The following is a 60128-nucleotide window of genomic DNA, read 5'->3' as shown; positions in this document are numbered from 1 at the left end:
ACAATAGTGCAGATCTAGCAACCACTATCAGGTGCCCATAAAAGTCTAGGCCCAGGTTTTCCTAACTCGGTCTGCCCCGGGTGCACGTTTTGGTTTTGGTTTTTTCCCTAGCAGTACACAGCTGATTCAAATAACCAACTCATTATAAAGCTTTGATTATTTGAATCAGCTGTGTAGTCAGTGGTGTAAAGTACTTAAGTAGTACTTTAAAGTATTTTACCTAAGTAGTTTTTTGGGGTATCAGTACTTTACTTTACTATTTATACTTTTGCTTTTACTTCACTACATTCCTGAAGAAAATAATGTACTTTTTACTCCATACATTTTCCCTGACACCCAAAAGTATATTTTGAATGGCTAACAGGACAGGAAAATTGTCAAATTCATGCACTTCTCAAGAGAACATCCCCGGTCATCCCTATTGCCTCTGATCTGTTGGACTCACTAAACACAAATGCTTTGTTTGTAAATTATGTCTGAGTATTGAAGTGTGCCTCTTGCTATCTGTAAAAAAAAAGATAAAAAAAATGGAAAAAAAAGAAAATGGTGCATCTGGTTTGTTTAATATAAGCCCTTTGAAATGATTTATACTTTTACTTTTAATACTCAAGTATATTTCAGCAATTACATTTACTTTTGACACTTAAGTACATTTAAAACCAAATACTTTTAGACTTTTACTCAAGTAGAATTTTACTGGATGACTTTCACTTTTACTTTAGTAATTTTCTATTAAGGAATCTTTACTTTTACTCAAGTATGACATTTGGGTACTTTTTCCACCACTGTGTGTAGTGCTAGGGCAAATTCCAAAACGTGCACCCGGGGGGGTGCCCAGGACTGAATTTTGGAAACACTGGTATATGGGTATATGGGTCAACTCTTACCCTATGAGGTCCGGAGCCTGCTGGTTTTCTATTCTACCTGATAATTAATTGAACCCACCTGGTGTTCCAGGTCTAAATCAGCCAGTGATTAGAGGGGAACAATTTTTAAAAAGCAGTGGAACTGGCTTTGAGGTCCAGAGTTTAGTTTGGAAGGTTTAGGCCAGGGATGGGTAACTCCAGTCCTCGGGGCCTGGAGTGGTGTCACACTTTATCCCCATCCCTCGCAAACACAGCCGATTAAACTAATTTCATTCTAAACTGAAGAACATAATTCATTAATTGATTAGTTAATTATTGGAGTCACATGTGCTAGCTGAGGCTGGCCCAAAATTGTGACACCAATCAGGCCCCTGAGGACTGGAGTTTCCCATTCTTGGTTTAGGCCAACACTGATAAATCTATCGCTTGTGGGAAAGCCCACAGCCAGGTTGGTATGTCTAACCCTTATGGGTGGAGTGCCATATCCCCTAACCTGGCTGGCAACTCTTTGGACCACGTGGGGTGGCGTACCAGGCTACATATTAGAGGTCGACCGATTGCCTTTATTTAACTAGGCAAGTCAATTAAGAACACATTCTTATTTTCAATGACGGCCTAGGAACAGTGGGTTAACTGCCTTGTTCAGGGGCAGAAGGACAGATTTTCACCTTGTCAGCTCAGGGTGATCCAATCTTGCAACCAACTAGTCCAGCGCTATAACGACCTGCCTCTCTCTCGTTACATTCCACAAGGTGACTGCCGGTTACGCGAATGCAGTAAACCAAGGTAAGTTGCTAGCTAGCATTAAACTTATCTTATAAAAAAAACAATCAATCATAATCACTAGTCAACACATGGTTGATGATATTACTAGATATTATCTAGCGTGTCCTGCGTTGCATATAATCTGACTGAGCATACAAGTATCTAAGTATCTGACTGAGCGGTGGTAGGCAGAAGCAGGCACGTAAACATTCATTCAAACAGCACTTTCGTGCGTTTTGCCAGCAGCTCTTCGTTGTGCGTCAAGCATTGCGCTGTTTATGACTTCAAGCCTATCAACTCCCGAGATGAGGCTGTTGTAACTGAAGTGAAATGGCTGGCTAGTTAGCGCGCGGTAATAGCGTTTTAAACTTCACTCGCTCTGAGCCTTCTAGTAGTTGTTCCCCTTGCTCTGCATGAGTAACGCTGCTTCGATGGTGGCTGTTGTTGTTGTGTTCCTGGTTCGAGCCCAGGGAGGAGCGAGGAGAGGGACGGAAGCTATACTGTTACACTGGCAATACTTAAGTGCCTATAAGAACATCCAATAGTCAAAGGTTAATGAAATACAAATGGTATAGAGGGAAATAGCCCTATAATTCCTATAATAACTACAACCTAAAACTTCTTACCTGGGAATATTGAAGACCCATGTTAAAAGGAACCACCAGCTTTCATATGTTATCATGTTCTGAGCAAGGTACTTAAATGTTAGCTTTCTTACATAGCACATATTGCACTTTTACTTTCTTCTCCAACACTTTGTTTTTGCATTATTTAAACCAAATTGAACATGTTTCATTATTTACTTGAGGCTAAATTGCTTTTATTGATGTATTATATTAAGTTAAAATAAGTGTTCATTCAGTATTGTTGTAATTGTCATTATTACGAATTTTAAAAGAATTGGCCGATTAATCGGTATCGGCTTTTTTGGTCCTTTGATAATTGGTATCGGTATTGAAAAATCATAATCGGTCGACCACTACTACATATCCCTTGGCAATCCCATAATTTAAACAATGCAATAAACATATGTAAACATTATACAATTACTAACTCTAGTATGGACTACAATGCACTCCAAAACCACTGTTGGGCCCTTGGAAATAGGGGAAAATAATCAATTAAGTAATGACTTCATGAAAAAATGACAAATGTCAGCAAAGTGTTATTTCCTTCTTTCCACAGATGAGTGTTAGTACTTTTCTTAAAATAAGCACTCTTGATAGATAGTGTTAGATTTTCTTCTTCACACAACTCCTTCAGATAACCCTTCTCTCTCAGAGCTGTCCTTGGTTTTATTTATGACATTTTGCATAGAACATTACACTACTGCCTAACTTAATTTTCAACGTTATGTAAATAAGTTATCTCCTTTCATTGTTGGACAATATTTGAACTGTGGTACCATTCTGTCCAGGAATCTGTTTCCTATTGACCTGTGACCCATGGTCTGTGAGTGGTTTCCTCGGGAAGATAGCAGGGGTTTAGGGGTGAGGTTGGTGACTCAGTTCAGGGTAGGTGAGCTGCTAGGTGGTAGAATAGGTGTTTCATCCCTGAACGCATCTGACTGGAGGTCTGTAAGACAGACATAATAATACATTATCAGAGAGTTAGAAAGAATGACTGATGATCCTATTGGTCTTTCATCTACGCAAGCAAAAAAGCATGGATTCAAGTAAGAGAGTCTGAAAAGAGAAAGAGAACACGCATTTATAGAGAGAGATACAGAGGTACACACAACATACCAATGAGTGATGTGTTCTGCTGGTGGTTGATGACAACAGACTTCTCTTCCTCCTCCTCTCCCCAGTCTGCAATGTTGGCTGGGGGGATACACTGCTCCAGGAACAGATCATCCTCCTCAGAACAGAATTCCATGTCTTCCGGGGGCCACCGTAACTCGCCACTCTCCACTTCGTTCATGTCCGTGGGCTCCACCATGATGGAGGGAAGCCGCTCCTTCTCTGAGGGACTGAACTGCTGCAGATGATTGGGAGAGCCTTCTGGACTCAGAGACACCTCCACTGGTTCTGGGAAGATCTGGAGGCAGAGGGAGGATCCACAGGTGGGTGATTGAATGTAGGCTGACATGGATGGTGACATTAATTCACTAGTATAGACACCTGTATTATTATTATTATTACCTTATTAGAAGACCCATCATAATCTATTGATTAGCATGCCATTTATTAATGGTATTTGTAACGAGAAACATATATGTGATATTGAACATAGATGCAGAGGTTGGGTGGATATGTACCTGGAAAGGTAACCTGTTCTCATTATTCCTCTGCGGTGACATCTCGCCCATCGATGACTCTTGGGCACCAAGCGCCTCCATCCCTCTGTGTGTAAAAGATAGTTCTGCTAACTGATATCACACACAAAGTATATACTGTGCAAAGCCACTGGGATGAACTACTGGAACGCAGTACACTTAGACAGAAACACATTCACACTCAGCATTGATGCAACACTTTACGTGGCTTAGTAGACAGAAACAAAAAGACACATCTTACTCATACTACACTGTACACATACACAATTCTGCATGCACAAGTGTCTCAGAAGGAATATATGCTATTGAGCTACACAAAATCTTGGATCAGGTGGTATTGATGTAACCCTTGTTAGCGCTGGCAATCCTGGCACCAGAGTAGACCCTAGATTGGAATATGTTCTGGGATTCTTCCTATGGCATTGAGCAGTACACCACGTCAATCATTGGCTTCATCAATAAGTGCATCGATGACGTTGTCCCCAGAGTGACCTGGGGACAACCCCAACCAGAATCCATGGATTACAGGCAACATCCACACTGAGATAAAGGCTAGAGCTGCCGCTTTCAAAGAGCGAGACTCTAACCCGGAAGCTTATAAGAAATCCTGCTATGCCCTCCAACGAACCATCAAACAGGCAAAGTGTCAATACAGGACTAAGATCGAATCGTACTACACTGGCTGTGTAGTACTACACGGATTCGAGGCAAATAAGATTTAAACATGCATGAGAGCACCAGCTGTTCCAAATGACTGTGTGATCACGCTCTCCACAGCCGATGTAAGACCTTTAAACAGGTCAACATTCACAAGGCCGCAGGGCCAGACGGATTACCAGGACGTGTACTGCGAGCATGTGCTGACCTAGACACACTCCAATTTGCATACCACCCTAACAAATCCACAGATGATGCAATCTCTATTGCACTCCACAGCGCCCTTTCCTACCTGGGCAAAATGAACACCTATGTGAAAATGCTATTCATTGACTACAGCTTAGCATTCAACACCATAATTCCCTCAAAGCTAATAAATAAGCCAAGGACCCTGGGACTAAACACCTCCCTCTGCAACTGGATCCTGGACTTCCTGATGGGCTGCCCCCAGGTGGTAAGGGTAGGTAACAACACATCAGCCATGCTGATCCTCAACACAGGGGCCCCTCAGGGGTGCGTGATCAGTTCCCTCCTGTACTCCTTGTTCACTCATGACTGCACAGCCAGGCACGACTCCAACACCATCATTAAGTTTGCCAATGACACAGTGGTAGGACTGATCACCGAATACGATGAGACAGCCTACAGGGAGGAGGTCAGAGACCTGACCGTGTGGTGCCAGGACAACAACCTCTCCCTCTAAGTGTTCAAGACAAAGGAGATGATCGTGGACTACAGGAAATCGACGGGGCTGTAGTGGAGCAGGTTGAGAGCTTCAAGTTCCTTGGTGTCCACATCACCAACAAACTAACATGGTCCAAGCACACCAAGACAGTCGTGAAGAGGGCACGACAAAACCTATTCCCCCTGAAAAGATTTGGCATGGGTACTCAGATCCTCAAAAGGTTCTAAAGCTGCACCATCGAGAGCATGGTTGCATCACTGCCTGATATTGCCTGATAATTCTCTCTAGTCCCTCATGCCCATGAATGCAGGCCACATTGCGTGTCCCTCATCACTTTGAAACAGGCCCTTCATTGGTCAGAGGGGTCAGTGCTATAGCTGATTGGCTGGGACTGGTCTGTGAGGTAGCAGAGTGAATCCCAGTTGTGGTGAGCCTAATCACCATGTTCACATGGCCCCTCAACCCACACAGTCATGCATGTGCGCGCACACACACACAAACACACACATTTAGCACTGAGCTTCAGATTAGATTGCTTATGGATTTTATCATATAAAAATGTAACATGTCCTTGTCCATCTTTTTGTTTTTCATTATGTGATGTATTGGCAGAATGTGGTCATCATATCGCTGCGTCCAAAGCCAAGCCTCCATGCTAAAACGGAGAAACGTAGTTTCCCATTCACTGTATGAGCCGGAATTATTTCCACTGTATGAGCCGGAATTATTTCCACTGTATGAGCCGGAATTATTTCCACTGCGTGAGCCTGAGTTATTTCCACTTTAAATCTGTTTATGTTTTCCAGAAAAGCCCCACGAGGATTAAGAGGAACTGAAGTTCTGTCTCTCCATTCTCACCGCTCCTCCCAGTGAAAGTCTGGTATTATGGCCTTCTGTCACAGTGGCCATCACTCACTCCTGTTGACATGCCTTTCGTTTTAATGAGGCTGGGCTGTAAGAGTCTCAAAGCAGCAGAACAACTGTGTAAACCACTTTTACATTCATGTCCAGTTCTCTGTGAAATTTGTTTCAGCTTAAAAAATAGCATGTTTTTGACCCAATTTATTTTATCATATGTTATTGACACAGTAACTGTGCTATGTGCATGGATAAACTGTTTGTGTGTCATCTGTGATGGAAAATGTTCAGCTGGCTAAGCCTAGATGTAATCTCCTCCCTCGCTCCTGAACATTCCTCTGCCAGCCTGTCAGTAAGAAGCTAACATGGTCACTCACTTCATGGTAGCGCAGGAGGATTGTGGGCAGGAAACGGGGACAAATCACAATGTGTAAACTGATGACAGACCACAGATAACACAAATATGTTCAGCTCCACCACTGATTCACTCACCCATACACCAATTTGACTCTCTATTTCCCCAAACCCACACTTTCTTTACACTTTGCCACTGGTGCTTTCTTAGTATCATTTCTACACTCTACTATGAGGTCCTGACACAGGTCAACATCTCCATAACAGTCATTATCAATTGTAACTAGAGCATCACTGCACACCTGTGTGATCCACACACACAATCAGAGAGGAGTCTTACCCTTCTGTGGTCAGGCAGAAGTCCTCCCCATCCTGGCAGACCTCCACGCCTTCCAAGGTGGTCACTCCCATGGTGGGCATAGGGGGCCGAGGAGGGGGTGCAGACGGAGGGGTGCAGCTCCTACAGCACTCTCCCTCCGCTGGCCCCTCAGGGGAGCAGCTGGTCTCCAGGGTGACGCCTGGATGGGCTGTGACGGGGTCCACGTGGGAGGGGTTCTGAGGGTGGAGACTGTGATCTGTAAGGTCGCTCCTTCTGTGGGTCAACATGGGACTGACATAAAAAATAAACGTGGTCCACTAGTCCACAGCCTTTGGGCTTCTCTGTCTACCAGCTTCCCCCTCTCTGTCTCTCTCTCTCCCTCCCCCTCTACCTCTCTTTTTCTCTCTCCCCCCTCTCTCTACGGGTAGGGCTTTGCAGAAGTGGGATTGTGGGATTAGCGTCTCATTTGATTATGGAGGTTGGGTGGGTGACATCAGCCTGTCCCTCTGCCAAGTGGACACACAGTGCAGGAAATCTGTGGAACATGAAACATGCGCACCATCCAGCGGCGTGCACTGTTACATTGGCTCTGTAAGTGTGCAGCTGCTCACGCGCAGTCTGCCGAGGAGACGTTTCACTCCTTCAGTCAAGACTAAGCAGGCTATGCCCCCACCAGCTTTCTCTCTCTCTATTTCTCTGTCTCTCTCTCCTGGTGTGTGCTGTCACTCTCGTCAGAGTGGATTTGGACAATTCAAGGGAATTAGCCTTGGGATCAAAGTCTCAGGGGTGTGGTGGAGATATATATAGCAGCAGGCAGCAGGAAAGCTATGTCCACTCAAACGCAGCATCAGTCACTGTAATCCCCATAGTACACATCCTGTGGTTCAAGCAGAGAGACGACCGGCCACTGCCAGTCAACCTGTTTAATGGCCTCACTGATTGATTTTCCACTCATGCACCTGTGCCGAAGCCACTGATTGATGTGTTAACGCTTAACAGTATTAACCTTGTTCCATGATTGATTTATCTCTGTGATCTATAGGACCTCATCTTATTCACGTCAATGGTTCTGTTATTTTATTAGGATCCCCATTAGCTGTTGCAAAAGCAGTAGCACTCTTCCTGGGGTCCACACATAACATGAAGGATGACATAATACAGAGTAATTAGAGACAGGAACAGCTCAGCTGTAGTATGGGACAAAGACAACAAGGCCGGCCAAACCCTCCCCTAACCCGGACGACGCTGGGCCAATTGTACGCTGTCTCATGGGTCTCCCGGTCGTGGCCGACTGCGACACAGCCTGAGATCACACCAGGATCTCTTCAACCTCAGGAGGCACCTAAAACCCTCAAACTTTAACAGATGCAAAATTGAGAGCATCCTGTCGGGCTGTATCACGGCAACTGCACCACCCGCAACCACAGAGCTCTCCAGAGGGTGGTCCGGTCTGACCAATGCATCACCGGGGGCAAACAACCTGCCCTCCAGGACACCTACAGCACCCGATGTCACAGGAAGGCCAAAAAGATCAACATGGAAAACAACCACCCGAACCACTGCCTGTTCACCCCGATGTCATCCAGAAGGCGAGGTCAAACAGCTTCTATCTCAAGGCCATCAGACCGTAAAATAGCCATCACTAGCACATTAGAGGCTGCTGCACTATATACATAGACTTGAAATCATTACAAGTCACTTTAATAACATTTACATATGTTGCATTACTCATCTCATATGTACAGTTGAAGTCAGAAGTTTACATACACCTTAGCCAAATACATTTAAACTCAGTTTTTTGCAATTCCTGACATTTAATCCGAGTAAGAATTCCATGTTTTAGGTCAGTTAGGATCACCACTTTATTTTAAGAATGTGAAATGTCAGAATAATAGTAGAGAACATTATTTATTTCAGCTTTTATTTCTTTCATCACATTCACAGTGGGTCAGAAGTTTACCTACACTCAATTAGTATTTGGTAGCATTGCCTTGAAATTGTTTAAATTGGGTCAAACATTTTGCGTGGCCTTCCACAAGCTTCCCATAATAAGTTGGGTGAATTTTGGCCCATTCCTCCTGACAGAGCTGGTGTAACTGAGTCAGGTTTGTAGGCCTCCTTGCTCGCACACACTTTTTCAGTTCTGCCCACAAATTTTCTATAGGACTGAGGTCAGGGCTTTGTGATGGCCCCTCCAATACCTTGACTTTGTTGTCCTTAAGCTATTTTGCCACAACTTTGGAAGCATGCTTGGGGTCATTGTCCATTTGGAAGACCCATTTGTGAACAAGCTTTAACTTCCAGACTGATCTTGAGATGTTGCTTCAAAATATCCACATAATTTTCCTCCCTCATGATGCCATCTATTTTGTGAAGTGCACCAGTCCCTCCTTCAGCAAAGCACCCCGACAACATGATGCTGCAACCCCCGTGCTTCACAGTTGGGATGGTGTTCTTCGGCTTGCAAGCATCCCCCTTAATTCTCCAAACATAACGCTGATCGTTATGGCCAAACAGTTCTATTCTTGTTTCATCAGACCAGAAGACATTTCTCCAAAAAGTATGATCTTTGTCCACATATGCAGTTGCAAACCGTAGTCTGGCTTTTTTTATGGTGGTTTTGGAGCAGTGGCTTCTTTCTTGCTGAGCGGCCTTTCAGGTTATGTCGATATAAAACTTGTTTTACTGTGGATTTATATACTTTTGTACCTGTTTCCTCCAGCATTTCATAAGGTCCTTTGTTGTTGTTCTGCGATTGATTTGCACTTTTCGCACCAAATACGTTCATCTCTAGGAGACAGAACGAGTCTCCTTCCTGAGCGGTATGACGACTGTGTCGTCCCATGGCGTTCATACTTGCATACTATTGTTTGTACAGATGAACGCGGTACCTTCAGGCATTTCCCAAGGATGAACCAGACTTGGAGGTCTACAATTGTTTTTTCTGAGGCCTTGGCTGATTTCTTTTGATTTTCCCATTATGTCAAGCAAATAGGCACTGAGTTTGAAAATAGACCTTGAAATACATACACAGGTACACCTCCAATTGACTCAAATTGTGTCAATTAGCCTTTCAGAAGCTTTTTTTTGTTGACAAGAAATGTGTGCAGTAGTTGAAAAACAAGTTTTAATGACTCCAACCTAAGTGTATGTAAATGTCACGCCCTGACCGTAGAGATCCTTAGAGATCTATGTTTGTTTGGTCAGGGTGTGACTCGGGTGGGAAAGTCTATGCTTTTTGATTCTTTGTTTTTGGCCGGGTATGATTCTCAATCAGGGACAGCTGTCTATCATTGTCTCTGATTGGGAATCATACTTAGGCAGCCTGTGTTCCTTTTCTCGTTTGTGGGTTGTTGTCTTCGTTTAATGCATGCCTTACGTAGCTTCACGTTCGTTTTGTTGGCGATATTTAAAAATAAAGGAAAATGTACGCTCACCACACTGCCCCTTGGTCCGGTCATTTTCAAGACGACGTTCTTGACAGTAAACTTCCGACTTCAACTGTATATACTGTATTCTATCCTATTCTACTGTATCTTAGTCTATGCCGCTCTGACATTGCTCGCGCAAATATTTGTTTTCATAATTACATTCCTTTATTTTATATTTGTTTGTATTGTGTGTAATTTTCTGAAATTCTTAGATATTACTTGTTAGATATCACTGCACTGTTTAAGCTAAAAACACACGTTTTTCGCTACACCCACAATAAAACTTGCTAAACACGTATGTGACAAATAAAATTTGATTTTGATCTGTAGTAACGCAGCTAGCACTGCATTAGACCACTGCGCCACTAGGGAGACATTTTGTTTTAACCCTAAACTGCCAAACCTGATTTAATTAGTCGACTAATTGAACCATGTGTGCCAGTTAAGGGTTAAAACGAAAAAAAATAACATCTGGAGTGGCCAGGAGAGGTTTGGGAAACCCTGCCCTAAAGGAACTCCAAGGGAGATGCCAAGACTGAGATCTCCCTTGGGGAATTTCTTAACAGACTAATCAATGCTAGGATCGTCACACTACTTCCTCGGTTCAGAAAACACAACCTGTGCTTCTCTATCTCAAATCCCTCATGCCTTAACAGAACATGCTTTTGACCCTCATACACTATCCTACTGCTCATCAGAGTAGCAAATGGTAGGAGGGGGTATTACCCTGAGGTGGACTTGAAGCCAGATCGCTTGACCCTAAGGAAATCATGCTAAACACAACAACCCAAAAAAGTAAGATCCTTATCAAGGCTAGAGTCATTCAACTTGTCAGGCAGCATACCTTGTTAGGACATTTCTAGCTAGTACCAAATGCAGTTGCAATATACTGACCAATTTTAGCTGGCTCACTGGCTTTCATTTCAACGTGGGATTAAATACAAAGTAGTGCTATAAAGCTTTCAAATCCTCAGACCAATTGACTGTAACCTAAGCCTCTGTCTTGCATGCATTAACTCTTAGGTTTCATGTGTTGAAAACAAATACAACATGTTATATTAGTTCCAAAATAAGAGGAACCAAAGATCATTTTAATTAAAACCACATAGTTATGCACACGTAATTGAATGACATACCGTGGCTTGCGAAAGTATTCACCCCCCTTGGCATCTTTCCTTTTTGTTGCCTTACAACCTGGAATTAAAATGGATTTTGGGGGGGGTTGTACCATTTGATTTACACAACATTTAAGACAAAAATAAGACAAAAAAAAACAGAAATATTTAGCATGCATAAGAGCCACCTTTTGCAGCAATTACAGCTGCAAGTCACTTGGGGTATGTCTCTCTAAGCTTGGTACATCTAGCCACTGGGATTTGTGTCCATTCTTCAAGGCAAAACTGCTCCAGCTCCTTCAAGTTGGAAGGGTTCCACTGGTGTACAACAATCTTTAAGTCATACCACAGATTCTCAATTGGATTGAGGTTGTCTAGTTAAACTTGTCTAGTTAAATAAATGTTACATTTATTAAAATTACATGTAAAATCAAAAAATATATAATGATCTGCGTGCCAGTTATGATTTTCATATGTGCATTACAACTAATTGCCCACAAACAGAAGAAATCAATAACTCACTAAACAGAGGCGATTTCCATTAGCACCACCGGCTTGATCTTGTGACACGGATTCTCTTGGTGAATGACACAAAGACATTTATCCACGCAGTGGCCAATCTTATCTTCAATCAGCTATACGAATCCTTTATGTTTCCCCACCATAGCGGGGGCACCGTTAGTTGTGATAGCGAATATGTTTTTAATATCGACACCTCTCTCCTCAAAATGATCTGTGAAGGCTTTTGCTACATCTTCTCCTTCAGTAATACCATGCAAGGGTTATAGACAAAGCAGCTCCTCACGTACCTGCTCTGAGTCACAGTATCTTCCAACAACTGCCAGACGTGGAATGTCATTCACATCCTCACTCTCATCAAGAGCCACACTAAACACAGGTGCATCTTTTAACGCTAGTTTGCTGTGCCTTTACATTTTCAACCATCTCGGTAACGCACCTTTCAACAGTTATGGCAGACACGGGCATGTGTCTGGGGGGGGGGGGGGGGGGGGATTGCCCTCACGTGCCTTAGGTTTCCGGCCTGACATGCAGTATATATCTATATCTATGTCTTCTCCTGGCATGGTGGGCTTTTTCTGTTGCGATGTAGCATGCAATTACATACAGTATATCATAATTCTATCTGTCATAGTGGATCTCTTTACCCATAAAGCACAGTTATACTACTGCCTTTAAGTTGTATTGATGAAGAAATATAACTCCATTTTTATTTAATAGTTTCCAGTACCAGCACCCATCCTCTTGCAGTACACATGCTCCTGCACTTATCCCCACCAGATACAGGTACAGTATGCTAGAATGCCGAAGCATATGCCATACCATCCTTAACATTTGTTAATATAGCCAAGCTATTCTTTTCATTAATTCTGTCATGTTATTATTTGAATTTTTCTTTATCTCCACAAGACTCCCTGATGCAGGACCTACAGGAGCTGATGGGGAGTTTCACGGGGCCAGATTATCATGTAACCCCAAAGGTTGTGCGATGCAGAGATTTGCCTGCCCAGGCATCTTCTCTGTGCTGCATGTGACATAGCCACCCATAGCACCAAGGTTTTGCACGACAAGGAGTCTCTGTTTGAAGGGTCATTTCGCCCCTTGTCCTCAATCACCGTAATTCATCAGGATGATTAGGGGTCCCTTAACTTCCAGGAGCTGAAGGTGTGTGTTTATTGTTTAGGTGTTTCCAATTAAATCTATCCTGCAATACCAACTTTTTAGTCATGCTGCCAATTTTCAATGCATCAGCATTTACAGTCCAAATATATAGAACAATTTGGTATCACATTTTGGTTTCTAGTTTATCTTTTTCCCATGGCTGTGCAACAGCTGTATGGTTGTTTAAATAATGTAATTCATCGCTTCCTAATAATTACTCCTGACTCAGGGCACTACAACCTGTCCCTTCCTGCTCTGAACTACTCCGGATATCTGAGACATTGGACAGTAGGGCTGGACGAAGTTGTAAAGAGTGGCCACTGGCCAGCTACCGTGACTCACCAGACCATCTTCACAATGGATCTCTTCAAGTCCTTTGAAGACATGAAGGTGTTGACCCCAGGATGCTCCCGTCAAGCCTTTGTGTGAGTTCTTGACAGAAGAACAAAGCCCTTTGGCAGGGTAAGTGTATATACTCATCAAAATTTAATTTTTATGTATTAAGGGTTAATATTTGTTCATATTTGTACCTAATATAAAATGTGCCCCTTACTTATACCTCTGTTTGTTTTGCATGTTATTAGAGTGGAAAGATATGTGGCGACACATTCCAGAAGGCATTCCTGGATTGGACGTAGGGGCGGTTTGAAATAAACCAGCTTTTTAGAAGCGATCTACTCCATTTTCCTGCCTGCTCACAGGAGATGCATGCTGTATCAGTGGATGGGAATCGCAAGCAATACCGCTTCCACAAAGCTTCAGGGTTTGTACTACCTTCTTATGTGTTGATGTTTTGTTCAGGTTATAATTATACCTTCTTAAATTTCATGCTGGTCTTCTTTTTGCTATGAAGTATATTTTTGTGATGTTAAATTGCAGATGGTCTAAACTAGAATGTCATTTTCCATGAAAAAAAAATTGTGGGACAGTAATTTGTCTTTTTGCTGTATCCAATCCCCTCTGAGACACACACACACACACACACACACACACACACACACACACACACAGAGAGAGAGAGGTTGGAGAAACACGGTCAGATGTCTGGGATTTGAACAAGCAACCCACCTCTCTAACCTCTAGGCTACTTGCCATACCTCAATGTTTTGGTTTGATGTATAATTTTGTCATGTAATCTTGCAGTCTCACTTTCTATTTTGTGTTGAGAAGGGCTTATACTATTTTTAAAGTTTCTACTTAACCTTTATTTAACTAGGAATGTCTTATGGTGTTTTCCAGGCGAAAGACGATGATGTCATCCTTCATCAAACATGTCCATACAAAGACCAACCATGTAATTATTCTCACAGCTTCTATAACATAGCTTTAATGTCACCCAGTTTAGATGTTGTTAGTTTTCAGTTAATCTCGGCACTTCACCGTGATTTTCATGCTGTATACGCCAGGCAAAGGAGTGTGTGGCACGTCAGACTGGACAGCGGCCAAAGAGACGTCAGGAAAATCATCTGCCAAAGTATATGAGGAGGGCATTGAGATAGCAGTTTGCCGACACGGTGTGCTCCTCAAGGTCCTCAACATGTACAGAGGCAAGATATACTGTATGCCTACGCAATGTACTTGCAGAAGGAGTTGTCTTCTCCTGGCATGGTGGGCTTTTTCTGCTGCGATGTAGCATGCAAATACTGGCTCCGGGGGAGCTTCTAAAAATGCACCCTCTCCTATCTGTTATCCATCAATCAATCACATTTATTTATAAAGCCCTTCTTATGTCAGCTGATGTCACAAAGTGCTGTACAGAAACCCAGCCTAAAACCCCAAACAGCAAGCAATGCAGGTGTAGAAGCACAGTGGCTAGGAAAAACTCCCTAGAAAGGCCAGAACCTAGGAAGAAACCTAGAGATAAACCAGGCTATGAGGGGTGGCCAGGTGGGTGGAGATTATAACAGAACATGGCCAAGATGTTCAAATTTTCATAGATGACCAGCAGGGTCAAATAATATTATGCATGCGAAGGCGCATGAATGGGCTTGTGAGGTAATTGTTTTCCTTCATGACGGTTTTTGTGTTATGTAAAAAGGATACTGTAATGCTTTTTAAAATAATAGAATGAATGTATCATTAAAATATTTATATATTTGTTCATTTTGGCATTATATTATAGTCGAGCAGGTGAGCAGTTTTATAATCAGAGCTGCTGTCACGACAAAGTACATGTCCAAGGCTGATAAGTGTATTATTATAACATAACTAATGCTGAAGAAGGTTAAGGATTGCAACATAATTCCCTTAATAATGTTTAACTATTAAGTGGTTTTCATATTTTAGCTCCAGCACACTTCAATTAAGAAGATCAAACTAATTGCCCCTCTCCTTGCCACGGTGTAGAGACTTGCGTACCTCAATTACCCTGAGTGCTAAGCCGGAAGGGGGTTTATAGCCCCGGCAGGTGCAACCAAGCCGGCCAGGTCAAAGGGTAGGAGGCAGACAAAGCAGTCCATGGTCCTCCATGTCGGAGGTTGGGCTTGGGGCTAACTACCCCACCCCGGAAAAACTGAAACATTGACATATGGAAACCAAATAAACTGCCCCAAAGCAGAACATTTTCTTGGACACATGTTACTGCTGAAGGGAGAAGCTTACAGTGAAGGACATTTACTTTTTTGGGCTTAACTGATGTTGCTATGATGATATTATGTTATGCTATGTTAATGATGTTATTGTTGTTGTTTTTTAAAATCTTACACATGACTGAAATGGCAGTTTTTATGTTGATTGGTTAGGCACACAGTAGTAATTTATTAGAATAACTGACTGAAGATGTTTTTCCAACAGTGCGCACATATTTTATCACACTACTGGCAATGGGCTGGAATAAGAGGAAGTTTGCCAACATGGATTGCATGTGGGGGGGGGGGGGGGGGGGCTTTCATAAAAAATATATATTTGACCTGCTTTCTCATTATTGTTTATCTATTTATACATGTCTAATCTTCTGTCTGCAATCCTGGCTCAGCTTTTTAATATTTTTACAAGTCATCTTGATGTAGGAAAACATCAAGATGACTGTATACCTTAAAGTCAAATCTTTTAGTGTGATTCACTTGAATAATTAGAACCTTCACCTATGTTATTCCTCAATTGAATTGTATTTTTTTCAGAATGTCAAAAGAGACTAGCTTCCTTGAAGATAAGTGGGCAGAGCTGGACATAAACGAAGCTGTGCTTCAGGAGTGGGTTGCTGAGGTCCAGCAGTGGCCTGAAAGTATGTTCGGTTCTGAACAAATAGAGCATATGGCCCACCCCGAAAACCATCTGACTACAGTCCTATCCCATACTATGTTTCCAACAGGTTCTAATTTTTCAAGTGAATCATACTAAAATATTTGACTTTAAGCAGTGTCTTCTCTCTTCAACTGCTGACCTTATCTCGAGTTGAGTTCCACTTCCCTCATTGCCCTAGTTCCTCAGCAACTGGCGTGCCTTATCAGGAAGTGAAACTAGACTGCTCCCCTTTGTCTCCTTCCTTAGAAATATCAATATTCAGCAGAATATTAATATTTGAACAGAAAATGAAATTTCTTCACATCCCCTTGCCTCACTCAGTAACTTTCCATGCACAAAGTTCGTATTAACTCTCAATTGTCCCCTAACATATACATTTCTTATACATGTAAAGTCATCAATACATTCTAATATGATGACAGGAATAACTATATTTCAAGCCAGAATCCAACATGTAGAAAAGTGAATGTTTCTCTGTCTCTCAACTTCATAATTGTATTGATGTCAGTGGAGTCATGTTTGTAACTTGTCTTATGTTTGACAGCCAACCTTCAGGATAGTCAGACAGGGCATCTCCAGAAGAAGATTGAGGGGCATTACCTCATTGTGAAACAGAGGAAACACTACCTCTACTGTTTGACAGGTAAGCCCCAACAACAATATGAACTTAAACACATTAGAAATCAAGCAATAAAACTGATTTGTGAAAGAAAATGCATTAGTCATTCACAAATCAGTGCCTCTAAAGTAGCTCTGTAACCTATTGTCATGTAATATATCTAAATCTACAGTCAGTCTAATCAGCCCTTTTTATTCAGACGGCAACAAGAGAAGGCATCAGATTCTGAGAAAAATGGTTGAGGACAAGGCAGCCTTGACAACTGCCATTGTTGAACTTCCCACACAGTAGGCAGAGTTTAGTCTCCCCACAGTGGATGAGCTGCTCAATACTGACAACTTTGTGTGGCCATGGGAGAGACCTGGCACCATATGATTACAGAAGGTACAGTATCTATTGTGACTGAAATTTTACCTTCAGTGTAGGCTGCAATCATTGCTGTTGTTCTACTATATACCTCTGTGAGTTTACATCTCACAGGCCACAGCCATCTTGCCATCAAAAAGGCAATCTTCGACAGACTGATGTTGGTGAACAGACTGCAGGAGGAAGAGAGATCCTGGTGCAGAAGATGAAGAGGCACTGGGGAGCCTACAAAGAGCAGTGGGAACTCTGGAGGCACTGTCCATACAGCTGCAAGATCAGAGTGAGTTGAGGTTTATACTATTTTTGGACTTAACTTTTTGTCTTGCTTTACATATACCCTCCACAGTATTTTGTGTAGTGGAATTGTAAATAATGTACTGCTTTACATATGATTTTTAGGCAATGCAGAGGAGTTGTCAGAGGGAGGAATGGCCTTCTCTTCCTCCTGAAGAGAAGATTGAGTGAACTGACACAAGAACAAGACAACACCAGGAACACCTACCAAAAGCTGATTCTGGGAGAATGGGCTATTTTTAATGACTCTGATGCAAATGAAAACTCAGATGAAGATAGAAGTCCTATTGCTGAAAGCTCAGATGGCGACTGCTATGCTTTCTGAAATCATACACCACCCCGCCCTCTTTCTCTCGGTCTCTCTCTCTCCCGCAAGAGAGGGTTAAGGCTGCCAGCACCTCCCTCATGAGCAGCCAGGGTTCTGACATTGACCCCTGACCCCTTATCTTCTGAACGCATCCAGGGAAATGTATTTTGCTTGATGATGTGCTAGTGGAGATTTGTTGCCATGTTTCCTCTCCTCACCTCCTCCCCTTCCGGTCCTAGACTATGGCGACATCATCAGCAACTCAGAATGTTGCTTGAGGATCTCTTTACTGAGGAATGTGGTTGTGACGGTTTTTGTGTTATGTAGAAATGATACTGTAATGCTTTTTAAAATAATAGAATGAATGTATCATTAAAATATTTATATATTTGTTCATTTTGGCATTATATTATAGTCGAGCAGGTGAGTAGTTTTATAATCAGAGCTGCTGTCACGACAAAGTACATGTCCAAGGCTGATAAGTGTATGATTATAACATAACTAATGCTGAAGAAGGTTAAGGATTGCAACATAATTCCCTTAATAATGTTTAACTATTAAGTGGTCTTCATATTTTAGCTCCAGCACACTTCAATTAAGAAGATCAAACTAATTGCCCCTCTCCTTGCCACGGTGTAGAGACTTGCGTACCTCAATTACCCTGAGTGTTAAGCCAGAAGGGGGTTTATAGCCCCGGCAGGTGCAACCAAGCCGGCCAGGTCAAAGGGTAGGAGGCAGACAAAGCAGTCCATGGTCCTCCATGTCAGAGGTTGGGCTTGGGGCTAACTACCCCACCCCGGAAAAACTGAAACATTGACATATGGAAACCAAATAAACTGCCCCAAAGCAGAACGTTTTCTTGGACACATGTTACTGCTGAAGGGAGAAGCTTACAGTGAAGGACATTTACTTTTTGGGCTTAACTGATGATGCTATGATGATATTATGTTATGCTATGTTAATGATGTTATTGTTGTTGTTTTTTAAAATCTTACACATGACTGAAATGGCAGTTTTTATGTTGATTGGTTAGGCACACAGTAGTAATTTATTAGAATAACTGACTGAAGATGTTTTTCCAACAGTGCGCACATATTTTATCACACTACTGGCAATGGGCTGGAATAAGAGGAAGTTTGCCAACATGGATTGCATGTTGGTAAAGATATATATTTAGGTTTTGGGGGGGGGGGGGGGGGGGGGGGGGGGGGGGGGGGGAATCATACACCACCCCGCCCTCTTTCTCTCTGACTCTCTCTCTCCCGCAGGAGAGGGGGAAGGCTGCCACCACCTCCCTCATAAGCAGCCAGGGTTCCGACATTGACCCCTGACCCTTTATCTTCTGAACGCATCCAGGGAAATGTATTTTGCTTGATGATGTGCTAGTGGAGATTTGTTGCCATGTTTCCTCTCCTCACCTCCTCCCCTTCCGGTCCTAGACTATGGCGACATCATTAGCAACTCAGAATGTTGGTTGAGGATCTCTTTACTGAGGAATGTGGTTGTTCTTCATGATTAAAAATATCTATATATTTTCTGTGCTGCTGGGATTTATTTTTTTTGTGTAATTTTGAGTTGCAAAAGAGTCCTAGGTCTCAATGGGTCTGCTAAAATAAATAAATAAAGTAAAGGTCTTGATAAATAAATGCATTAAGCACTAACAGCTGTGTGTGTGTGTGTGTGTGTGCGCGTGTGCGTGTGCGTGTGCGTGCGTGCGTCAGTTTATGACATAGTATGATTTAATTGTTTTGACGTAATAAAAAGTGTTGGGGCCGCATGCTGTAAGCTATTGCTGCCCCTTGCAGCATTGTAAGTACAACATCACCTTTCTAAAATGTCACTTGCCAAATCTAACTATAGCCTATCACTCGTTTTTATGTTTGACTTTATATCAGTTAACGGTGTATCAATGAAAATCGGACATTGAGTGGAATGTACTGTTGCCCAATCCATATACTTCAGAAGTACATTGTACCATACACCATCATTTCAAATGGTAGGACATGTGTCCTGTTAAAGCTTACTGCCTGGTGAAGGACACTTTAGTAGCCCTAGTGATTTTGTGAGGAATGAGAAAACAATCATCAAAAGTGATGGGAATATTGCATTTTGAAAATCAAATACTTATAATTGAATATGTAGGCAAGTTCCCACATCAGTGGACCTGTGTGAGGGGTGTCATGAAGAAACAGAGCGTTTTGAAAGGGCTGATGCAGTGTTTCACTATTTAGGCCGTGCAGGGCTCCTGTTACCATTTTTAACAGGGAACAACTTATTGGGTTATAGCTTATTATATTGCCAACTGACCTTCAAATAGTCTACGCAATACAGGGCTATTATAGGCCTATGCGATAATGAGGCCATCTTCATTGAGCAGTTAATTACAGGCCTATAATAGGCTAAGTGTAACGTTGGGTGAGTGATGGGTGTGGAGTCAGACGCAGAGAGCAAAAGTAAACAGGAAAACACGCTTTAATGTCCTCTACAACGTAACAGGTCCAAACATGGGTGAAGCCCTAAACACAGGTGCAAACAAACCCAAAACCACTGTTACAAAAACCCGGACAGCGAAAACCCAAAAGACACCGATACACCACTAACGTAACAATAACAACAAGCCCGCACAAACACCAGCGGGCTAAACGAACTTAAATAACACCCATCCCAAAACCCTAACAAGGAACAGGTTAAAACAATTAGACAAAAACAAACGAAATGAAAAAGGGATCGGTGGCAGCTAGTAGACTGACGACGACGACCGCCGAGCGCCACCCGAACAGGAAGGGGAGCCACCTTCGGTGGTATTCGTGGCACTAAGTGTAGCTATAGATTAAAATAAATATAGGCCTACTTGTATATCATCGTGGCTTATATGCTGTATATATAGCCTACCATGCTACTATGTTTATTACCTTACGTGCATTCTTTCTGTAGGCTTCTTTTTGTAAGCTACCACTGCATCATATTGACATGCTGCACGATTTTTACAGGTGCATTTATCTGCTTGGGTTAACAGAGGGATGTGTTTTCTGAAGGTGAAAGCCCAATCATGGCAAAGCTGCTCTATTTGGATAGGAAGTGAGAATTCAGTGCATAATTGTCTTGCTTATCAGAAATATGCTGTGCCGAAAACCATGGCAAAATAGGTGCGGTTATGGCCATTATGCGAAGAATGGGTATCGTGGTTGAATGGCCATATAAAGGGTGTAAATGTTTAAATAATATATTTTCGAGGTTCTCAAGGCTCCAATATAAATATAAAACAGTAGTTATATACATTTACATACATACACTTGTTTTCTGCAATAATGTTCTATACACCCCTACAAAACCTTCTATTTTAACAAGCCATGTCTGGTCATGGAATCCATCAAAATAAAGAAAGTCGCACACTCCATGTGTAATCTCCCAGCAATTTAATGGGTATTTACCAACGTTTCGGCATCACTGTGCCTTCCTCAGGTCTTGGAATCCAAACAAGTATATTTTTGTTTTTTTGTAGCTCAGACTTGTGGCTTGGCACAAAATATATTTAAATCAGACATATTTGTGCAATCCCATACCTCTGGTGGCCATGGGGTGCTCAGTAGCACCCCTCAAATGTGCAATTTTTCCAAACTTTTATGATTTGTATGTCAAAAACAGATTAACATATCCGAACATTATTGTACATGAAGGTTAACTAAGGGGTCCTAATCATGAGGCTCGCACATTTCAAACTTAAATATTAAGGACTGAAACACACAGAAAGTGCACCAATTTAAATGTATGCATGTTTCAATGAAGGTATATCAATTTACAGGCATATTATAATGATATTGGCGAATATATTGATAAGAATAATTTTTGGTTTAGAAAAATAAACTACAAAAGTTCGCCATATTTGTAGTTTGCAACTTATCCGGTTTAGGGAAGAAAATGTGTCATTATTTTTGCATACATGATTTCATAAAAAACGGTTATTGTATAAGAAAACGTAAACGTGATTCAAATTAAAGACAGATGCAGCTAAAATAATTTATAAACACTATACAAAATAAATAATACAAATCTGACATGATCACATAATTATTATTATTTATTTTTTAATATAACATTTAAAATTACAATACAATACAAACAGAAGACATCACTACATGCATATTTTTGCTGATTAAACATAAAATAGCATTAAAAAAAATTACAAATACTTTCAAAAGTTAAAGTTCCTAAAATAAAATACATTTAAAAAAGATAAAAAGCCAGGGTTTACAGTTGCATAAACTTATGATAGAGTTGTAAGAACACAGTGGGTTTTTCTATTGACTAATTCTAGAGATTTTATTAGATATTGGATTTCAAGTAAAATTATATTGCATTTAGGGACAGATTTCAAATATTTGTTTTTGTGTATATGCAATTTACCAGAGAGAATTAAGAAACGAACGACTAACTCAGTGATTTTGTTTTCATTTAAATGATGACATTAGATCTTTCATTGTAAATACATGGGTCTTATTGATTAGATAAAAAATTAAAAACTTAACTTGCTCCAAACTAACTGCACAGCCAAACTCATAAAAAAATGTGTATAATAGTTTCTCCTTCTTTATCACAGAAAAGGCATATGTCCTCTAAATCCATGAATTAAGTTATTGCAAGGGTATATTTTGTGCAAGATTTGAAAGTGAATTTATTTTACTTTATTTGATATACACAATTTGTGAGGGAGCAACCAAGCATTCTTCCATTCAATTTCAGTAATATGAGCGTTCCAGAAGAATTTCCCACTAGGAGAGATCTTGTTCTTGGAGTGAAAAAGTTATCTTATGAATGTTTATTACATTTCTTATCCAGCAGGGGGAAACATTCTAACATAAGTTGTGCATCTATCGTGACATGTTCGCCAAAACACAAATGAGATTTCATGAATTTAGTAAGTCCTGAAGGTATTGCTTTGCATATAGAATTAAATTATTTATAGTGTATTGGGAAGTTATAGGTTTCTAAGAACGTTCTATAGGAGAGTATTTTTCCTTCTTTATCAAATAAATCAAGCACAAATATAATATGTATTTCGAACTACTTAGGAAAGAACAAAGACTTGTTCAGAGGATCACATGATACCTTCCTACAAAGGAGTATCAACGTCAGGCGACGTAACCGTACCGGAAAAACCCAGCAGTGACCCAAAATACGGAGAGAGAGAGAGAGATGTCTGTTCGAACTTTGAAGTGCATGTTTCCAATTCTCCCTCTTTTACAATTTATTTCCTCTAATTGTAATAATACAAGCAATTGCGAGCTTTACTAGCAAACGTCGCTGTTGCCATAAATACGGGACCTGTTCAGCAGGGCTCAACTTTACATAGGCAATCGTGTTAGAGGTACAAAGTATAACAACACTTCAATATTGACCAAGAACACACCGATTAAGTATGACATGTATCGCCTGCTAATGAATGTATGCCCTATACATATTTTAGCAGTTTATTGACCTGAAAATTGTTGTTACTGAACTAAATATTAATTTAACTCTGGAGTTTATTTTGGTCGCCAAAGAATTGGGGATATCTGATTTTATTTTTTTTGTTGGCCCCTTGTGTGGAACAATACACAGAATTCCTCGAAATTAGATATTCTGGTACCTTAAATGATTGATTAGAGACTTTGTTACAGAATGCGATTGCTTTTCTTAAATATGTTTAATGTGTATTATGTGTTTTATTATAGTGTGTTTTATTTGCAGAGCCCCACCTATTTTGAGCCCCACATTTTTATGCAAAAAAAAATCGTTTTTTGGGGGGGCTTGCCTGTTTTGTATGTTATATTGGCATTAATACGTATCACATATCAGTTTGCAAACAATGTTAAAAAATATATACATCATTGAGTTCTTAAAGCTGCATACAAACATGGTCTCTTTTTTTTTCTTTTCATGAGTAAGGCAGCTCCAAAATGCAGGTGTTTCAGCCTAGCTGAGTGCTTTCTGTGGTGTTGGGGCAAGCGAGCAGAAAATACGGAGCGTTGCGCCATGATTGGCTCAGTGTTCTGTCATTCATGGGGACACTACATCACAGCCAAGTCTAAGGGTTGAGGTAGAAAATTCTAGCCCCTTGGGTGCTGGCATAGAGTTACATTAGAAGTGCCCATCCAAGAAGGCTGAAGGTCATTGGCCACAGTAGCTTTGATTGGACTGAACATGTCAACATTATACTTTCAAAATCTTAGCTAGCCGTCATCATGAATCAAGTAGACAATCTACTGACAAATTATTTTTAATCATTGTCATATGAAGAGAAATAATGAAGAGAAATTATTGCCATTGGACATAAATATTACACAACAAGTTGGAAATCGCAAATTCAACAATGAGTGGTTTGGAAGGAATCAGTGACAGTGGCTAACTCTGCAAGCATTGCAAAACAGTTACTAGCTTGCTATTCAGTGGAGTGGCTGTGTGGCCCCAAATCTAGCATTAAGGGGCTATTTTCCAATTTAAAATGATGAACATTCAACATTGGCCATGCTGTCAATAAAGCATGATTTGTGCCTCACTCAAAACATCTGTTAACTCGGAACTGCAATAACTTGACTTCAGTGAGTTCAAGACAACTGGGATGTCAGGAATAAACAAGCTGTCACGATCGTCGTATTGAGTAGACCAAAGCGCAGCGTGGTGTGAATGCATGATTTTAATGAAAGACGAAAAAACCACGAAGTATACTAACAAGACGACCGTGACTGCTAACGTGCAACATAACATAGACAATAACCCACCAACCACAATACAAAACAGGCTACCTAAATATGGTTCCCAATCAGAGACAACGACAAACACCTGCCACTGATTGAGAACCATATCAGGCCAAAACACATAGAAATAGACAAACTAGACATACAACATAGAATGCCCACTCATATCACACCCTGATCAAACAAAACATAGAAACAAACAAAGCAAATCATGGTCAGAGTGTGACAGTACCCCCCCTAAGGTTCGGACTCCGGCCGCAAAACCTAAACCTATAGGGGATCGTCTGGGTGGGCATGTGGCGGCTCTGGCGTGGGACGTGGACCCCACTCCATGATAGTCATTGCCCTCTTCAAGGGCCTCTTTAGAGTGACGACCCTCGCCTCCGTCCTTGGGCCTAAGACCCTAATTAAAGGCCCCACTGGACTGAGGAGCGCCTCTGGACTGAGGGGCAGCTCCGGACTGACTTGGTAGTGCACATGTAGCCTATAACCTGTTTTAGAGAAAGTTAATAATCAAATATTGTATGAGCTTCATTGTCTGCTTATAGGCCCCCTTTATTTATCCTACGGTTCTGACTTGGTGTACAGGGAGAACACTAAGAACGGCACAAGTTCTGAATTCTGTTGCTGTACATTTCAAAAGTGCTTAACAAATAGTTATATTGACTGTCCGTCCTAGCTCGTTTATTAATTCCTTAATCGAAATTATGGATTGCCTCTTATCCGTTTGTTGTCACCTTATGTCATAGCTAATTAATATATTGTTTAGTGTTGTGTAATGTTTGCTGGCATGAATCCCACTTTTTTTTCCCCATCCAAGATTTACATGCTAAAATCACCACTGTTTATTTGTAATGCATACAGTGGGGCAAAAAAGTATTTAGTCAGCCACCAATTGTGCAAGTTCTCCCACTTAAAAAGATGAGAGAGGCCTGTAATTTTCATCATAGTTACACTTCAACTATGACAGACAAACTGAGAGAAAAAATCCAGAAAATCACATTGTAGGATTTTTAATGAATTTATTTGCAAAGTATGGTGGAAAATAACTATTTGGTCACCTACAACAAGCAAGATTTCTGGCTCTCACAGACCTGTAACTTCTTCTTTAAGAGGCTCCTCTGTCCTCCACTCGTTACCTGTATTAATGGCACCTGTTTGAACTTGTTATCAGTATAAAAGACACCTGTCCACAACCTCAAACAGTCACAGTCCAAACTCCACTATTGCCAAGACCAAAGAGCTGTCAAAGGACACCAGAAACAAAATTGTAGACCTGCACCAGGTTGGGAAAACTGAATCTGCAATAGGTAAGCAGCTTGGTTTGAAGAAATCAACTGTGGGAGCAATTGGGAGCAACTCCCTCAATCTGGGGCTCCACGCAAAATCTCACCCCGTGGGGTCAAAATGATCACAAGAACGGTGAGCAAAAATCCCAGAACCACACGGGGGGACCTATGAATGACCTGCAGAGAGCTGGGACCAAAGTAACAAAGCCTACCATCAGTAACATACTACGCCGCCAGGGACTCAAGTCCTACAGTGCCAGACGTGTCCCCCTGCTTAAGCCAGTACATGTCCAGGCCTGTCTGAAGTTTGCTAGAGAGCATTTGGCTGATCCAGAAGAAGATTGGGAGAATGTCATATGGTCAGATGAAACCAAAATATAACTTTTTGGTAAAAACTCAACTCGTCATGTTTGGAGGACAAAGAATGCTGAGTTGCATCCAAAAAACACCATACCTACTGTGAAGCATGGGGGTGGAAACATCATGCTTTGGAGCTGTTTTTCTGCAAAGGGACCAGGACGACTGATCTGTGTAAAGGAAATAATGAATGGGGCCATGTATATTTTGAGTGAAAACCTCCTTCCATCAGCAAGGGCATTGAAGATAAAACGTGGCTGGGTCTTTCAGCATGACAATGATCCCAAACACACCGCCCGGGCAACGAAGGAGTGGCTTCGTAAGAAGCATTTTAAGGTCCTGGAGTGGCCAAGCCAGTCTCTAGATCTCAACCCCATAGAAAATCTTTGGAGGGAGTTGAAAGTCTGTGTTGCCCAGCAACTTTAAAATATATCACTAGCCACTTTAAACAATGCTACCTAATATAATGTTTACATACCCTACATTATTCATCTCATATGTATACGTATATACTGTACTCTATATCATCTACTGCATCTTTATGTAATACATGTATCACTAGCCACTTTAACTATGCCACTTTGTTTACATACTCATCTCATATGTATATACTGCACTCAATACCATCTACTGTATCTTGCCTATGCCGCTCTGTACCATCACTCATTCATATATCTTTATGTACATATTCTTTATCCCCTTACACTTGTGTCTATAAGGTAGTAGTTTTGGAATTGTTAGCTAGATTACTTGTTGGTTATTACTGCATTGTCGGAACTAGAAGCACAAGCATTTCGCTACACTCGCATTAACATCTGCTAACCATGTGTATGTGACAATTTTTTTTTTTTGATTTGATTTGATTTGAACATTCACTGCTCTAGAGGAGATCTGCATGGAGGAATGGGCCAAAATACCAGCAACAGTGTGTGAAAACTTACAGAAAACGTTTGACCTCTGTCATTGCCAACAAAGAGTATATAACAAAGTATTGAGATAAACTTTTGTTATTGACCAAATACTTATTTTCCACCATAATTTGCAAATAAATTCATTAAAAATCCTACAATGTGATTTTCTGGATTTTTTTTCCTCATTTTGTCTGTCATAGTTGAAGTGTACCTATGATGAAAATTACAAGCCTCTCTCATATTTTTAACTGGGAGAACTTGCACAATTGGTGGCTGACTAAATACTTTTTTTGCCCCACTGTATGTAGGGCTGTTGTGTTTAATCTATGTACTGGGTTTTATATGTAAATGTATACAGGGCTCTCTTGTAAACTATTTGTATCTCAATGTGACTCCCTGTTTAAATAATGGTTAATAGAAATATTAAATTCTACTAGGCCTAACCCTGATTGCAGACTAACTTTGATATTAGGCCTACACATGTACTATTGATAAAACAATATTAATTGGGTAGATTATAATAATTGTAGTGTCATGGAGACACCCCTTGTTGTCCTGGTCTCATTACATATTGACAGGCTACATGTATGCATGCCATCTACCATTGTGTCCTCCTGGCTCTTCCAACTGCCGTATCTTCTGCTTTCCTGATTCATCATACAACTTGTAGATCTGTCATACAGCATGTAGATGTTTATGCAATTAAACAATACTCTAGGATTATTTTGGATCCTAATAATTAAATACCTTCATAAAGCACAGACCACACATTGGAAACTGAAGAGGATTTATTATATGGAGATAAGTGGGGGAGTAGATAGAGAAAGAATGAGAGAGCTCCTTCACATCTATAGGAGAGAGTAGCCTACAAGAGTAGCCTTTAGGAGATGGTAGGTAGGTGGACCCTGATGCTCTGCCATTTTCTGCCACTGCAATGAAACAAACAACAAAATGATCAAACCACATCAAGATAGGTCAAATGGAAGAATTTTTTAAAATACTTTTGTGGTTGAATTTTTTTCTTACTTAGTTGCTTCTCTGTTTTGGGACACTTGTGCATAAGGCAGAGGTGGGGGTGAATGCACAGATGGATGGGTGAGGGGAAGAGACTCATTTGGGATTCAGCAAGAATCGAATCGTGGACCTAGGTGCAGTGCTTGATTTGGACTAAAATAGGTGCTGATGCTCATTTTGGGTGCTGGTACTGTTAACATTTAGTTGCAGGAACTCCACAATACTTTTGAGCTAATATTCTATAAGAGGAACAGGAGCTCATGCAGTAGTAAATCTGAGGTGTCTGTACTCAGCTGCGGTGAGCCTCAACCCAAGTCCAGCATTGCATATGTCCCAATAGATAGTAATAGTGATAGAACTCTGACATAGCAGCCTACTTACCAGGGGCATGGCTTCCATTTGATTAACTCTGTCCTTTTATTAACAGAATAAAATAAAAAATCGTTTTTTGCAATCACTTGCTTTGTGGTTGTGTAATTTACAACACCTTTTACTAAATTCAAAAATGTACTCAATTGGATGATGGAATTGACTCTACTGACTACCACATGGTTGGTAGTGAAACACTTAGATGACACATACTCATTATTTGCTGGTCCAAATTCACTCCCTACCCCTCCTCCTTGGCCCTGACTTAAACCTTATATTTTTCTCAAGGGTCTGGATAGGTATAATCAGGAAAGTGGTGGAGCTTACACCATATTGCTTACACCTTTCACATATAGAAAAATGGAAGGCTTAGGGCCAAGGGAAAGAGTCAGGCAGTGTACTGGGACCGACTGATTCACTATGGGTAAAGCCCAAATCACACGGGAGACTTTTTTATATGTGCGCGAACAAGCATGTTCACGCAGGAAAAATAATGCATGGTAGTCAATGAGAGAAAACAGCTATGAGTGTCAAAGGCATCACAAGTATATATAAAGTCAAATTAGAAGCTATTTTTCCACACGGCGCAATGCTGGTAAAATGATCTGATATAGTCTCAGAAAATAGACTGTGCATTGTTAAAGAGTCTGGAATTGTGAAGTGCAGGTTAGCGTTCAGTTAAAGTGTTTTTTTATTCTGTAAATAAGTTTAACTGCAAGCCAATATTATGTATGGACTAGTGCTTATGAAGCACTATGATTGTACAGTTCAAAGGAAGTGGTTCAAATTAATCAAATCTGTTTTAGAGCATGAGTGGTGTAACATATATGCTGGGACTCAGGAAGCAGGTGCAGAAAGTAAGTTTAATGATAAGAAGAAGCAGAAGGGTATGCAGACAGGCATCCAAGACTCTCATTAAGTATGTACTATATGTACAAATAAGCACAATGTTTTTGCCATAAGTTTGTGCTATAAGTGCATAAAAACATTGTACTAATGTTGGAATTAAAATGGATAATTTACATAACATGCCTACCACTTTGAAGATGCAAAATATGTTTTATTGTGAAACAAACAAGACATAAGACAAAAAATCTGAAAACTTGAGCATGCATAACTATCGCCCCCCCAAAGTCAATACTTTGTAGAGACACCTTTTGCAGCAATTACAGCTGCAAGTCTCTTGGGGTATGTCTCTATAACGTTGGCATATCTAGCCACTGGGATTTGTGCTCATTATTGAAGGCTAAACTGCTCCAGCTCCATCAAGTTGGATGGGTTCCTCTGGTGTACAGCAATCTTTAAATCATACCACAGATTCTCAATTGGATTGAGGTCTGGGCTTTTGACAAGGCCATTGATTGTACATTTTTTATCAGAAATATGTCTAATGTCAACCTAATCTCATTTTCATCCCTGCATCAAATGACCTAACACCTATTCTGAATGTCAACAAGATTTATCCCCCTCACTAACATACTGACCAGGGCGCTCCTCCGCTTGCGCATGTTGATTTTGTCCACCCAGACCAGACGTGATCAGGCCATGCAGGTTGAAATATCAAAACGAACTCTGAACCAATTGCTGTTGCTAGCTAATTTGTCCTGGGATATAAACATTGGGTTGTTATTTTAGCTGAAATGCACATGTTCCTCTACTACGACAATTAATCCACAGATAAAAGGGCAAAAATGTGTTTCTAGTAATCTCTCCTCCTTCAAGCCTCTTCTTCTTTGGACTTCATATGGAGGTCGGCAACCAACTTAAAGGTAAGTGCATTATCACTACCGACTGGAGTGTGGTCCCTAAATTCATATTTTCAATCAATCATGCTCCTAAAAACCAATGAGGATATGGGAGAAGCGGGACTTGCAGCGCATCAAGGGTCACAATTTGAACAAAGTTATATTTTAGCACCTGGCTACGCAGATGCTTGTTGATGTGCGCGATCAGTGTGGGTGCAATGATTGAATAACTTGTATGTGTACATTTATTTTGCAACGCTTGCGCACATGAAGCGAGCAGTGTGGTCAGCATGTTACAACAATTCTGTTATTGTTTTTAGAGTGCTGAAATGAACCTCAAGAATGTTGGTGATGACGTTGTGCTCACCCTGCTTGACGATAAACCATTTTTCAAAAGTTCAACTCCTGTCTATTTTACTCGTTGTGATTGCATAATGTTGTTACAACTGTCCAGTTCTCAAACACACCACATTATCCTCTTCCCAATATGGAAGTTACGGCAATCATCTCAAAGCTTTGTAGTTTTATTCTAGCTTTCATTCTGCCTACATCTTGCACACCTGGGAAACGAGCACCGCCTTTACATGTCTGTCTGCAAGCAGCCAAGTAGTCAAACCAGTCCGAATATTTGGAACATCACCTCTGCAAGACGTTCACAGGTAAAACGAACTATTGTTGTATACATTCAAAATAGATTTCCAAATGTACATTCATAATACATTCAGACATATATTTTTAACAAAAGTTATTCATATTTAATTCACATGCAATATGCCTATACTCCATTTCTACAGAAGTAAACTCATCAGCTGTAGTTGTACATAGTCATGGATGTTGAACCTGGCTGTGGAGACAATAATGGAAACCTTAAGCCTGGTAATAACATTCACACAATAGTGACTTAAATACCTATTTCTAATGAAATACAGGTTGGTTGGGCAAATAATCTTTGTAAATGTCATGTATCCTGTTCACCTACATAGTTATATTTTAAGAGGCCTATGATGTGAAATACATATACAGTGCCTTCAGAAAGTATTCAGATTCCTTGACTTTTAACACATTTTGTTAGGTTACAGCCTTATTCTAAAAAAAAATGTTTTTTTCCTAATCAATCTACACACAATAGCCCATAATGACAAAGCAAAAACAGGTTTTTTAGAAATGTTTGCTAATTTATTCAAATCAACAGAAATGCCACATTTACATAAGTATTCAGACCCTTTACTCAGCACTTTGTTGAAGCACCTTTGGCAGCAATTACAGCCTAGAGTGTTCTTGGGTATGATGCTACAAGCTTTGCACACCTGTATTTGGGGAGTTTCTCCCATTCTTCTCAGCAGATCCTCTCAAGCTGTCAGGTTGGATGCTGAGCGTTGCTGCGCAGCTATTTTCAGGTCTCTCCAGAGATGTTCAATCAGGTTCAAGTCCAGGCTCCGGCTGGGCCACTCAAGGACATTCAGAGACATGTCCCAAAGCCACTCTTGTGTACAATCATAGTTGGCTGTGTGCTTAAGGTTGTTGTCTTTAGCACTCTGGAGCAGGTTTTCATCAAGGATCTTTCAGTACTTTGCTCCGTTCATCTTTACCACAATCCTGACTAGTCTCCCACTCCCTGCCGCTGAAAAACATCCCTACAGCATGATGCTGCCACCACCATGCTTCAACGTAGGGATGGTGTCAGGTTTCCTCCAGACGTGACGCTTGGCATTCAGGCCAAAGAGTTCAAGCCTGGTTTCATCAAACCAGAGAATCTTGTTTCTCATGGTTTGTTTCTTTATGTGCCTTTTGGCACATTCCAAGCGGGCTGTCATGTGCCTTTTACTGAGGAGTGACTTCCGTCTGGCCACTCTACTATAAAGGCCTGATTGGTGAAGTGCTGTAGAGATGGTGGTCCTTCTGAAAGGTTCTCCCATCTCCACAGAGTGACCATCAGGTTCTTGGTCACATCCCTGACCAAGGCCCTTTTCCCCAGATTGCTCAGTTTGGCCAGGCGGACAGCTCTAGGAAGAGTCTTGGTGGTTCCAAACTCCATTTAAGAATGATGAAGGCCCCCGTGTTCTTTGGGACCTTCAATGCTGCAGAAATCTTTTGGTACCTTCCCCAGATCTGTGCCTCAACACAATCCTGTCTCTGAGCTCTATGGACAATTCCTTCGACCTCATGGCTTGTTCTTTGCTCCGATATGCACTGTCAACTGTGAGACCTTATATAGACAGGTGTGCGCCTTTCCAAATCATGTCCAATCTATTGAATATACCACAGACTCCAATCAAGTTGTAGAAACATATCAAGGATGATCGATGGAAACTGGATGCACTTGAGCTCAATTTTGAGTCTCATAGCAAAGTATAGTAGTACCCTCCAAGCTCGTCATCAAGCTCGAGACCCTGGGTCTCGACCCCGCCCTGTGCAACTGGGTACTGGACTTCCTGACGGGCCGCCCCCAGGTGGTGAGGGTAGGCAACAACATCTCCTCCCCGCTGATCCTCAACACTGGGGCCCCACAAGGGTGCGTTCTGAGCCCTCTCCTGTACTCCCTGTTCACCCACGACTGCGTGGCCACGCACGCCTCCAACTCAATCATCAAGTTTGCGGACGACACAACAGTGGTAGGCTTGATTACCAACAACGACGAGACGGCCTACAGGGAGGAGGTGAGGGCCCTCGGAGTGTGGTGTCAGGAAAATAACCTCACACTCAACGTCAACAAAACTAAGGAGATGATTGTGGACTTCAGGAAACAGCAGAGGGAACACCCCCCTATCCACATCGATGGAACAGTAGTGGAGAGGGTAGCAAGTTTTAAGTTCCTCGGCATACACATCACAGACAAACTGAATTGGTCCACTCACACAGACAGCATCGTGAAGAAGGCGCAGCAGCGCCTCTTCAACCTCAGGAGGCTGAAGAAATTTGGCTTGTCACCAAAAGCACTCAAAAACTTCTACAGATGCACAATCGAGAGCATCCTGTCGGGCTGTATCACCGCCTGGTATGGCAACTGCACCGCCCTCAACCGTAAGGCTCTCCAGAGGGTAGTGAGGTCTGCACAACGCATCACCGGGGGCAAACTACCTGCCCTCCAGGACACCTACACCACCCGATGTCACAGGAAGGCCATAAAGATCATCAAGGACATCAACCACCCGAGCCACTGCCTGTTCACCCCGCTATCATCCAGAAGGCGAGGTCAGTACAGGTGCATCAAAGCTGGGACCGAGAGACTGAAAAACAGCTTCTATCTCAAGGCCATCAGACTGTTAAACAGCCACCACTAACACTGAGTGGCTGCTGCCAACACACTGACACTGACTCAACTCCAGCCACTTTAATAATGGGAATTGATGGGAAATGATGTAAATATATCACTAGCCACTTTAAACAATGCTACCTTATATAATGTTACTTACCCTACATTATTCATCTCATATGCATACGTATATACTGTACTCTATATCATCGACTGTATCCTTATGTAATACATGTATCACTAGCCACTTTAAACTATGCCACTTTGTTTACATACTCATCTCATTTGTACATACTGTACTCAATACCATCTACTGTATCTTGCCTATGCTGCTCTGTACCATCACTCATTCATATATCCTTATGTACATATTCTTTATATCCCCTTACACTGTGTACAAGACAGTAGTTTTGGAATTGTTAGTTAGATTACTTGTTATTACTGCATTGTCGGAACTAGAAGCACAAGCATTTCGCTACACTCGCATTAACATCTGCTAACCATGTGTATGTGACAAATAAAATTTGATTTGATTTGATTTGAAGTGTCTGAATACTTATGTAAATAAGGTATTTATTATTTTTATAAATTATAAAAAATAAAAAATAAAACTGTTTTCACTTTATCATTATGGGGTATTGTGTGTAGATTGGTGAGTTTTTTTTTTGTTTATACATTTTAGAATATGGCTGTAATGTAACAAAATATCAAAAAAGTCAAGGGGTCTGAATACTTAATGAAGGCCCTGTGTATATTTTTTACAATAGATTCTAGATCTCTGTATGTATGCAATAGTCCAATGCACTTGTAAATGACATATGATTAATGTCACTGACAAATCCTTACAGTAAAACAGAGCTAAACAACTCTATTGTATTCTGGAACACAGAACCCAAACCCACCAATCCTGATTCAACAGAGGGTGGCCCAGAGAGTCCCAAACCAAGTAGGCCTTCTAACTCTTTCGTATACTGTTGTAAAGTTGACACAATATGTGCTTTTCACATATATCTTATGGCATCTGTATTTTCATAATTTCTGTGAAAGGGAAGAATTTGTACACATCTTATTAGCAAATCTTTGAGCATGTATCAAATGCCCTAGGCCTGGACTGATCTCTCTCTCTCCCTCTCTATGTTCATTCTTCCATTCTAGGAAAGATTGTAGCCTTCACAGCCAAACTAAACATTTGTGACAGCTACCCAACTCACAGCAATATCCTGAAGTTTGCCAACGTCCTGGTCAATGAGGGAGACGGCTATAGTACTCATACAGGAAAATTCAACTGCCCACTGGCTGGCTTGTACCACTTCACATTGCATATGTCCACCTACGGCCGCGCCCAGTGTAGTATATTAAAGAATGGCCAGCGTGTTGTCTCAGCATATCACACCAGCCTGCCAGACAAGTGTTGCCAGGTAGTCAGCATTGGTAGTGTGATTGAGCTCACTGAAGGAGACCAGGTTTGGGTTAATCTGTGGGGGCCTATAAGACATGACATTTTTGCCACTGAAGACAATGACACTGTGTTTGTTGGGTTTCTTTTGGCATAATAACTTCATTGCATACTAAGAGGGTGTCCTGATATGTATTTATTTAGTGCCAATTTACTTGTCTTCAACTCCTCAGTGGTGTAATTAAATTGATAATGCATTTTATCGGTTAACAACAACGCATTTTTTATATTCTGATAATAATAAACACGGAATGACACACGCGTGTTGGGTGTCATTTAGTCCTCCACAGCAGTTGGCGCTGCAACTAATAAACTGCCATCGAATTCTCTAACATTTTGTGCGCGTGCGTCTTGTTTTCATCGTGGAAGCGGGAGACAACATTGCTAGCTAGCCAGAAATTCTGAGTTGTTCATTATATCGTTGATTTTTATTTGTAAACCATTTCAAATGGATATAGAGGGTGGTACATATGAACCCGGATTCGTTGGGATTCGATTTTGTCAAGAATGGTAAGAGCAGATGGTTATAAAGAAGTTCACTTAGAAAGTGCATAACGTCACTGTAGCTAGCTAGCTAAAGACTAGTAGCTATGAAATTGAGTCGCAATCCTTATTCTCTCTGACGGTACCAGTATAGTCTAAAATTGTATGAAGTGCGCGAGGTAATTAACGTGTTATATATGAAAATAATGGGTATAATGCCAACCCAGAGATAGTGGGGCACCTGTAGTATCTATGATAGATAAACGGGTGCATAATGAGTATCTGATTAGGATGTCGTGACCCTTAATACCTCAGTAAAGAATTGTGCTTGCTCTGCATAGATATGTGACGTAAGTTGTGGTCTTTACGGTCAATCAATTACGGTCAATGTTATCTTTACGGTCAATCACAAGTCTGTCTGATCATTTCGTCTCTCATTGACCTGATATCACATGAATCTAGACAATTGACTCAGTCTCACAACATAGACCAGACGTCTCTGCTTCCGTTTGTTGGTGTTTTAAAAAAATGAATATGTCATCATTCACATTACGAGTGAGTTCAAAATGTCTTTGTAAAACGTCAAGGTTTTTCTTTGAACATTTTCTGACCTCTTCCACCAGATCTAGGTGACGCTGAAGCATATGGGCACTCTTCCAAGTAGGCTGGAAAATAGAACGAGTCAAAATACACCCAAGGCTGAAAAATGACAGAACGTTGGCTAAACTGGAACACTAGCGCAATCCCATAGCAAATGAATGGAATCGAACATACACACAGCTTGTTTTGATTGGTGTGACGTTTATAATTCGTAATCCTCGAATAGTAAATTAGTAAACCTCGATAGTGACAAGTGTATTTATGCCTGCATAACGTGGAAGTAGGGAAAAATTGCAACTTTTGACTATTTCTGGTCTAGCGATCGATGACAGCAGAGTACGCTGTTCAACCTTATGCAATTAGAAAGAAGAGATTATCCTGATTAAAATTGTGCCCGACTTGAAAAAAATCTAAATATACACATTGCGAGATATTTGGCGAAATAGACCAGCATGCCTCTCCATAGGAAAACAATGGGGGGAGCGCAGCGTTCCAAGGGCAAATGGTATTTCGAGGCTAGCGTTGGATGACAACAGAGTAAGCTGCCCAGCCTTACACAATTAGACAGAGGAGATTCTCATGTTTTAAAATGGTTCCAAATTGAAAAAAATCTAAATATATACATTGTCATATATTTGGCCAAATAGACAGATACACCTATTTCCCTATAGTAAACAATGGGAAGACCTCAGAGTTCCGTTAGTAATTTGTTGTTAATTACATTTTTTTTTACGTGGGCAGGTCTCATTGCCAACAATAGCAAAGCAGGCATTGTGAAGTACAACATTAAGCTGGGATTAGGACATTTGGAAGGCGAGTTGGTGCTCAATAGAACAAATAGGAGCTGGCAGGGTGAAAAATGACCTAAATAAAGCCTGTTTTTTTGTGAATACTTCAAACCTGAGCAGCTGGGAGATGCAATGAGCTAGTTATCAGAAAAAAACTTTATTACAACATTTCAGGTGTCCAGCCTATACTAAGCAGTGTTGCTACTCTGATGCGGGTCTTTTTTATCTAAGCCCGTAGCGATTTCATATTTCTCCCACTGACCGCGGAAAAATAACCAGTTTTGATACAAATCGCCTTTCTTGTCCATGTCGCTAGGCAATGGAATTTGACTGAGAGACGTTGCAGGCTCTCCATCTTCACTCATTTGATTCACTTGTTTGCGTTTATCCGACAGCGATTACATTGTCCTCATACTTTATCCTCTTTTCCGTAGCGCTTGGCTTTGGGTTAATTTCTCTGACCCCATGTTAATATGTGAATATCTCTCGTCGGAGAGTTAGATGAGATGCAAGCATAATCCTTTACTCAGGTGTTACCTGTCACGACATCCTAATCAGACAATCATAATGCACCTGTTTAGCTATCCTAGATAGGTGCCCCCACTAGCGCTATCTCTGGGTTGTCATTATGACCATTATCTTAACACAAGCTAGAATGTTATAACAAAATTGTTTCATTCTGTTTTAGCAACAACATGTTGTATCCCAAAGAAGACAAGGAGAATCGAATCCTGCTCTATGCAGTAAGTGTGATGACATTCATATACCCACTCCAAATGGCTTACAGTAGTTAGCTAGTTTCATGCACTACCTTTATTGGTTGGGAAATGTTTGAGCTTTCAATTGTTGAAACAAGTAAATGCATGAATGTAGTAACCATTTTTGACTTTGCTGTGTATCTCAACAGTGCAGGAACTGTGACTATCAACAAGAAGCAGACAACAGCTGCATCTATGTCAACAAGATCACCCATGAAGTTGAGTAAGTGATCCCTATTTTCCACCACTTATTCTCAGACACTGAAATATACATCTGTCATGGGAAATTAAGTAATTTGTCTCATCTTTCTCACCCCTTTCTCTTCTCTCTCTCTCTCTCTCTTCTCTCCTCAGTGAGCTGACGCAGATAATTGCAGATGTGTCTCAGGATCCAACGCTACCCCGGACAGAGGATCACCCCTGCCCAAAGTGAGAGTGGCCAACACTCACACACACTCGAACAAACACTCTCTTTATCTTCCTCCTTTAGCTCTCTGAAATCAGGCAATTTTTCCACACTTTTTCGATTCACAAACATCTCTATCAATTCAAAATAACTTCCAAATAAATCTAACATTGATCTCTTTTCTCTCTTTTCAGGTGCGGTCACAAGGAGGCAGTGTTTTTCCAGTCCCACAGTATGAAGGCTGAGGTGCGTTGCTATTTTTTCATCATTGAACATTCTCTGTCCCCAAAGAGTTAGCCAAATATAGAAATACTAGAGTCCACTGAGCCATATGGATACATTAATATGTGGTGTATATGAAAGTAACTGCTTTATTTTCTATGTAGGATGCCATGAGGCTGTACTATGTCTGCACGGCCCCTCACTGTGGACACCGCTGGACGGAGTGAAGAAGAGGTCAGATGTATGCATCCACAGCGTCTGCTGTCACCCAACAGGCTAATGTGTCTCACTGGTTCACTATGGCTTAAATCAGAATGACTGATCGTTATGTGGGTCTAAGATACTCAGCCAAATCAGAAACTTTATTTACAGGAATACTAACTTTTTGTGTTAGTTCTTCATCATCTTGTTGGTGTGACCGTCGTGGAACTGCTAAGATTTGTATGGACCACTTAAATCCCATGTATTACCTTGTTGTGGAGGAACACCTAACTGTTGGGACATTGTGTTAATAATGTATTAGCTCTAGTACTTTTTTCAGGTATTTGTCTTATTATTATTTTTTTTGAACTGGGAGAAATAAAATAAAAAATACAACTTTTGTTAAATGCTTCTGATTTCTTTCAAAAAGACTTCTCTAAAACTGTGGATGCCACTGTTGTATATATTAAATATTTCCTGAATTACCGTGGTTACACAATCCCGTGAACCAATCTCTGTTGCAATACTTGCCATCCCAAAAGAGCTGAAATAGAGATGGTTAAAAAAGTATTGTGTTTTATAACTGGGCATATGAAATGTTCCTCTTTAGTGGTGTGGCTTCGACTTCTCTTTTTTTCTAGGCCTACCTGTTTGGCCACTGAAGTGTATTTCCCAATGTGTGTATTTTTCAGTTGTTTTCAGACCCACTGAGAGTTGGTGTCATTGAGAAACGCATGACTAATGTGATTGGCATGCACGTGAAAGGAAAGTACGCAAAACATGTAATAACCCGCTGGAGAAACAGTCCACACCCCCTTTAACAATATGTTGTTAACAACTTATTCTAAGAAACGTCAAGGAAACTTGCTCTTTTAAATGGCATCTAGCAACTAAATCAAAAGCAAGTCTGGATAATATAATACATGGATTTAAGAGTCACTGGTAAGGAAGTACCTATGAGTTCTATCGAAAGGTAATGATTAAGTTTTCTGATAATTCTTTGAGGACTAGGTATGATACTTTGTTATGAATGGGTAAACGAAAGTGAATTGTTAGGTCTATAGTTTGGATATGGAACACCATAGATTTACTGTGGTTTGTTAACCATATGCATGCATTTCAGTAGAGGTGGTTACTCGGGAACAGTGGGGAGCAGTAGCCCCTCGATGCCGGGAGACCCTCAAGTGTCCTGCTCAAAGAGTTGTCATACACCACACTGCACTGTTGCACTGCAGGGGCATCCGAGAATGTATGGACCAGCTCATCCACATACAGACAATGCATATGCAGGATAGGAACTTTGATGACATTGGATACAAGTGAGTGACCTCTCCTTTCCTGGTGTTTTCTATCATTCATTGTGTCAGGATAATACTAAATGGAAATAACTGTTTTCTTGCATTTGCAGCTTTCTTATTGGGGGAGATTGCACAGTGTATGAGGGCCGAGGCTGGGGTGTTGTGGGTGCACATACCAAGGACAATAACTGTGACTCTTTGGGCATTGCCTTCATGGGCAACTTCAACAGTAAGAAACACAATATTGGACTTTTCATATCCAAGTCATTACAGTGTGTAAGGCATTGATGCCAATGGGTTCCGCTTCTCTGTTTCAGATGAGAGCCCTAGTCCAGCAGCCCTGTCATCTGTTAAACAGCTCCTGCAGTGTGGTGTTTCCCAGGGGCATTTGCACCCTGGATTTACCCTGCTTGGGCATAGAGACTTGGGGGACACTGAATGTCCTGGGGAGAGACTATATGCTGCACTAAAACATCTAAAATTTCCCTAAACATAACCTCTTCCACAGGCTCAATTGCTACTGGTTCGACAGAGAAAGTGAGTCGGTGGTGAAAGAGAATACCCTGAACAGCACACTTAACATTTTGGGACTTCCTTGTGTGTTTTTAAACCACTAGATGGGGCAATGACGCTTTATTGTAGCCATGGCCTAAAATGCATACTCTTTTTTTCACAAGCATTTCACTAGACCCGCAATAACATCTGCTAAACACTTGTATGTGACCAATAAAATTTGATTTGATAATGGGGTTTCCCAAACCCAGTCCTGGGGCCCCCCTGGGTGCACGTTTTGTTTTTGCCCTAGCACTACACAGCTGATTCAAATGACCAACTCACCATCAAGCTTTGATTATTTGAATCAGCTGTGTAGTGGACCATTAGACCACTTTATATATCTGTGTTTTGTAGAGGACATACAGTGGGGGGAGTATTTGATCCCCTGCTGATTTTGTACATTTGCCCACTGACAAAGAAATTATCAGTCTATAATTTTAATAGTAGGTTTATTTGAACGGTGAAAGACAGAATAACAACAAAAACATCCAGAAAAAGCATGTAAAAAATGTTATAAATTGATTTGCATTTTAATGAGGGAAATAAGTATTTGACCCCCTCTCAATCAGAAAGATTTCTGGCTCCCAGGTGTCTTTTATACAGGTAACGAGCTGAGATTAGGAGCACACTCTTAAAGGGAGTGCTCCTAATCTCAGTTTGTTACCTGTATAAAAGACACCTGTCCACAGAAGCAATCAATCAATCAGATTCCAAACTCTCCACCAAGGACAAGACCAAAGAGCTCTCCAAGGATGTCAGGGACAAGATTGTAGACATACACAAGGGTGGAATGGGCTACAAGACCATCGCCAAGCAGCTTGGTGAGAAGGTGACAACAGTTGGTGCAATTATTCGCAAATGGAAGAAACACAAAAGAACTGTCAATCTCCCTCGGCCTGGGGCTCCATGCAAGATCTCACCTCGTGGAGTTGCAATGATCATGGGAACGGTGAGGAATCAGCCCAGAACTACACGGGAGGATCTTGTCAATGATCTCAAGGCAGCTGGGACCATAGTCACCAAGAAAACAATTGGTAACCCACTACGCCGTGAAGGACTGAAATCCTGCAGGGCCCCAAGGTCCCCCTGCTCAAGAAAGCACATATACATGCCCGTCTGAAGTTTGCCAATGAACATCTGAATGATTCAGAGGACAACTGAGTGATAGTGTTGTGGTAAGATGAGACCAAATGGAGCTCTTTGGCATCAACTCAACTCGCCATGTTTGGAGGAGGAGGAATGCTGCCTATGACCCCAAGAACCATCCCCACCGTCAAACATGGAGGTGGAAACATGCTTTGGGGGTGTTTTTCTGCTAAGGGGACAGGACAACTTCACCGCATCAAAGGGACGATGGACGGGGCCATGTACCGTCAAATCTTGGGCGAGAACCTCCTTCCCTCAGCCAGGGCATTGAAAATGGGTCGTGGATGGGTATTCCAGCATGACAATGACCCAAAACACACGGCCAAGGCAACAAAGGAGTGGCTCAAGAAGAAGCACATTAAGGTCCTGGAGTGGCCTAGCCAGTCTCCAGACCTTAATCCCATAGAAAATCTGTGGAGGGAGCTGAAGGTTCGAGTTGCCAAACGTCAGCCTCGCAACTTTAATGACTTGGAGAAGATCTGCAAAGAGGAGTGGGACAAAATCCCTCCTGAGATGTGTGCAAACCTGGTGGCCAACTACAAGAAACATCTGACCTCTGTGATTGCCAACAAGGGTTTTGCCACCAAGTACTAAGTCATGTTTTGAAGAGGGGTCAAATACTTATTTCCCTCATTAAAATGCAAATCAATTTATAACATTTTTGACAAGCGTTTTTCTGGATTTATTTTGCTATTCTGTCTCTCACTGTTCAGATAAACCTACCATTAAAATTATAGACTGATCATTTCTTTGTCAGTGGGCAAATGTACAAAATCAGCAGGGGATCAAATACTTTTTTCCCTCACTGTACGTGGGCAATGTACAGTTTGTCTGATTTGGCAATTGATGTGCAAGCAGCTTCAGGAATCTGTTGTAAATCGCCACCCATTCAGTGTAATTGTAGAGGCAAAATATTAAGGTTGTAAAATGCGCCTGTTTAGATTAGGCTAAACATTATATATTTGGGTATTCACATAAAATTGTCCACATACCATTATGTTCCTTTTTCTATGAGTGTGCTGCTATAAGGTGTTCTAGGAAATAAGAACTGAGAAGGGTGTACGGGTAACTTACACTGAGTAAATAAAAATATGCTGCTGAACAAGTACAAACTATTGACATAACTGGATGGGATTTCCATTTTGGGTGGCCAAAATATCTTGTCCTGACTTGCTGTTTTGTCCTGAATGAGTTTAAGCTTTTGGGTTGATTTGAAATGGCTTCTCAAATCACTAAACAAATCAAATAAAACAATTTGTCAAAGATAGAAAAGCTGTAGATGTTTCAACATTGTAAGCTATGCGTATTTCCAAACAAGTGAACACTTGTATTGCATGATGGAGTATTAAAGGGGACCCCATATCAAATTGAGAAAATAGAGATGGTGAAACATAAATGCTGCTTCATACTGTGTGCCTTGATGTTGCAACACATCTTACCTGTCAACTGTTGTGCAGGAAGCTGCATGCTCTCCAGCCAGACGTCTAGGCTACACAATCTGCCCCGCAACTATGTCTCGTTTAAGTTCTCCGCTTGTTTACTTACTTTACGAGTTTACCTACTCCTAAATTACTTACACACCTTCACCTAATTCGGCTTTGATGGGCTGTTTGCCAGGTTATTGTGTAAACAGACGGAAAGGAGTGGAGAGAGGCGTTCCCAGAGGGCGAAACGCAGGTGAGAGGTTTGAGTTTCACGCTCCTCGGGAAGTGTTATAATTGAACCTGGGAGTTCATCTGCCAGTCAGTGAAATTGGCAGCGCACTAAACTAATCGCAAAGTTTGTAGTATACGGCTTGTGTGACTATGCATGTTTGGATCAGGATTGTTGAGCAGGAGTTTAAGCACGAGTGGCGCATTTTGTCTTTGGCACCCCAAGACGACGTGCGTATTATTTCGTGGATTTAGACGTTCCTTCTCTTCAGACTGCCAGACGCCGCGGGAAGTGGGTGATGTTGAACATGGAGGATTTGAAAGCTCCTGTCAGATTTTTCCACAAGTCTTCATTCAGCATCAGCAGCCTGCTGTTTCGACGAGAGGGAGTGATGAGTGATGACGGTGCCGTGCTGGATGGGCATCTTTCCAGAAAACACATTTCTTCGGGGCCATCTACTAGGCCTAAAGAAGTTTGTGCTCAAGATGGAACATATGATTTACATGGAGACAAGAATTGTCATAAAGAATGCGCAGTCCAAGAAGACAAACGACTCTCCAGAAATGGAGGAAGGGAATACGTTGAAGATACCGATGGAGTGGGAGAGGTGAAGACATCTGGAGGAGTAGAGGGAAAAGCTAAACCGGAGAAACCTCCTTTCAGCTATAACGCGTTGATAATGATGGCTATTCGCCAGAGCCCGGAGCGAAGGCTTACCCTCAACGGCATTTACGAGTTCATCATGGGCAACTTCCCTTACTATCAAGAAAATAGACAAGGATGGCAGAATTCAATCCGACATAACCTGAGTTTGAACAAGTGCTTCGTCAAAGTACCTCGCCATTATGATGACCCAGGCAAAGGCAACTACTGGATGCTTGACCCTTCAAGCGAGGACGTGTTCATAGGTGGCACAACTGGTAAACTCCGGCGCCGTTCCACGGCGGGCACCCAGACAAAGCTGGCAATAAAACGGGGTGCCCGTTTGACCTCCACCACTGCCGCCGGGCTGGCGTTCACCGGGTCCTTTTATTGGCCGGTGCCATCGTTTCTAAACCTTCAACCTCCTGCGAACTCACACCCGGGCATGGGGTCATGTGTAGGGCCCAATCACTCCAACTATGCCACCTCGATCCTTTCTCAACGGTCACACCACATGAGTGCCATAAATGCTGGAGCGGACCGACTTTTCCAAACAAACCAGGAGTCATCGTATTTTGGCATGGGTGCAGGCGCGCAATACCGTCGTCATCACCAAATGAGCGCAGCCTCCACATTCGCCTCTTCATCGTTGCCATGCACTTTGTCTCTCCCTAACCCTTGTTCCTTTAACTTGCTCAACCGACAAGCTAGTTATTTTTACTCGCATCACCAGGTACCCCACCCGGCGACATTCAATACATGGTGCCAGGATGAGTACCCCCCAACCAAGGCATCTCCAGCCGGACCCATTTACTCCGGAAAAAATGGGCCATCGGATTGCTTGGGGAGTTTGTGTGCGGAGTTCCCTAATTATTTTCCCTCAATCAGCCCCATGAGCTCCCTCAACACCAATCTTTCTTGGGATGCAGGGAAATTACCATATTTAAATTAAAAACGTCAGTTTCTCTTTATGGATTAAATCTTACTAACGTCTACCAATGCTGCGAAATGTATTCAAATAATTTATGTGAGTTTGCTATTTCCCAAATAAGCATATCTGTCTTTGGACAGAAAACAATTATTTAATATTTTTTAAATAATTGCCACTCACGCTTTAATGTGCAATTTAATCTAAACGTATCAACAACAAAAAAATGCCATTCGCCATTAAAATTGTTTTCAGTGCAACAGCCTATAATAATGTTGTATTATTTCACGAATAATTAATGGTCAATATTTGTGGTGCGTTCAGATCATTAAAAAAAATATATTTCTTTCGTTAGTATTTTATTTTGTATTTTAATAGACCACTAACTAACTATACATCACAAGATGAAGAGAGATGATAAAATTATGCTGTATTTGAATTATTGCGCATGAAGTAAGAGTTTCATAATGAGGAATAATGTCGTGAAAATAACAAACTATTTGGTATCTGTGAAGGTAATTATCATGGTCGAGGTTGTTATTGCAAGATTTTGCATCATCGTTTAGGCTACTTTTACAAACAGGCCAAACCATCACTCTCTGAAGTTTGTATTCGTTTTTTTCGTTATTGGTGTTATAACTTCGTTTTGCGATTCGTAGGCCTAGTTCTTAGGGATGTGGGCTACATGAAACATTAACCATTTAATGAAAAAATGTTTAAAAAAAAATGAAAATATCTTGTCCGACTGTGTTCCATAGGTGCTCTCCAGATATTTCCATTAATATAACATATCTTCTGACAACTGGATGTGTTTTAACAATTCACTGTTATTATCTTAAAACAAACTTGAAAGAACAATTGTCTTCATAAATGTCCTCTATCAATCTTATTGTATATAGCCTCGTTATTGTTATTCTTATTGTGTTACTTTTACTTTTTATTTGAGTCTACATGGTAAATATTTTCTTATCTCTTCTTGAACTGCACTGTTGTTTAAGGGCTAGTAAGTAAGCATTTCATGGTAAAGTCTACACTTGTATTCAGCGCATGTGACAAATAAAGTTTGATTTGATTTGATATTGCTTGAGGAAGGCTGTGCGTAATTAACGGTTTGCCCTTTAATTAAAAACGAAATCTTTGGTCATGTCTGAAAAAGTATTGGAAATATAGTGTTTACTCTGATGCTATTAAAATAATGTATACATTACAGACAAAAGTCCATAATTATTTTGATGTTCCTGAATTAAGAGTAAAAGTTCCTCATAAAAATATATAGGCTAAGAGTTTTTCTCTGTCTGCACTCTCCTATTACTTCAAAATCAAATCTGCAGTGATTGTCTCCATCTGTGTTTGTAAATGTATCTCAATTGTCTCAATGCTCAATATGAACACAATGCTGTGTTATGCACTTCTTACATTTTTAGAAAATAACTATACTAAATATGCTTTGAGAAATGATTCATCCCAGAGGTGGTGACTGTATGTCTTGCATGATTTGTACTGTATCTGCACTAGCTATCTTTTTCCCTTTTAAGCCTGAAAGTGTTTGTTTACAGGGAACTCTGTGCATGTCATATACTGTAGGCTATACGTGTAATTAATTTGATCCATTTTATAATGTGTGTGCAATAAAAACAAAAATAGTGATATAAAAGGGATGAGTTGTATTACATATGCATTCAAAACATAACAGCCGGTTGGTTATGTGATACTTAAGGAACAGGAAGAGAGTGTCAATGAGTCCAGAAGGAATCCAGCTGCATCCAAATAGCACTCACACATGCACGCAGGACACACACACATTCCCCCCAGTCCGTTCAATAGCTGAGCTCAACACTCATGGTCATATTTAAACAGAAACTTCATTAGCACCTGCTGATGAAACCCACTGTTACCACCACAAATAGCCATGCTGCTGTATCTGAAAGAGTTCCAATGCAGCTGTTTTCATCTCAATATCTGGGTAACAATTAAGTACCTTACTATGATTGTTTTAAATTTAAATGGTCAAAAATAAATTAAAAAAATAGCTTCTGAGCAAAGAGCAATTTCTCAAGCAATAATTTTTCTGGGACTGTCTGGGAGTGGGGAGGGAAAAATGAAAACTAGCTGTTACTGTCAGAGAGGTTTTGAACTCTCTTTCTTATTGTTCTATTAACTCATTTACCGCATGGTGATGTCACCATGGAAGGTCAAAACTCTATCGCACCAGAACAGGCTGAAATTTCAGGTGGTCTTTTCAAACAGCTCTCACAATAAAATAGTATTATCATAATTTTCACAATTTCACAGTATTATTCCTACCTCATATTGTGGAAATAAATATAAAACACGGTGAAATCACGTTTTTTGACTGCACTGGGACTTTAAGATCATCAAAAGTTCAAATCTGAAACTACAGACGTGTCAGTGTGATAAAGGGCATGCAGAGCCTTGACTGAGATGTATAGGGAGAGAGAGAGATAGACATCATAGCCTAGCTGATCTCATTGATCTACTTCTACTGTTTCGCCTGCACATGACATCACCGCCTGATGAACTTTTCCTTACCTTTCTTGGGGCTCATTCAAGATATAATTTAATAAAAATAGATGTGTGAGGACACAGATAAGGACAGATTTCTGGAAGTGTGCCTCTATCAAACAAAAGAGGCTTTATGTGGACTGTAGCCACCTTTCCTAGACAGCCCAGTCTCAAACACAGTCGGCTGCGGTTAGACCAGGATACTGCTCTTAGGATGTTTCATGTAACCTTACACCAACACTGTTGGCAAACTTAGGATCTAGATACAAAGATTATAAAAACATTTTCATTACGCACATGAGTAATTGTGGTATAAATCCACTTAGAGCAAGATAGAGAGTGAATCAACAAGTAAGCTAGTACAGAATGGGGCTTTGTGTGTCCTGGGGCAACTGTAATACAATCCTGTTTGCTGTGAATTCAGTAATAAATAACAGCCATCCTCTGACAGGCATTGATAATAACCCCACACCTCTAAATCACCCAGCCAGCAGACTCACAGTACCACAGGGCAGAGAGTAAATCAGCATGAGGAGAGGGACTGAGGCAGGCCTCAAGATGTGTCTGTGCAGTCAAGGGCAGCTTGTGCTCACCAAGACTGTGTAGCTAGACCGCACACAAATACAAATACACACACACACACACACACACACACACACACACACACACACACACACACACACACACACACACACACACACACACACACACACACACACACACACACACACACACACACACACACACACACACACGTGTATGGACAGCTAACAGTCCAAGTAATCCCAAGTAATCCCACCCTCTCTGTAAGAATTAATCTGGGATTTATGACAGGCTCCCCCATTAAGGAAGAGAGTGAGTGAAAAGGGGCCTATGTAAGCTGTTTGGCTGAGACAGGTAGAGGGTGTATGTTTCATAATGATAGTCAAGCTTTGTAAATCAATCCCAAATTTGGGCCTCCCAAATCAGCACACTGTGGGTGTGATTATCCCCTAGCATGTGCCCTCCCAAGGTAGAGGAGCCACCCTGTGAAATAAGGTTGGTAGATGTATCTCCCCCCCAGGCGCCTGCCTGTCTCTCGCCAGTAAGCCAATCTCCCTATGTCTCAGTACTGTGCAAATAATGTACATCTCTGTCTCTCACACGCGTTCACTCTCATCTCTGTCACCAAGAGGTCTACAACAGAGTTACATGTGGGTCTGTGTCTGCCAATATTTGCAGTGGGCACTGATATGTAGCTTAAAGCTCAATGTATCCCGGACCTAAAAAACATGCCACTTCGATACAGCTACGACCGGAAGTGATTTTTCATAGCAGGTTAGGAGAGCATTTTCGCTAACCCTAACACTTTTCCTATCCTTAACCTAATTCTCCTAACCTGCTACGAAAAAGTAACTTCCGGTCGTAGCTGTGTCGAAGTGCCATGTTTTTAGGGAATCTGCTGTGTGTCCTGAGTATAACCCATAATGGGTTAGAATTTCTCCATATAATGTATCAGAAAGAAATTTTAACGAGACCCGGAAGCCTTTGTACAGACACAGTTCTCGGAGCCTGAGGCTTGCACCGAGTGTCAGGATAAAGATGAGTCTGTGACGGTAGGAGTGACATTTTTGGGAAAAGTGAACCCTTGCCTTTTGGCTGATCCATTTGTGTTTTCTGGGTGGGTGAAAACAGAGTTAGGTGGTGTGGAATCAGTAAAGGTAACCAGAAGTTATCTGGTGATAATGGTTTGTGTTTCTGCTGGTCAGAGGGAGCAGACACCCTGTGTTAAAGTAATGGGGACAAGAGACGTGAATTGTTTTGCTCTCAAGAAAAGGGCACCATTAAAAGGAGAGATAACTGGGGTAGCGGTAAATATGAAGTTGACCGACTGAAGGGGAAGATTCCCGGTGTTTGTGATGCTTGTCATTTGGTGCGATGCAGAAAGGGTGGTGTTCCTAGGTTGGAGAAGTGTGCAGAAGGGCATGAGACAAAGGAATGTGTAGTATTGTAGGTGTCATGTACAAAAGCTGAAGAATATACGCACATCCAGATACTTTCCGCAGGTGCTGGAGTTGTAAGCAAACTAATGGAAAACCCCACACACCACTGCTCATGCTCCCAGGTAATTTAATTTATAAAAGCGTTTCGCCCCTTAGGTCTTCATCAGGCATCCGTATCCCAGATGGGGGTGGAAGATCTTATACAGTGCCCTCAGAAAATATTCAGACCTCTTGACTTTACCACATTTTGTTAGTTTACAGCCTTATTCTAAAATTTATTAAATCATTTATTTTTCCATCAATCTACAGACAACACCACATAATGACATAAGGACAACAACAAAACATTAGAAATGTTTGCTAATTTAATAAAAAGAAAACACGTAAATATCACATTTACATAAGCATTCAGACCCTTTACTCAGTACTTTGTTGAAGCACCTTTGGCAGTGATTACAGCCTCGAGTCTTCTTGGGTATGACCCTACAAGCTTGGCACACCTGTATTTGAGGAGTTTCTCCCATTCTTATCTGCAGATCCTCTCAATCTCTGTCATGTTGGATGGGGAGTTTTGCTGCACAGCTATTTTCAGGTCTCTCCAGCGATGTTAGATCGGGTCCAAGTCCGGGCTTTGGCTGGGCCACTCAAGGAAATTCAGAGACTTGTCCTGAAGCCACTCCTGCGTTGTCTTGACTATGTACTGTGGCATATAGCAGGTCAGCCACCAGGGGGAGACTCGTTGAGGCCTGGTGAGAGATGTGCCAGGTCTCAACGGGCTCTCAGGCCAGGACTAATTGGGACTGATTGTGGTTGGTGAGTAATCAAGGGGCTGATTGCTCACCAGCTGGACGAGTCCCAGAAGGGCAGCACACTGAGAGGGGACTGGGGGAAGAGAGGTGACTCCAGTATAGTCGTGCTCAGTCCCAGGGATAACGGAGGGAGCTCAGTATTGTTCCCCGCAGGATACAGCAAGCCCAGAAGATGGTATCCCTGAGAGTGTCTCCTGGGGGAGACCTATTGTTATCTTTATGTTTGTTATTTAAATAAACATCCTTGAACCCGGCTAATCCAACTGTCCGTGTCTGTAATGGGGTGCGTGCTGGTGGCAGGGAAGGCGCAGGAGAACGAACTTGGTATAAACAGAATTATTTAATAAATGCTCACAAACTCCGAAAACCAACATATACAAAATAAAGAAAGTGGGTACAAAACCCATCGCACACCATAACATACTTAGCACCAATACATACAACAAACAATCACAGACAAAGACAGGTAAAACAGACGGTTAAATACACAACATGTAATGATGGGATTGTAACCAGGTGTGATGTGAGACAAGACAAAATCAATGGAAAATGAAAAATGGATCAGCGATGGCTAGAAGGTCGGTGACTTCGACCGCCGAACACCGCCCAAACAAGGAGAGGGACCAACTTCGGCGGAAGTCGTGACAGTACCCCCCCCCTGACGCGCGGCTCCAGCAGCACGTCGACACCGACCTCAGGGACGACCCGGAGGGCAAGGCGCAGGGCGATCCAGATGGAGACGGTGGAACTCTCGCAGCATAGAAGGATCCAACACATCCTCCACCGGAACCCAGCATCTCTCCTCCGGACCATACCCCTCCCAGTCCACGAGGTACTGAAGGCTCCTGCCCGATGTCTCAAATCCAGTAAGGAACAAACAGAGTACGCCGGGGCCCCCTCGATGTCCAGAGGGGGCGGAGGGACCTCCCGCACCTCAGACTCCTGGAGCGGGCCAGCCACCACTGGCCTGAGGAGAGACACATGGAACGAGGGGTTAATGCAGTAATCGGGGGGAAGCTGTAACCTATAACATACCTCATTCACTCTCCTCAGAACTTTAAATGGCCCCACAAACCGCGGACCCAGCTTCCGACAGGGCAGGCGGAGGGGCAGGTTTCGGGTAGAGAGCCAGACCCGGTCCCCCGGTGAGACCACAGGAGCCTCGGTCTGACTCTGATGCCAAGGAGCCAGAACCGGCTGATACCCCAGTACGCACTGGAAGGGAGAGAGGTTAGTGGAGGAGTTCTGGGCCATCTCTGCCCAGGGAACGAACGCTGCCCCCTCCCCTGGCCGGTCCTGGCAATAAGACCTCAGAAACCTACCCACATCCTGGTTAACTCTCTCCACGTGCCCATTACTCTCAGGGGGAAAACCTGAGGTAAGGCTGACCGAGACCCCCAGACGTTCCATGAACGCCCTCCAGACCCTCGATGTGAACTGGGGACCCCGATCAGACACTATATCCACAGGTACCCCGTAGTGCCGGAAGACAGGGCCTCCACAGTTTTTAGGGCCGTTGGGAGACCGGGCAAAGGGAGGAGACAACAGGACTTAGAAAAACGATCCACAACGACCAGGATCGTGGTGTTACCCTGTGAAGGTGGAAGATCGGTTATGAAATCCACCGACAGGTGCGACCACGGCCGTTGTGGAACAGGTAAGGGTTGTAACTTACCTCTGGGCAGGTTCCTAGGAGCCTTACACTGGGCGCACACCAAGCAGGAAGAAATATAAACCCTCACGTCCTTAGCCAAAGTTGGCCACCAGTACTTCCCACTAAGACAGCACACCGTCTGACCGATCCCAGGATGACCAGAGGAGGGTGACGTGTGGGCCCAATAGATCAGCCGGTCGCGGACAGAACATACAGACGCCCAGCTGGCCACTGGAGGGGAGCGTGCTCTGCACGTGACGTCCGCTCAATGTCCGCGTCCAGCGCCCACACTACCGGCGCCACCAGGCAAGAGGCGGGGAGTATGGGAGTGGGATCCATGGGCTGCTCCTCTGTGTCATACAGCCGGGACAATGCGTCTGCCTTAACATTCTGGGAGCCTCGTCTGTAGGAAAGGGTAAACACAAAACGGGTGAAAAACATGGCCCACCTTGCCTGGCGAGGGTTCAGTCTCCTCACCGCCCGGATGTACTCCAGATTGGGGTGGTCAGTCCAGATGAGAAAAGGGTGTTTAGCCCCCTCATGCCAATGTCTCTACATCTTCAAAGCTTTTACGACAGCCAACAGCTCCCGGTCCCCCACATCATTGTTTCGCTCCGCAGGGCTGAGCTTCTTTGAGAAGAAGGCACAGGGGCGGAGCTTCGGTGGCGTACCCGAGCGCTGAGAGAGCACAGCTCCTATCCCAGCCTCAGACCTATGAACGTCAAAGAGGGATCCGGATGGGCCAAGGTTAACAGAGCCCTCAGGTGCCTAAAAGCCCTGTCCGCCTCAGCTGACCATTGAAAGCACACCGGCCCCCCTTCAGCAGTGAGGTAATGGGAGCCGCTACCTGACCAAAACCCGGATAAACCTCCGGTAGTAGTTGGCAAACCCTAAGAATCACTGCACCTCCTTTACCGTGGTGGGAGTCGGCCAATTACGCACGGCTGCAATGCGGTCACTCTCCATCTCCACCCCTGACATGGAAATGCGATACCCTAGGAAGGAGACGGACTGTTGGAAGAACAGGCATTTCTCAGCCTTGACGTACAGGTCATGCTCCAACAGGCGACCAAGCACTCTGTGCACAGGGACACATGCTCGGCGCGAGCATCTGAGTATATCAAAATGTCATCAATATACACCATTACACCCTGCCAGTGCAGGCCCCTGAAAATCTCATCTACAAAAGCTTGGAAGACTGATGGCACATTCATCAACCCGTACGGCATGACGAGGTACTCATAGTGCTCAGAGATGGTACTGAAAGCCATCTTCCACTCGTCTCCCTCTCGGATACACACCAGATTGTAAGCACTCCTGAGATCTAGTTTGGTGAAGAAGCACCGAATGTACCCCTGACGCACCGACCGAATGGTCTCCCTGCGCACCGCCCCTCCCAGCTCCATGGGTATCGGAGAGGGGGTGCGGGATGATGGATTGACTCTATCGCTGTGCCTATGAGCAGTAGCGGGTAACTATACCTCACTGTGATCTGATTTAGACCCCGACACAGACCTCCCTCCTTCTTTTTCACAAAAAAAACCTGAGGAGACGGGTGAAGTGGAGGACCGAATGTACCCCTGACGAAGGGATTCGGAGACATATGTTTCCATAGCCTCCGTCTCCGCCTGTGAGTGTGGATATATGCGACTCCTCGGAAGTGCAACGTCTACCAGGAGATTTATCGCACAATCGCCCCGTCGATGAGGTGGTAATTGAGTCTTCTCCAAAAAGAAGGCGAGAGCCAAATCGGCCTATTCAGTAGCAATGCGCACGGTGGAGAGCTGGTCTGGACTGTCCACCGTAGTAGCACCAATGGAAACCCCTAAACACCTACCTGGGCACTCTCGCAACCACCCCGTGAGAGCCCTCTGTGGTCAAGAAACAGTGGGGTTATGACAAGCTAACCAGGGTAGGCCCAGCACCACGGGAAACGCAGGAGAGTTAATAAGGAAGAGACTAATTATCCCGTATGACCCCCTGCGTCACCATGCCCAAAGGAGTGGTGACCTCCCTAATCAACCCTGACCCTAATAGTCGACTATCTAAGGCGTGAACGGGGAAAGGCACATCCACGGGAAAAATGGGGACCCCTAAACTATGGGCTAAAGCTCTATCAATGAAGTTCCCAGCCGCGCCTGAATCAACGAGCGCCTTATGCTGGGAATGCTGGGAATGCGGGGAAAACTCAGGAAAAGTGGCAGACACAAACATATGTGCAACAGAGGACTCTGGGTGAGGATGCTGCCTGGGGTGATGCCAGAGCGCCCTGCCTGCTGCCTCGATTCCCAGAGGAACCCACCCGGCACCAACTGACAGTGTGACCTCTGTGGCCACAGATACTGCACGAGCGGGAACCCCCTCCGGTCTCCCTGCACACCGCCCCTCCCAGCTCCATGGGTATCGGAGAGGGAGTGCAGGATGATGGAACCACCAGACCCCGATCTGAATGTCCACGAGTAGCCAGCAGGTTGTCCAGCCGGATGGACAGGTCCATCAGCTGGTCAAATGTGAGAGTGGTGTCTCTGCAGGCCTGCTCCCGACTGACGTCCTTGCACAGACTGCAGCGGTAATGATCGATCAGGGCCCTGTTGTTACATCCCGCGCGGTAAAGGGGCTGAATAATTTTGCACGCCCAATTTTTCAGTTTTTGATTTGTTAAAAAAGTTTGAAATATCCAATAAATGTCGTTCCACTTCATGATTGTGTCCCACTTGTTGTTGATTCTTCACAAAAAAATACAGTTTTATATCTTTATGTTTGAAGCCTGAAATGTGGCAAAAGGTCGCAAAGTTCAAGGGGGCCGAATACTTTCGCAAGGCACTGTATAGCTCCAGTTGAAGTAGGAACCCCCGGCAGCCCGCAGCCTCTCCGTCGTACTCCTGGAGCAGGGAGAGACAAATCCCACTGGAACCAGGTGGAAACGGGGCACTCGGGAGAGACCCAGGTTGTGCTGGTGGAGGCACTGGAAGAACTCCCTGTCTCTCCAAGTGGTCCATAGTCAGAACAACGCGGTCCATGGTGATGCCAAGATGGTGACGCATTGCTGCATGTTCCTGGACGCGCTCCTCCACCTCTATGGCTGGGGTACCTTGTCCTGCTGACTCCATAATACAGTTGGTGATTCTGTAATGGGGTGCATGCTGGTGGCAGGGAAGTCAGGCGCAGGAGAACAAACTTAGTATTAACGGAGTTATTTAATAAATGCTCAAAAACTCAGAAAACCAACATATACAAAAGTGGGTACAAAACCCGTCGCACACCATAACATACTTAGCACCAATACATACAACGAACAATCGCCAACAAAGACATGAGATAACACAGAGGATTAAATACACAACATGTAATGTCGGGATTGAAACCAGGTGTGATGTGAGACAAGACAAAACCAATGGAAAGGTGGTCAGATCGGGGTTGACATTTACACAGAATCAGCATGGACAGTTGATAGCTCAGTGCATCCGGTCCCAACAAGCACGCCAACAGAAGATGACTACATCAAAACCTACCTCTGTACATTTGAACGGACAGCACTACGGGAAGGTTTGCCAAGGCTGAAGTGGGACCTTACAGACAAACAGGCGGCTAACTATGGCGGACTCAAACAGGAGATACTCAGCCGCTATGGGTACAGCCTGGCCCATCGTGCCCAACTGTTCCACAACTGGAGGTTCGTGGCTGACGCATCCCCCCGAGCCCAGGTGTTTTGAGCATGGCGCCCGAGGGCACCTTGACTGGAATTGCCCGGCTGGAGAGGAGTTGATGCAATCAGCAAGCCCCGGAAGCATGGTGGGCCATGCAGTGAACTACGTCACCTCCTGTTGGGCGCACCATAAATAAACGGACACGACATGGAAGCTCTATTAGACTCCGGAAGTATGGTTACGCTCGTAACCACGAGCCTGCTGAAAAAGGGGACCGAACGTGGTAGGGAGATGTCCATTGCCTGTGTCCACGGTGACACAAAGTGGTATAAAACCGTATAGGCCAATATTGTGACGCCACAAGGGAACTGCCAGACTATGTTGGGTGTCGGTACCCCTCTCAATGGGACGAGATTTTTCGCTGTTCGCGGCACTTTTTTTTGCGTTATTTGTAACTTATTTTGTACATAATGTATCTGCAACCATATCTTACAGCAAAAAAGAGCTTCTGGATATCAAGAACGCGATCACTCACCTCAGATTAGACAAAGATTTTCTTCTTCAACAAACAAGACGCACAAGACATCCTCCAAAAACCCGGCAGGCCGACATCTACGTTTTTTGCAAGAGGAAGCGACACAGGTACAGAGGACAAAGAGACGGATGCCTGGTCAGGAGCCGAATAAGGCAACTGGGAAAGCTGCAGTTACTGTCAATACCACTCGCCAACGTGCAATCATTGGACAATAAACTAGACGAGGTACGATCACGAATATCCTACCAACGAGACATCAAAAACTGTAATATCCTACGTTTCACGGAATCGTGACTGAATGACGACAAGGATATTCAGGATACACGCTGCACTGGCAAGATAGAACAGCACACTCTGGTAAGACGAGGGGGGGGCGGTCTGTGCCTATTTGTAAACAACAGCTGGTGCAGGAAATCTAAGAAAGTCTCTAGATTTTGCTCGCCTGAAGTAGAGTATATTGTGATAAATTGCAGGCCACACTACTTGCCTAGAGAGTTTTCAGCTATACTTTTCATGGCTGTTTATTTACCACCACAGACAGATGCTGGCACTAAGACCGCACTCAGTCAGCTGTATAAGGAAATAAGCAAACAGGAAACCACTCACCCAGAGGCGACGCTCCTAGTGGCCGGAGACTTTAATGCAGGGAAACTTAAATCGATTCTACCAAATTTCCATCAACATGTTAAATGTGCAACCAGAGGGAAAAAAATCTAGACCACCTGTACTCCACACACAGAGACGCGTACAAAGCTCTCCCTCGGCCTCCATTTGGTAAATCCGACCACAACTCTATCCTTCTGATTTCTGCTTACAAGCAAAAATTAAAGCAGGAAGCACCAGTGACTCGGTCTATAAAAAAAGTGGTCAGATGAAGCAGATGCTAAACTACAAGACTGTTTTGCTATCACAGACTGGAACATGTTCCAGGATTCTTCCTATGGCACATCAGTCACTGGCTTTATCAATAAGTGCATCGAGGATGTCGTCCCCACAGTGACTGTACGTACATACCCCAACCAGAAGCCATGGATTACAGGCAACATTCGCACTGAGCTAAAGGGTAGAGCTCCCGCTTTACGGGACTCTAATCCGGAAGCTTACAAGAAAGCTGCCAAAAGGGCAGCACATGGAGAGGAGACTGGGGGAAGAGAGGTTACTCCCAAATAGTCATGCTCAGTCCCAGGGATAACGGAGGGAGCTCCGTTTTGTTCCCCACAGGATGCAGCAAAACCCGGAGTCCAGAAGACGGTACCCCGGAGAGGGTTTCCTGTGGGAGATCTATTATTTTATTTTTGCTTGCTATTTAAATAAACATCCTTGAAACCGAGATAATCCAACTCTGTCAGTGTCTGATCTGTATAAACAACTTCACCAAACCCCCTGGTCTGCCATAGTAATTAGGGTTGTTGTTCTGTTGGAAGGTGAACCTTTTCCCCAGTCTGAGGTCCTGAGCGCTCTGGAGCAGGTTTTCATCAAGGATGAATGTGCATGTCTTTAGATATGTTTGTCAGATGTTACTATGGAATATGATCTTTGTCCCCATGTGCAGTTGCAAACTGTAGTCTGGCTTTTTTATGGCGGTTTTGGAGCAGTGGCTTCTTCCTTGCTGAGTGTCCTTTCAGGTTTGTCGACATAGGACTCGTTTTACTGTCGATATAGATACTTTTGTACCTGTTTCCCCCAGCATCTTCACAAGGTCTTTTGCTGTTGTTCTGGGATTGATTTACACTTTTTGCACCAAACTACGTTCATCTCTAGGAAACAAAACACGTCTCCTTCCTGAGTGGTATGACGGCTGCGTGGTCCCATGGGGTTTATACTTGTGTACTATTGTTTGTACAGATGAACGTGGTACCTTCAGGCGTTTGGAAATTGCTCCCAAGGATGAACCAGACTTGTGGAGGTCTACCATTTTTTTCTGAGGCCTTGGCTGATTTCTTTAGATTTTCCCATGATGTCAAGCAAAGAGGCACTGAGTTTGAAGGTAGGCCTTGAAATACATCCACAGATACACCTCCAATTGACTCAAATGGTGTCAGTTGGCATATCAGAAGCTTCTAAAGCCATGACATCATTTTCTGGAATTTTCCAAGTAGTTTAAATGCACAGTCAACTTAGTGTATGTAAACTTCTGACCCACTGGAATTGTTATACAGTGATTTATAAGTGAAATAATCTGTCTGTAAACAATTGTTGGAAAAATGACTTGTGTCATGCACAAAGCAGATGTCCTAACCGACTTTCCAAAACTATAGTTTGTTAACAAGAAACTTGTGGAGTGATTGAAAAACAACTTTTAATGACTCCAACCTAAGTGTATTTACACTTCCGACTTCAACTGTATATACACACAACATTCAATTTGGATAAAAACACAATAATTTGGACATTTTAAAACTATAAAAACGTTTTTTAACTCAAACTCCTCGTAAAGGCCAAGAGGAGACAGTGTGTTGAGCCTGTAGATCCAGAAAGATTCCCTTTGAAGAAGTTTCCTCTCAATCTCGCCTCCCCTGCATGACATCTTGAAAATTCCAATGTATCTCAGTGAACTAATAGGATGTCGAGCTTGTACAAAAGGAATAGCAACCGGATGTTTTGTCTCACCTGTCCATATATTGCTGCGGTGCTCACTGATCCGGGTCTTAAGGCTTCTACCGGTGTTCCCTATGTAAGACAGACCACAAGGACATTTCAACATGTTAACAACATTGATGGACATGCAGGTAATCAGGCCATTGATCTTAAATCTTTGTCCGTTGCTGGGGTGGGTCAGTGAGTCCCATTTGTAGGTGAAACTGCACATTGGCCACATTTGTAATTACCCTTCAGAACCTTGTCCTCACGTTTTTGGGGGTCTTTTAGAGACCATACGTGAGGGATATTTAAAGATGGGTTTCAATTGTACTAGAGCTTCCTGATAATGTCCTTAAATGGCTTCCTCAATGGTGAGTCTTGTGTGAATCCAGAGGGGACATGTTCTGATTTTTCTTGAACTTGGGCATGTTTCACCCAATTGTCTTTGTACCCCCTTTTCTTAAACCTTTGTGTGAGGTCCATGGTCTGTTTCTGGTAGGAAGCATCAGAGCTGCATATTCTTCTGATGCGGCTGAATTGACAGCGAGACTTTTAACAAGTGTATGTGGATGAAAGCTGCCACCTCTAAGGAGGGTGTTCCTGTCTGTACGTTTCTTATAGGGATCTGTAGAGGGAGGTTTTGTCTTTAATAACCACCACATCAAGAAAACTAGTTAATAATGAAACGAAGGTGCTCATTCATAGTTTAGATAGGCATGGAATTCCAAGAGTTCTTCCTGGGTCCCTGTATAAATCACAAAAACATAATCCACATATCTCCAAATTAGGAGAATATTGGAGAGAAAGGGGTTAAGGTCTGGATTCAGCACCACATGTTTTTCAGACATTCCTAGATATAGGTTAGCATAATTAGGAGCCATAGTACTCCCCATCTTTGTCCCTTTGGTCTGGAAGAAAAAGTATCCTTTGAAGAGAAAATTGTTGGAGGATAGTACAAGATCAGCCAAGTTAGTACAGATCAGCCAAGTCCACAGCACAATTGGTGCTGGGAAGAGCATTAGGGGGATGTTCATTGACGTAGAGCTTGAAGGCCTCTAGGCTGCACTGATGGGGATGTTATTATATAGACTGGTAACATCAAAAGTACCCAGAATAGAATTTTCAGATATCTGATCCACAGATTCCAAATTATTTGAGGCAGGGGTATAGGGGCTCCCAAGTGGCACAGCAGTCTAAGGCACTGCATCTCAGTGCAAGAGGTGTCACTACAGTCCCTGGTTCAAATCTAGGTTGTATCACATCAGTCTGTGATTGGGCTGCGCACAATTGTCCCAGTGTCATCTAGGTTGGACTGGGGTAGGCCGTCATTGTACATAAGAATTGACTTGCCTAGTTAAATAAAGGTTACAAAAAATACATGGGGAGAGAGATTGCCCAGGGTTTCACAAAATGGTCTTTAAAGGTAAAGATATTCTCTGTCAGAGATCTGTTACTACTCACAATGGCCTGGTATCAGTGGTGGAAAAAGTACCCAATTGTCATACTTGAGTAAAAGCATAGATACCTTAATGGAAAGTTACTCAAGTAAAAGTGGAAGTCACCCAGTAAAATACCACTTGTCTAAAAGTATTTGGTTCTAGATATTCTTAAGTATCAAAATGACTTATATTAAGCAAAGCAGACAGCACCATTTTTTTGTTTTTAAAATGTACGGATAGCCAGGGGCACACCCCAACACTCAGACATAATTTACAAAAGATGCATTTGTGTTTAGTAAGTCCGCCCGATCAGA

General features: G+C 42.5%; 4 protein-coding genes and 1 long non-coding RNA gene across 6 annotated transcripts; 4 read left to right on the top strand and 1 right to left on the bottom strand.

Moving 5' to 3' along the window:
* Positions 1–2901: 2901 nt before the first annotated feature.
* On the bottom strand, positions 2902–7144 carry LOC139382994 (LBH regulator of WNT signaling pathway, like). Its single transcript, XM_071127280.1, has 4 exons — positions 6804–7144; positions 3892–3976; positions 3377–3671; positions 2902–3206 (listed from the first exon to the last, which is right to left on the bottom strand). The coding sequence occupies exons 1-4, from the start codon at positions 7067–7069 to the stop codon at positions 3136–3138; spliced, it is 717 nt and encodes a 238-aa protein (XP_070983381.1). The 5' UTR covers positions 7070–7144; the 3' UTR covers positions 2902–3135.
* A 6613-nt stretch (positions 7145–13757) lies between these two features.
* LOC139382422 (uncharacterized) lies at positions 13758–16842 on the top strand. Its single transcript, XR_011628638.1, has 3 exons — positions 13758–13771; positions 14248–14302; positions 16796–16842. It is a non-coding gene; the product is annotated as an uncharacterized lncRNA (long non-coding RNA).
* Positions 16843–35295: 18453 nt separating this feature from the next.
* LOC139382706 (RNA polymerase II subunit I) lies at positions 35296–38830 on the top strand. Its single transcript, XM_071126809.1, has 6 exons — positions 35296–35475; positions 37525–37579; positions 37744–37817; positions 37949–38023; positions 38195–38246; positions 38387–38830. The coding sequence occupies exons 1-6, from the start codon at positions 35414–35416 to the stop codon at positions 38447–38449; spliced, it is 381 nt and encodes a 126-aa protein (XP_070982910.1). The 5' UTR covers positions 35296–35413; the 3' UTR covers positions 38450–38830.
* Positions 38831–39248: 418 nt separating this feature from the next.
* Positions 39249–42694, top strand: LOC139382707 (peptidoglycan recognition protein 5). Of its 2 annotated transcripts, none has more exons than XM_071126810.1 (4): positions 39249–39365; positions 39547–39742; positions 39832–39950; positions 40039–42694. In XM_071126810.1, the coding sequence occupies exons 1-4, from the start codon at positions 39347–39349 to the stop codon at positions 40209–40211; spliced, it is 507 nt and encodes a 168-aa protein (XP_070982911.1). In that variant the 5' UTR covers positions 39249–39346; the 3' UTR covers positions 40212–42694. The 2 variants fall into 2 exon arrangements, with proteins under 2 accessions (XP_070982911.1, XP_070982912.1); XM_071126811.1 differs by having other exon boundaries at positions 39289–39365; positions 39550–39742; positions 40039–40688.
* A 679-nt stretch (positions 42695–43373) lies between these two features.
* LOC139382611 (forkhead box G1c) lies at positions 43374–44669 on the top strand. Its single transcript, XM_071126718.1, has one exon. The coding sequence runs from the start codon at positions 43374–43376 to the stop codon at positions 44667–44669; it is 1296 nt and encodes a 431-aa protein (XP_070982819.1).
* Positions 44670–60128: the final 15459 nt, after the last annotated feature.

Source organism: Oncorhynchus clarkii, chromosome 24 (genome assembly GCF_045791955.1).
Source record: "Oncorhynchus clarkii lewisi isolate Uvic-CL-2024 chromosome 24, UVic_Ocla_1.0, whole genome shotgun sequence".
Taxonomy (NCBI): Eukaryota; Metazoa; Chordata; class Actinopteri; order Salmoniformes; family Salmonidae; genus Oncorhynchus; species Oncorhynchus clarkii.
The sequence above is the reverse complement of the archived record's forward strand: the minus strand, read 5'-3'. Positions and strand labels throughout refer to the sequence as shown.

What these genes read in the sequence shown, in the direction of transcription:
- LOC139382707 (XM_071126810.1), top strand. An exon ending in TTTGATGACATTGGATACAA is followed by an intron (nt 39,743 to 39,831) that starts GTGAGTGACCTC and finishes TTGCATTTGCAG; the next exon opens with CTTTCTTATTGGGGGAGATT. An exon ending in CTTCATGGGCAACTTCAACA is followed by an intron (nt 39,951 to 40,038) that starts GTAAGAAACACA and finishes TCTCTGTTTCAG; the next exon opens with ATGAGAGCCCTAGTCCAGCA.
- LOC139382994 (XM_071127280.1), bottom strand. Translation starts at nt 7,069, where the DNA reads ATGTTGACCCACAGAAGGAGCGACCTTACAGATCACAGTCTCCACCCT. An exon ending in TTCTGCCTGACCACAGAAGG is followed by an intron (nt 3,977 to 6,803) that starts GTAAGACTCCTC and finishes TTTTACACACAG; the next exon opens with AGGGATGGAGGCGCTTGGTG. An exon ending in AGAACAGGTTACCTTTCCAG is followed by an intron (nt 3,672 to 3,891) that starts GTACATATCCAC and finishes CTCTGCCTCCAG; the next exon opens with ATCTTCCCAGAACCAGTGGA.
- LOC139382611 (XM_071126718.1), top strand. Translation starts at nt 43,374, where the DNA reads ATGTTGAACATGGAGGATTTGAAAGCTCCTGTCAGATTTTTCCACAAG.
- LOC139382706 (XM_071126809.1), top strand. Translation starts at nt 35,414, where the DNA reads ATGGATATAGAGGGTGGTACATATGAACCCGGATTCGTTGGGATTCGA. An exon ending in ATCGAATCCTGCTCTATGCA is followed by an intron (nt 37,580 to 37,743) that starts GTAAGTGTGATG and finishes GTATCTCAACAG; the next exon opens with TGCAGGAACTGTGACTATCA. An exon ending in GAGGATCACCCCTGCCCAAA is followed by an intron (nt 38,024 to 38,194) that starts GTGAGAGTGGCC and finishes CTCTCTTTTCAG; the next exon opens with GTGCGGTCACAAGGAGGCAG.